A 72,089-nucleotide genomic window follows, 5' to 3' on the forward strand; every position below is an offset into this window, starting at 1 on the left:
TAAACATGTGGCTTCCATTAATTTTGAATAATGTTAGAATTAAAGATTATAACTGATTTACTAGTGATTAACTTGGCTGGCACTACTATACGTGTGTGGTTACAGAGAATTAATCAACACCATACTGACCAATCAGATTTGTGAATTCAACAGTGCTGTGATGTAACTAGTCTATAATTGATGTGCTCACCATGTGTGCGTTGACCTACGCTGCAAGCTTTTCTTCCCAACAGTCCTTGAGTTATATCAAGATCTTCACAAACAAGCTACCAGTAGCATGTCAAACCCCATATGTAGGCAGTAGAACAGAAAATGTTTGGGTTCAGTGAAGTTCATACAGCCACCATTTCATCCGTGAAAGACAAGTCATGAAAGCTTATTGTGGTGTGTATCTCAATGAAGACTGCGAGGCAGACAAGTTAAAAGGCACAATGATACTGTTATACTTGTATGCTTACTTTAAAATCCCTACATATGATAAACAATAACAAAGAACAAGTAGGGGAGATTTGTGGAAAACAGTATAAGAACTTGCTCTCTAAAAGACGGAAAACACTGCAAGACTTGAGCTGGGATCTCTTGTGCATGTTTACTATTTTTCTGTGGAATGCAGTGGACCTCTCACATCCAGTCAACATTGAAAGAGTGACAGCACTGACTAACTCTCTGAAGATCTATATGTCAGTTACCTGTTCTCAATCTGAGATTCTGAACGATCAAATAGTGAAAGCAACAGTCCTGACTACATAATGAAGCCTACAGGTTGTCATTTGTCAGTTACCACTGGATATGAGGGACAGCATGGTGGTACAGTAGTTAGCACTACTGCCTCACACCTCTGGGATCAGGGTTCAGATCTCCTCCAGGATTCTGTGTGTGTGGAGTTTGCATGTTCTCCCTGTGTCATTGTGGGGTTTCCTCTGAATACTCTCATTATCCCCCACATTTCAAAAACATGCTAAGGCTAATGGGAGTTACCAAATTGCCCATAGATGTGTGTGTGAGCATGTCCTGTGATGAGTTGGTGCCCCATCTTGCGTTGTTCTCTGCTTTGTGCCCTTTAGGTTCCAGGCCCACTATGACCCTGAATAGGACAAACGGTTTCTGAAAATGGATGGATTGAATAAAAGCCTGATAATCATAATCATTCTGCTGCTGGGGAAATCTAGGCTGGACACTGTTCAGATACTTGTAAAATTCTGGTTGCCATTACGGATTGCTTTGCAGTGTTCAATCATGCTTAGGAACTAGAGAAATATAAAGCAGCTACACTTTGTTTTTAGGAAAAGGATTTGCAGATGACCAAATTTAAGAGACCTCATAATAGCTATAGTGTATAGTGAAAACAGAAGCTTCAATCAAAAGTTTAATTCACTTTATTTTCTGTGCTCTGTAAAGTTTGCATATCATTTGAAGAATATTTATTATACTATTATTATTAAATATATTATATATTTTACAAAGCAGAAAGGTGTAAAAGCATTCCTAAAGAGTAATCCTCATTGGTTTACTTTTGTTTGTACTATGATCTAACACTGAAAATAATTCAGTTTTAATCAAATTGTTTTTCTCCTGCTAAAGGTTATTCTTTTACTGTACTTACCCTGAATTTCTTCAGGAAATGTACAATTATGCACATGGAAATAGCTTTTGACAAAGTATTTGTCTGGACTGATTTACCTGCTTGTCGTTGTGCTCATCAATGCCCTAGACAATAAAGGAATAGACTGTTGAACATATTCAGAAATACGTACTACTTAGTCTAGGCACTTCAGATGTATTAATTTGAAAGTTCATTTTACACTAATCAGTTACCTTTTCAGGACCTTGCTAGCAAGCTGTTGCTGTATGTAGGAGAGCTCATAAAGGTTTTTGAGAGAATGTTGACAAATAGGCAGATTAAATTAAGCTTCCTGCTAGTTTCTAAAGATTAATTTTCATAAATCAAATTAAGATTACTCAGCTAGAGCAGATGTTCATGTCAATTAAATAAAAGAAATGTATTATTTTAGTAGGGAAATCAAACAAATATCAACAGAGATAGTGATAATATACAGAGTCATTTCTAACGTCCTGTCCAAAGTGTTTCCAGTCTCATACCCTGTGCAGTACCCTGCTTTCAATGAATAGTTCTAGAAGATGGATACATGGACACATTTTACCAAGGTTATTATAGTTATGAAATTTACATTAGTTTGCAGTTTTATTTTGTTTTACATTTTGATTGTCAGTTTTAGTTCAGTTTTATTTTCCTTAAGAATGTACAAATAATTTTAGTCTCGTTTTTATTTTTGGAACATTTCTGGTTTTAGTTTAGTTTTTATTTAGTTTCAGTATTAATTTTAGTTTTCAAGTACCTAGTACTAAGTTTTCATACCAGACTGGAAGTGACTTTCATGCTTTCACCCTGCACATGAAACAGCTAAGGAGAAAATGTGAAGCATTTTGCTTTCTTGCTTCAAAATTGCCTTACAAACCGCCAGCCATTTTAACCTTGATAATAGGTAAGGAATATGATGAAATAAGTATAATTATTAAACATGAATCCAATGGCAAACCATTAAACAAATCTTAATAATTGGTTTCTGTTTAGCAGTAATCTCATATTAGAGTACCTAGAAGAGTACATTTTCATCTACACATATGTATGTGTGCAGGCACGTGCAGGGGGGGGGGCGGAGGGTGCTTGAGCACCCGCCCCTTTCCCCCAGGATGCCTCAAGTGCCCTTTTCTTGGGTTTTTTTTTTTTGTTGTTGTTGTTGTTGTTTTTTTTTTTTTTTTTTTTTTATGTGTATGTGCGTATGGAGCCCTGTCTTTGCCCCTCAACAATAAAATGTAACTATTAATCTCAATTTTGCTAAATAAAAGGATCTGGCTTGCATCAGTCACATGACTGCCATTAACCAATGCTCGCCCTTGAGGGCAGAGCGCGCTCGTTACGAGCCGGGTACGAGCTCGCAAAGTGCACGCGCATTTTCTGCAGGCTGGGTGGTGCGGAGCTGGAGGAGAAGCAGGCAAATTAATTGGAAGGTGCAGACTGCAACAAAACAGTAAATAGGGTGTACAGCGCACACTATAGTCTATAACAACAAATGAATTGAAATAAATGAGCGTGCTGTTTGTGCAACAGCGCGACAAACATTACCTGTCCTTTTATGAACTGCACAAGTAGCGGTGGTCATTAACTGCTAGCTAACTGGGTAAGGGTGTTACAAGGGGGTCTGTAGCTCTGTCCACCGTTTTAGGGAACATGTTTTGTTTTAAAGTAAGTTACAGGACTTTTCCCTTCTTTTCTGGAGGGCTTTTATTTCACTAAAAACGATCTAATATGGATATCCACATAATTCCATATTAGATTCGTCATGAATGTGAGTTGCTGTTATTCAGCCTGTTCTATCTTTTTTAACTTTGAGCACCCGCCCCTTTAAACGTTTCTGCACAGCCCTGTATGTGTGTGTAAGACAGAGAATGGAGAAAATGTGAAACGGCACTCACTAGATAAAATGTTCTTGTGGGTCATGTTTTTTTTTTGTAATCTAAGGAGTCATTTACCTTTATTTGCAAACATTGTTGTTATTCTTGCTGAAAACAGCACACCCAACATTGATTAAAGCAGAAAAACAGTAGGCCTAGACACGAATACCTTGACCAGACAAGTAATGCACTAACATGGCAGATGATGGTGTTTGCTTCCTGTGGGCCGTATGGTGTCACAACCACAGTGCTAATTTTAGTTCATGTTGCATTGTTCATTGTAGTTTTTATTCAGTTTTCATTTTTACATTTATTTCAGTTAAAATTATTTTTTAGTTTAGTTCTTGTTAACTATAATAACTCTGGTCGGTACAGCAAGCCGTTATATTTTCCATAGACCAGGAAATGTCTTGTCTCACAGTTCCATGTCCATAGACTCTCGCTCAGAAATAATAAGAATTGTCATGTGAGAAGAAATATATAAAACAAAACCGTATTCTCGTGTAAGAATGAGGAGACCCCAGCCTGATATGTGATCTTGAACTCATTGTATATCATCCTCCTTCAAGCCCAACCAGGCAATGCTGCCATAGCAACGCCTGTTACTGCATTGGTTATGACTTGCTATTGTGCATACAACTACTTATAAAACCCATTATGGAAATGGCTGTTTGTGGCTCTTCCTGTAGCTTTTTATGGGAGATGAAAAAGAGGCCAGTTTGGGCCTAGCATTAGGCCCTTTCACACTGGTGTTCCAGAACCTGGTCCCTGGTTACAAGTTCCTGGGCTCTCTCGACCAGGAACTTTTGAAGCTTCTGGCCACTTTCGTGTGTGTGTTGCTGTCACACAGCACAATATAACTGGGACCTTTAGGCTACATAAGCAGGGGAGATGCAAAAAGCTCACAGGTTAAACTTCACACATAATTCAAAAGTACACCCCAAAAAAATAGAGAATTAACAAGCTATTTGTTAATTAATGGGGGGTGGAGGGGTGGGGGGGAGCTATTGCGATCAAAACGGGAAATAGCCTTTCATTTATATTTTATTCATATGACCAGTGACATGTTTATATTTCATTATTAAATCTGGCTGGCAGATCAATGTTTTGGTTTCATAAAACAAAAAACACTGTACCATATTCTGCAAGTTTCACCGCCAGCGCTGGCACTATTAGACAAAAGTATATTCGCTATCAACTGAATTTCGGATGCAGAAATATGGAGATACAAGCTAAAAAAATGTATTCATTAAATGTAACTAAAGTACAAAAATAATTCCACCTGCTCAATTTTTGCTCTGTTAATTGTATCTCTTTTCTCTGCGCTTCTGTGTTACTTCTAAGTTAGTAGTGGTGCTTGTGTAAGTGCCTCCCCAGTACTTTGTGTTCAAATGAAAAGTACCTAGTCCTGAGTAGCTGCTAAAAAAGGGTAGTAGAACTGCCTCCTGGGAACTTTAATCGGGCTGAATTCCTGTCGTGTGAACATAACAAAAGTTCCTGGTTCTGGAAAAAGGTTCTGGTTCATGAACAGAGTTCCTGCGGTGTGAAATTACCTATTGAAGGCATGATCCACTAGCCTGTCTGAAGGAATAGGAACTACGTGATGAAAACATGAAATGTCTACTTAGAAAGATAGTGTGAAGACCAAAATCATTTACACTTTTCTGGCCTAGAGAGATTACGTGCTGTATACCTCTTGCTAAAGCCTTTGATGTATCGACTTGATTACACATGACAGAGAAGGGCATTTAGTTTAACCTGGCTACTGTAATTTCAGAAATAGTTCAGTTCTTTGCCTGGTGGCAGAGTGGGAGCCTAACTACAATTTTCTTTTCAAAAAGACTGTAGATTGCTTGCTTAAATTGTTTTGGTACTAAAGGTGTATTTGCATATACTGTACTATATAATTTTTATAAGAATGTCAGTTGATTTAACAAAGAATGCACATGTGATATATCTCTTTTATAGGGCAATCTATTATATGAATCTTTTTGGGAATATTACCCAGAACAATGTAAATGCACATAATGATCAAAACTGCTATGGTTTTATGAGTCACATCACAAAATTCATAGCCTGAATTCTTTTGTATGGATAGTGCTAGGTTGTCAATATCTGTCTCTCAATCACCTTTGCTTAGAGTTGAAGATACAAATCACAGTGGCAGATAGAAGAACAAATTATATGGCAAAGCAGTTCTGCCAATATAGAAGACACCAGTAAAATGTTATTTGAATCTGTGTTAATTTTTTGCAGTCAATGTGTCCTTCTAATGCTCTGTATGAACTGTACACTTTTCAGATAATAGTTTTACATGTCTTATAATGCTTTAACACCAGATCTTTATTTATTCTTTGTATTTTTTTTTTCAAGAAAGAGCATTGTGGAATCTCTTTATACAGTACATTAGCATTCTCGGGAATCTGCTAATGTACATTTTTAAATGATTAAATTCACAACATTGGCTAAAGATCATGTTCTTTGGATGGCTTGAGCATTTTTTATTGTTGTTTTATCCTTAAAAGTGATCAAAACTGCAAGTGATGGATATATATGCCTGTTGTATAAGGCATATAGTGTGAGTAACTATATGCCTTATAGTAACTGGACAGTGTAAGCTTACTTCTGGTAATCATTCTCAGTATTAACAGTGAACAGTACACACTACACATTGAATTTGAGAGATTAAACTCTTCATGCTTAACTGATTACCTGTTAGTTCAGCCTGTTTGTCTTAGAAACATTTAACTGATACTGTAAATCAGAATATTGACTGAAATAGTGACTATTCAGCAACTCCTTTCTGAATGTGAAATTCTAATAATATTCTAGCAATTTTTCAGGTTTGAGTACCGTAGTTCAGTCATACGCTATGGAAGGTAAGTGAGTCAATATACGGCAGGTAATGACAACACCTGTAGAGCTGCATGACAATTACAGGAAAATGAGAGATTGAGGAACAACTTATCCGTTGTCCTCACAGATCATTGCGCACCATATGAATGATAACAAGGTGGATAATCAATTAATTCCTACTTGTCCTATGCAGGATTGCCCATCGTGGAAATAATGACTCAAGGACAGGAATAACCTAACATAAGGCACCAGCCTACACATCTACAGGTAGGTGAGTAACTTCTTAGCATGCATTTTTGTCTGTGGGGAGAACCCCAACCCACAACATGGGGAAGAACATGCAAACACCACACATAGGACTGTGGTAGAGACTCGAACACTGCTGTCTAGATGTAAGAAAAGACCGTGCTAACCTCGACGCCACAATTAGAGTAATCATCAGTTACTTTCGAACATTATTATTTTTATTATTACAATCATACAAATAATACTGATACTAATAATGGCTGCTATACATATGGTAGGTTGTATTTCGGAAATTCAGCCACAAAAGATTGATTATGAAATTAACGCAGAATAACAGTACATTTTCACAATTTAAACAACGTTATTAGTGCGTCCTTCAAATCATGCAGCACGCTTTTTCACACGAGATTACACGTCAATTCACTCGCAGCCCCATCGCGCAACTGCTTGTAGCCTCAAAATGCATTGATTTGTCAGACGAGTGGTGTAAAGTCTCCCGTATAAAGAAAAGCCCTCAAAGAACCGTATTCTTTCCATCTTAAAGTGAAACAGAAATGATGGCGACACAATGCGGACTTCTGACTGAGCGGCCGTCGGAATTAAAGTAAGTCGTAAAAACCAGTTAACTTTCGGATGACTTTATTATATCAAATTTGTGGTTTTATGAAGCAGGTAGAATACGAGAGTAGTGCCGTTTCTGTAGTCGTTCCGTTATATTCATTTCCTTAGGATAATTTTGTGAAGGAAGTAAAAGTTGGATGAGGAATCCGAACAGGTTGTTGTGCTGTAGCCTAATGCTTCGGGGCACAATAGAAATCAAATTACTGTTTTCTGCGGGGAATAGAATAATGTGTTTCTTGCAGTTCGTTATTTTACGTTCTGGTCGTCTTGTGTTGACCAGACTGCCGACTAAATTTTTATTTGTTTGTTTATTTCTCTATTGTGTCGTCGATTTACATTATATAGGCTATATATATATATAATATAATATAATATAATATAATATCATTATATTATATTATGTGAATATACGCACGCTACCATTGTGTTAAAACGTGCTATGTGGGTCTGTTATTTGTTGGACGTTTTAAAAACCAGTTATGGCTGATAGCGATGCTAAATTAGGTTTAAAGCTCTGCAACACTTTAAGTCCTTTATTAAGTTTTTTGATTCGCATAGTAACACAATCTTTAAAAACCTTTAAAAACATGATTTAGGGATTCTTAGGATTCCAGTTCTGTCGAAAAAACCTAATCATGTATTTCCAATATTTATAGAAGAATTATGTACCATCTATGGATTTCTTGATTAGCACAGTGACACAATCTTTAAAAATCTTTAAAAACCATCTATGGATTTCTTTACACTCGAGAATTCACATATACGGATTCAACCTTTTATGAAGAATTTCACAGGGATGTCTTAATAGTGTTTAACCAATTTAGTTACTCAACAATGTTTTGTATCTCATGACTCATGTGCAGGGTTGTAAGTAATGGTACGGTAACATGAACGAATATGGGGAGGTAGAGGTATTTAATTCTGCAATTCACTCTCACGCTGCCCTCCCTTCAATATACTGTACCGATGTTTAAAAAAACTGGGAAGCGAAAGGCTCTCTGGCATGCCTACCTATGTGACGGTACGGAGGCTGCACGTTTATGAGCTGTGCTGTCAGTACTATAGAGCTGCCTTAACGAGGGCGATGGTCCCTGAACAGCCGTAGATAATAAAGCATAATTTCAATTCCTAAGCACCAATAACCGGCACAGCACTAAAAGGACAATTAGCATAGCGGAAACATGCATTTGGATGATTTGTTGCAGTGTGAAGAACCGCTATTATGGGCAGTTTTTTTTATTTCCTTAAATGATCACCCTTGGTTCAGCAGAGCCGAAAGATTCTCAAAGGACTCTACAATTTATCGGTGATGGACCACAAGAGTTTTCATGAGGGCTAAAATGGATCCCATTAAGTCATGTCAATTACAACTTTGGTGTTAGCAAGAAAGCAAAAATAGAGGGTCATTCATTTATTCCAGCTTTTATACCAGACCACTTTTGCATCAGAATCACAGCATTAAATAATATCTGTATGAACTATACAAAATCAATAGCATTAAAATAAGCTTGTCAGATGCCCATTTCTGCTCAAGGAGATTTAGTAGTATATATTCTAAAAGAATATCTCTAAAAGCTTTTTAAAGCTTGTCTAATATGTCAGAAGTGAAATTTAATTTGTGATTACTCCACCTCATATTTTAAAAAGCTGACCGCCAAGACATTTTATTGTAAACTTACTAGAATTGAGCGTATTTTTAATTACGTTTGAGGTCAATTTCTTCAGATTTGAGAGAAACATGCATAACTTGAATTGATCGAGAAACCTTTTGGTCACACACTTCTTATTCATATCACCACCTGCTGCACCAAGTATTAAGGCTCAGACATAAGAAGAAACCTGTTGTAGAACTGATCAAAACTAAACTAAAAACCACTGCTCTAATTATCAAGACAAAAGGAGTCATTTTTTCTTTTGTTTACAGAGCAAAGCACTTTATTGTCATCTGAATAACATGTTAAATGTTTTACATCACATGGCACATTGTCTGATATAATTAAAATGCATGAAGATATGTTTTTTGGTGATTGCCCATTACAAAACATGTAGTGAAAAAATAGTAATCCACTTAAACAACAGATGAATGTGTGGTTTCCCTGTCATCACTCCAAAAGTCTTGCCAGTCTTAGGGCTACCAGTCGATTCATTCTCTTAATCATGACTAATTGCATAAACTGTGTGACTAATCGTGAGATTAATAACATATTCAATCATGTTATAATTTGTTGAAAATACACTGCAATTATATTCACCTACAGGAAAAAAATATTCCTCCTCAAATACATTAATACGGCAGCAGTTTGCTATTCTTAAAATAATTAAGTACAAACACATTAAAGAGGATAACAGGCTTGACTTAATTCCAAAATACACACACACACACACACCAAATGTCCCCCACAATGTGATAAAAACCTGTTATTTTGATGTTGTTGGGACCATTATTCAGGTCCCCACAAAGATCTGAAAATGAAATCTAAAAAACTAAAAATGCCAAAAGTCTCGTATTATGTTTGGTTACTTATGGTTAAGATTAGGGCTGGGTAGGGGTTAAGGTTGTCATGTTGGAATTAGAGTTTTCCCCGATATAAATCAGTGAGAGTCCCCACAAAGATATGGTTACAAACCTGTGTGTTTCTGAGTAATTTACATTTTAAGAAATAAATTACAGAAGCAGCAGAATTGACAAGATTGTTTTATGTATGTTTTTAAAATCTACTTATGAATAACTTAAAGGATGGCACTTGAAGACTCCAATGTGAGATTTACATGCTCGCTGTTCCCAAAGGTGGAGTCAAATTCAACATTTAAAACTAACATTTGTAATGTGTCATTGAATGAGCAATAAAAGGCAAAGGACTTCATTTTGTCATTAAAGGATCTGTCATTTTCTTCTTGCTTTCTGATTTAATCAAGCGTCGTAAATAGACAGCATAAAATGTGTTCTTGCTCATGCGTTGTCAAAATCGGGCTTCTGGTTAGAAATACACAGAAGTGACTACGATAATCTCAAAAGCCCAAAAAATGTGAGCAAAAGAACAATGTGGTACAGAAAACTCAATATACACACTGTCCTGACCCTAAACAGGGCTCTGCAGTAGGCTGTGCAAGTGTGTTAATGCATTATTTTTAAAAATTAATCACACTCGTTAATGCATTACCTTTGACAGCCGTAGTCTTCATGTATAAAATTTTCTCGTGAATGGTTAGAAAAATGGTCACGGCTTTATAGTATTTTTGCTTGGCAGGTAAGAATACATTTACTTTCTACTGATTTTTCTCAATGCGGCCACAATTGCTTTGCAGGCAGGTTGAAGTTGATGTTTATTTGATGCCTTGTATTTAAGTGCTGTATTGCTCAGCTCGCTGCTGCTACACAGCAGGCCCACCTCATCATGGAATCGTGGGGTTGAAACAGTTTGCCTCCAGGGTGAAAGGCATTGCACAATTTGCACCTGAACACCTGTTCTCTGCTATCACTTCTTGCAGCTATGGGGCATTGCTGCAATGTCTTGAGCTCGTCCTTAGAGCTAGAGACCAGGGGTCTCTAACAAACAAGATAAAGAATGACGTTGGTAAAGAATGAGTGCGTTCTACAGTACGTGCGTTTGCCAAAATCCTTCGTTATTTCAGAATTAGCGAACAAACATTTAGTAGTTTGTTGGATTCTTCCTAGCCACTGCGTGTGAAAAGCACAGACTGTGAATCACATGCAGCAACATTGATTCCATTTATTTAAATGGTGAAACATGTTATATGATTGTCACACCAGACATACGGAAATATATTTAAAAAAAACTTATTAGAAAATCAATGAAAACATACCAAAGTAACCATAATTAAGACCGCAATAAATCAGCCTATTTGTTGTAAATATAAAATAGGCTCAAAATGTGATGTTACGTCCTTATAATATACAATAAAATCCCGTTATAGTGGACTCGCTTATAACGGAATACCGTCTATAACGGACGAGGTCTGTTGGACCCGGCAATAGGAAAAGGAATTAAGCAACATTTCTTAAAAGAAGTTTTAAAACAACTTATTGAGGAGGTGGTCAAAATGTATTTTAATAAAATAATTACTGCAATGTTGTGCAGCATACTACACATAACAAGAACAGCACAGCAACATTCAGGGGGAATCTTAGAGCTCCCAAGTACTTGTGTAGGCACCATAATCGCATCTTCCACAAGCCCCAAGCACCCTCTACAGCAGTGTGTGTTCTTTAGTGTGCGGTGTAATACCTCTCCTCAGGCACGGTTTGGGGATTCGACACTGGAATCAGAAGGTATTAGCTAAGAGGATGCCTGCTGTCTCCCAATAACCTGCCACCAGAAAATGCTCCATCCTTTGCCATCTGACACACTCCAAAGCTGGACCAGATATAAGCATCTTGTGTACTCCCAGGCCACTTGGCGACAATGTCTGTAAAATATTCTTGATGGCTGCATATGACCTGGACCTTTAGTCCTACTGCCAAGAACACTTTTCAACAGGAGCAAGTTTGACTCAAGGGGCAGCAAATATGAATAGGTTTGAGCACCTACAATGCTAGGTATGCCTGCAATGGCATGGAAACCACTTTTATTGTCATGTAATGGATCCCCGCCTGCTGGACATTGTATGTAGTTGTGTGCACGGTGCAACAGAAATGTGATCGATTTACAGATGCCAGACACAGCAGCCTTGATGAGGCCACGTGCGTCTGTAGGTCTGCAGGACCTCACCAGAGCTGTTGTAGCCGAGTTAATTAATACTTTATTGAACTTCTGTAAAACTTTCTCATTTATTCTTATTATTTATTATTATTATTATTTGTGAACAATTTAGTTTTGCGCATATAAATTATGTTTATTTTATTATAAGTAGTATTGGTTATCAGAGGGCATTTGTTTTATTGATAAATTTATAAAAGGTTCCTTTTTTTATATTGTTGCGGGTGGGGCACTTTTCTGAGCAGCGCACCTTAAGCCATCTTGCTAATTCCCGGGCAGAAGCTGCTTAGGAATCGAGTTGGTAGGACGTGTTTTTTTTGCTCTCTTGGTTTTTAAATTAATTTGTAATTGTACAACTGTGTTTTTACTTTATTTTATAAGGATATAATTTCTGTTACTTTTAACTCATGATTCATATGTTTTATTGTAAGAGTACTTGTTTGGAAAGTTGATAAATGTGTATTTTCTTTTTTTTTTGTTTGGCTGTTGCGGCCTAAGCTGAAAGAGAGAGCATATGTTGCTTTGGAGTGCAATCACCGTTCTATATGTTACAGGTTGGGTCCCCTTCTCTTTTCTTTTATTGATATTAAAAATTGTCTAATCGGTTAATTATAATGTTAGACAATGTTGTCTTAAAAATATCTACAACTTTATTTAATCGATTTGTTCATCTAGTCTTTTAGTCTTATAATATATTCTGGTTTATAATTTTTTGTTGTCTCTTAAAAATGTATGGCAGAAGCTGCTTGGGAATCGAGTTGCTCTTGCGGCCTAAGCTGAAAGAGAGCACGCGTTGCTTTGGAGTGCAATCACCATGCTATATGTTACAGTAAACCATCGTTTCTGAGACGAACCTGGTGTGGCTGTGATCCTTTCACAACCGTCTGACTGCCGCTACACTGTCAGAAGCTGTACGGTGCACTGGGGGCAAAATTCTGCTGTGTTCCTCTTTTCAATTTATCCACCAGGTGAAGGAGGCTCATAATTTCACCCCACGCCAGACTGTTTTTTTTTCTATGAATTGTGCATTACTGAGATGGTCCAAGGGGTTCATGACCACCTGCAAAAGCAACTTTGCTTCCTGGATGATGTTGAATCAAACACTGTCTTCTGTTGACTTGAACAATTCTCTGCCATTGCTGGTTGTGAAGGGTGATTGCAATACAAAAGATGTGACTGAACACATAGCAAGTTTGATTTGTTAGCTCATTATGTAGCTTACCAGGGTTGTTCAGAATTGATGAATGGGATTTTGAATTGACTTGGCCACACCTTGTAAGATGTTGAATTGGAAAGATAGTAAGAAGAATTTAATTCAAATCAATTCAATGCAATCATATACATGAATGCCATTTAATTTAGCAAAATATTAATAATTACATATCAGGGGGGTATTCCAGAAAGCTTGGTTAACTTACCATTTGGTAAATCTTAACCTCTGGGTTGATATACCCCAAACCCGCATACCATGAGTATGTCGGTTCCAAAACACCTGAGAAGAGTAAGTTCAATCAACCTCCTATTGCTTACCCAGAGTTAATGCGCGTGCACCGTGCATACATAAAGACGTTTTCAATTGATCGCCGATTTCACGAGTCAGAATGGAAAATCAAAGTGAAAAAAAGAGAGCGGCATACTTCACAGAGGCGGAGTTGGAAGTTTTAATGCACGCATATGAGGAATTCAAGCCAATAATAATGAAAAAAAGCAATACGGCTGCATCGGCTAAAGAAAGAGTTGGCTTGGCAAAAAATAAAGGACAGAATAAATGCGTGTGTATTAAATTGCAAATTTGACATCGCCTCCCCTTTTATTATAATGCAAAATAATTAAACACATAACCCTTCCGCATCCTTTTTACTGTTAAATCACTATGAAAGCATTTACTTTTCCTGCCATTCATTTCTTTAGGTTAAAATAACAATGTGTCTCGACTAGGAATATATGGTTTCTTATTTAATAAGGTGTAATCCTTCTGGAGACAGAAGAACTTTGAGCCAAGTCAAAATGAAACACAAAAACATTCTGCAAAAAGGTTATTGATTACACGATCACTTAACTATTTATTAAACACGATTTAGTATATTCTTTCTGTCATGTAGCTAATAGAAAAAAGGCTGAAGCCCGTCTAACTGGCGGGAGCCCACCACCACCTCCCCTCACCCCATCTGAGGGCAACCAGTGGTAACCAGCATTGTACTGTCCTGTAATGATTACCTATAGTTAGTGGAAAAAAGTAATGAGTTTGATGATTTTAACAAGGCAAAAAATTAAGGATACAAAATCAAGTTACCTGCACATTGATACTATGAATAGATTTCCTCCGCTATCTCGCTGTACTTGTATAGTGACAATAAAGACATCTATCTATCTATCTATCTATCTATCTATCTATCTATCTATCTATCTATCTATCTAACATAGTCTCCCTCATTTATTGAAGGAGCTTTAATAGGAATGTAGGTGCCATCAATGCACCCAATTATGAATGAATGAATGCCTTTTATTGTCACTATACATGTATTACATGTATTCCAAATTACATTTGGAAACCCTGAAATAGAAAGTCATATAGGGAAGTATCAAGTGTGTGTGTGTGTGCAGGATGAATACATGTATAGATATAAATAGTATGACTACATATTAAATATGCATCATAGATTTTACTACAAAGGACAAACCTACCACTCTGTGGAATTCCTCTTTAATAACACGCAGAGCTTTATGGACAGGGAACTGTACAAACGTGTGTAAGAAGTACCAGACATACTGTGCGAACGGCTCTACACAGAGTTGCCTTTCCTACATGCTCTGCGTCGCCCATATTGTACAAAAAATGCCCTGACGCAAAAAACCGAAGCGCTATGTACAGAATGTTTTCTGTGCTAAGCGCAGACCCGCGGTTTGGGTTTGTGACATTTGCAATATGCGGTTTCAAGAGATGTTAAATAAATGAACGATTCTTTTGAAAACTGATAACGCTTTTTCAAATAATCATTAGGAAATGAAAAGATATCAATACGCGGTCTTATAACTCTCTCCCGGCGAAAAAAACCTTGTATAATTTATGCCTCCACGTTCACAGGATCGTCATCAAAAGGGCACGCCATGCTCAGTAACCTTCTGCAACAAACTTACCCTGGAACATAACCTGCTCAGTAGCAGGTTATCTTCAGAGAGTAAGCTGCTATGGTTACGTACATACCCAGAAAGTTAACCTCCGTTTTTGGAACCGAAAGTTGAGGTTATCCACTAACTTACCCTTAAACTTACCCGGGTATGTCACATAACCTGCTTTCTGGAATACCCCCCCGATTTACTTCCAAGATGGTAGATGTATATATTGACCTTATACAGTATATGTACCTGTGAGTAACTTTATATATGCATGATTATAACTTAAAATTGTGTAATTGTTTTAGCCTATTCTAACAATATGCATTTGTTTTCTGTCAGTCTTCTGAGTTCTTTTTCATGTGCATATTTATTGTTTTTGCATATTTAACTGTTTATGTTTGTTACCATTTGTGAGGAGTCTACATGCAGTAGCATTTCTTGTGCATGTTTGTGGGTTGTCAGGTTGTGATAGGGCTACTTTTATCACTGTATGAAGTAGAGCTGGGTGATGTGAAAAATGATATCATGATAAAAAAAAATCATATTGGCCGATATAAATAATTATCACGACAAATGTTGTCATTTTAAAGGATGATTTTTCAGGGTTCCCGCGGGGTCTTAAAAAGTCTTAATTCTAAAATTCATAAAGTTAAATTTAAGGCCTTAAAATATCTTTAATATGTCCAGATTTTCATCCTAGGTCTTAAATTTAATTTTACCCAAGTCTTAAAATTCTAACCTCCATTCATTCCCAAAAAGCGTTGTCTGCAGAAAATAAAATAGTAAAACGCTGTAAAACTAATCCGTTGGTTGTGTTTTCTGGTCTGCACCGGTGTCTGCGTGGTAATAAAACTACAAATCCCATTGCGTGATCACCGCAGCTAGGCAAACAGAAGAAGAGAAGGGTCTAGCTGCAGAACGTGCACTCTCAGCCACTGACGTCAGGTGCACACTCAGCCACAGCAGGAAGTGCCGGGGAATCAAGCGCTAACTTAGTTCTTGAGGCCAATGTGAACGGTATGTTGTTTTATTATTTGTATTACTGAATGATATAGTTACAAGTTTGCAATAATGTATGGCATGAAATAATGTAAATGTTTTGATGTAGTGCATTAGTAATTTTTTTTCTCAGATGACTGGAGTGATTTTTTTCAGTTAAAAGGCAACTATTAGCCAGTTGGCTCACATTATCTTATAAAATAAACACATTTCTACTTTTACAGAGCTTTTCATGGAGTTACCTTGTGAATGTCTTAGTTTCCAGCATATAGTTCTTAGTTGTTCGTGTGGTCTTGAGGAGAACATTTCTCGGTCTCCTTATAGTAAGGCAAGGCAAGTTTTTATCATACACAGGGGTTATTTAATGTGCTTTATAAAAACAAGATTTTAAAAAGTTAAACCAAGACAAAAAAAAGCAAAATAGAGATGAAGAAAAACTTATTTGAATAAAAATTGCTTAGGGAATCTAAAAAATCTGATTAAAAGTCCTGCCCCGCTTGTCCGCTCTTCCCGTGTGCCATGCCCCCTCGTTAACCCCGAGTGGAATCCCCGTGTTTATCAGCTGTTTCTAGTTGTTTTCATTAGTCTAATGTATTTAAGTCTGCGTTAGGTATGTTTTCCCCAGTCCGGTCATTAACGTCCGTCTTGCGCTTCTTCGATGTTCCTGTTTTGTCTCCCTTCTAATAAACCCTCGTTCACCCAATCTCACTGCGTCTGTGCTGCTTCTCCGCTGAAAGGCGTGACTCGGTAAACGTACAGCTAAAAATCAGAGGTTTTAAATTATATCACAATGTTTTTATTGGTTTCTTTTGTTTAGTTTTTTTAGGCTGGTATCTCTTATCTGAAAAAAATAAACATTTGATTCCTTGTGTCCAATGTTTTTTTTTCCCATCCAGCTTTTATTAAACAGTTTGGTACCTCATGGCATATGTAAGGTGTATTACGTATTACAGTTCTGATGTATATGATTATTAATAACACAGAATTGCAATTCTAGTTTATGTATATGGTCTTTCTATATCGCGGATTTTCACCTATCGCTGCTGGGTCTGGATCCCCCGCCTATCGCGGAAGTTACGTTCCAGACCCATTAGCGATAAGTGAAAATCCGCGATATAGAAAGACCATATACATAAACTTTTTTATAGTTTAAGCCTTAAAATACCACTCCCACAGGCTTCAAAAAGATGGTTAATCATAGTTGTCATGTCCCGCTCGTCTGATCCTCCTGTGTGCCATGCCCCCCTTGTTACCTTGTGTTAATTCCTGATTGTGATCACCTGTTGCCTGTTATTTTCGGCTTGTCCTGTGTATTTTAGTCTGCGTCTGAGTTAGTTTCCCCAGATCTGTCATTAATGTTAGTTCGTCGCTGTCCTGTGGTTTCCCCAATAAACCCTCATATCCCGCATTCTCGCCTGCCTGCCTCATCCTTCCCTGCTTCCTGCCTGTCCTTTTACTGCGATCGTAACAGAATGACGGATCTCCAAGACGACTCACCGCAGCAAGCCGAGAGCCAGCGGATCGGCTTGCTGCAAGAGGTGATATTCTGGCTGAATCAGCCCGAGGTCCGGGAAGACTCTGTAGCTGCGGGTTTAGCCAGCCGGAGTGGGACCCTCCTGGAAGAGATGTCCCCGCCTGGGAACGTGCACCTAATGGCCGAGGTGCACGAAAACCTTCAGCTGCTAGTGCAGCGTGTAGTGGAGAGAAGGACTCAGCCGGTCGTGCTGCACACCACTAAGTTTGCATACCCGCCATTCATCCTCCAGGAGACGGAGCAACCTCCGCCAACAACTACCCTCCGGAGAAGGAAGAAGCTTAGGGAGAAGAATCAGGAAGCCACCCCGACGGTCGTCCCAGGGGCCTGCTCTCTCTCTCCCGCTTTGCTCCTTACCAGTGATTGGGGGGAATCCCCCATCACCCCAGACAGCACCCCCGCTGCGAAGTTGCCTTCTTGGGCAGCTTCCCCCTTCCGGGGAATGCATCTGGCTCTTAAAGGGTCCAGGCCAGTGTGGGACGGTATCCCGCGGGCTCTTAAAGGGGCAAGGCCTGCTTATGAGGCACCAACCCATGGCTCCCATGCTTGACCTGCCTGTTCCACTGGCACATGGTGTTCTTGACCTGCCCGTCTTTCCTGACCTGCCCATCGTTCCTGTCTTGCCTGTCCCACCAGCGCCCGACGTGCCTGATCTGCCTGTTCCTCCGGCTACCGCACCGCCCAGCAAGGCTCCGGCTGCGGTGCCCGCTGCTGAACCCGAGTTGGTGGTCACTGTGGCGCCCCCCCCTGGACCCGAATCGACGGTCGCTGCGGTGCCCCCTGCTGGACTCGAGTCGGCAGTCGCTGCGGCGCCCCCTGCTAGACCTGAGTCGGTAGTTACTGCTGCACCGCCTGAGCTCCCTGCAGCTCCACCCGTGCCTGAGGTCCTGGTGCCGCCTGTTGCTCCACCTGAGGCTTCGGCTGCGGCTGTGGCTCCACCTCCACCTGCAGCTACCCCCGGGGCTCCTGTGCCTGTTGCTCCACCTGAGGCTTCTGCTGCAGCTGCGGCTGTGGCTCCACCTCCGCCTGCAGCTACCCCCGGGGCTCCTGCACCTGTTGCTCCGCCTGTTGCTCCACCTGAGGCTTCTGCTGTGGCTGCGGCTCCACCTCCGCCTGCAGTTACCCCCGGGGCTCCTGCGCCGGCCCCTCCTCCGGCTGCACCCGAGGCGCCTGCTACGGCCCCACCTCCGCTCGCACCTGAGGTCCCAGCTCCTCCAGCTGCTGCTCTGCCCCCTGCAGCACCTGAGACCCCTGTGACTCCTGTCCCGGTGCCCGTGACCCCAGTCCATGTCCCCGAGGAGGTCCCGGACCTCTTGACCACTGCTCCTTTCTCCTTGGAGGAGAAGGAGCTTGAGTGGGCCCCTCGGGGACTTCTCATGACTCCTCTGCCCTCGCCCCGGCGAGGTCGATCCCGGAAAGAGCCCCGCCTGTCAGTGTCCCAAAAGGGGAGAGGACACAGACGCAGGGCCCGCCCTGCCCCCTGCCTCGCCCTCTCTTGCCTTGGCTGGGGCTCGGGGGGCGCCTGTGGGTCCTTTGGCTCCGGCTTGGCGGTTGCCTGCGGGTCCCCTTCCGACGCCTCGTCAACGTTCCTCGGTCCCGTCTCCGATGCCTCGTCGGTCGCCTGCGGGTTCCCCGACGTCAACTCTTCGGTCACCTGCGGCTCCCCCTCTTCCGACGCGCTGGTCGGCTGCGCCTTCACCGGCTGTGGCTACGCCGTCGCCTGTCGCGGCTCCACCTCCCTCCTTGCCTGCGTCGGGCGCCCCTCTGACTCCCTCCTCGTCTCCCCTGGTGCCCCCTCCGTCTTCCTCCTCGACTCCTCCGTTTGTCCCTCGGCCTGTCTCCTTGCCCCCTTCATTGTCCCCTCCTGCTCCCTCCTCCCATTTGCCTGCAGCCCCTCCGGCTGCCACCCGTCGCCCGCCGTGGCTCCCTCGGGCTCCCCTTGTTCCTCCGCCCTTTGCCTTTCTGCCTTCTGTTTTTGTCCCTCCTGTTTCTGCTCCTCGTCCCTCTGTGTCTCCTCCGTTCCCTCCTGGTCCCTTTGTCCCTCCCGTCTCTGCTCCTCTTCCCTCTGTGCCTCCCACGTTCACTCCTGGCCCTTTTGTTCCATCTGTTGTTCCCCTGTGTCTCCCTTCCTGGTTTGCCTGTCTGCGTTTCCCGTCATATGTCAGGTGTTGTCTTGGCTGTTGGCCCTGTGCCTGTTCTGTGTTTCTGTTCTGTTCCCAGGCCCTCGTTGATGTTTTTTTTGCTCTTGTTTTTCAGGTCCTGTTTTCCCAGTCTTGTCTCCTCCGTTGCCTCCCCAGAGGCGCGCCTTTGGGCGGGGGCTGGGGGGGGGGTTGTTCTGTCATGACCCGCTCGTCCGATCCTCCTGTGTGCCACGCCCCCTTTGTTACCTTGTTTTAATTCCTGATCACCTGTTGCATGTTATTTTTGGCTTGTCCTGTGTGTTTTAGTCTGCGTCTGAGTTAGTTTCCCCAGATCCGTCATTAATGTTAGTCCGTTGCTTTCTTGTGGATTCCACAAAAAACCCTCGTATCCCGTATTCTCGCCTGCCTGCCTCATCCTTCCCCGCTTCCTGCCTGTCCGTTTACCGTGGTCGTAACAATAGTTATAAACTTTTCTTTATCTTCAGAATGTAGCCAACACTTGCCAACAGTAGTGTTGGCCAAAATGAGGTTTATGGAATATTTTGCTATATTTTCTCATCCCAGTAGATGGAGCTCTCTGTTCAAAGGGCTCAAAGTATGTCGAAAAGGAAACCAAAAGCACCACGTGTACCAAACAGCATTTTGCATTTCACAAGTCCGAGACAGAAGATGAGCAGGTTATTTTAGTCAATACAGGAAAGCACCGCAGCTGGCTTTCTTCTACTTTTCTTAATTCTCTGTGGATTATTACTGTCAGGATTTCTCATGGGCTGAATTTTACTGTGGATTTTCGTTTTGGATTTCACTGGATTACCGTTATTGAGCGGGTTGCTTTTGACTTGCTCTCCCGGTGAGTTGCCCTGTTGTTTTGACGGTATTGTCCGTTCTCTGCCTACCTGCCCTATTGCATTCTGTTATTTGTTCAAGGAATCCCCCGTTTTCACGGCTGTGTTTGAGCTTGTGCTCCCCTGCCGGTCCTGACAAGTAGTCACAGAGAAAGTGACCTAATTTTGTGATGCAAAGTGTGTGGCTAGCAGCATGTTGGTCTTAAATTATACTGTCACCAAGCATTTGGCATATCGAAATAAAAAAATGTATCGCAATAATTATCGTTATCAGTTTATCGCCCCGCTCTAGTATGAATGCTCTTTCACCATGGTACACAAAATCACAGTTTATTTATTCTATAGGCAACTCATCACATGTGGCATTCATTATGAATAACAGTGACATGCACAGACATGAACAAAGGTTAGCACGGGTTCGTTTTGCTGCCGTAAATGTTTGTAATCATGTGGGGGGAAGGTATGGGTAGGATTTAGTGTACACTGTTTATGTTAACATGCTTGGGACGATTATTCAATGTAATTGACAATGTCAATTATAAAAATGCGTCGACGTGGAATATTAGTGTCAACCTAACCCTTGTGTAAAACTATGTAAATGTTTTGTAACTGCAATGCACTAAGTGATAAGCTAAACGTATTGTAAGGGAAAGTACTTCATCCCTTCGGGAGCACGTTAACGCTGGCCTTTTAAGAATCGCGCAATAACTGAACTTTACTGTCCACCTGATGATCTCTTCGCCACTCAAGAGCTATGATAATTTATTTATTGGACCTGCGGCATGGTTTGCTGGCTAGTTGTTTCACTGCTGGCACCATTAAAACTATATCAGTAATAGACTGAATTCCGATATAGTTTTGTCTAATATCGCCAATGCCAGCAGTGCCACACTATTTTGTAAGGCCAATATAGTTTTGTCTAATATCACCGGTGCCAGCAGTGCCGCACTATATTATAAGGCATGCACTGGCCAATCATGTACCGCTTCGGTCATAAATATTGAGACATCTCCTCAAAACCATGCAAAATTTCCCACCCCCCACGCACGAGGCAACATGTCTGCGTCTACCAGCAGAGCTCCAGAGCGTCTGGAGAAACACGCGGCAAAAAAAGGTCTTCCAAAGTTTAGGAATACTTCAGTCATGACACCTTTTCAGCACCTCTACTATAGCTGACGTTAGTGACGCTGTTTCAGCCATTTTATATTTTCTGTTTACTTATTCTGTCATGTAAGAGTGAGACAAATTATCGTTTACGACTACTCTTACACACTGTAGCCTAAATCGTTCCTCTCTCACTGAAGTAAGCTTAACTATAAGCTACCTTTGCTATTGTTTAAAAACATTCCATGTTTTAGCATCTATTTCAACATTTAAGGTCAAATTAATAATGTTAATTATTTAACATTATTAATTTAATCACTTTGTTAAAAATGCTCTAATGTTTAAGAAATGTTTCAATTGAAATGTTAATGACAATTTCAGATTTGTGTGTGTGGGAGGGGGTGAATTGTATTAAATGAAACTTGAAAATAATTGCTTTATTAATAAATTTATCATCAGATAAATAAAAAAATTTGTTAGATTAGTCGAATTCGAAAAAAAAAAAATTGCTAGATTAATCGTTTAAAGAATAATCGTTTGGAACAGCACTATATTGAAATATTAAGCTGTATTGTTATAGCTGCACTTACACTATGTACACTCACCTAAAGGATTATTAGGAACACCATACTAATACGGTGTTTGACCCCCTTTCCCCTTCAGAACTGCCTTAATTCTACGTATGTGGCATTGATTCAACAAGGTGCTGAAAGCATTCTTTAGAAATGTTGGCCCATATTGATAGGATAGCATCTTGCAGTTGATGAAGATTTGTGGGACGCACATCCAGGTCACGAAGCTCCCATTCCACCACATCCCAAAGATGCTCTATTGGGTTGAGATCTGGTGACTGTGGGGGCCATTTCAGTACAGTGAACTCATTGTCATGTTCAAGAAACCAATTTGAAATGACTTGAGCTTTGTGACATGGTGCATTATCCTGCTGGAAGTAGCCATCAGAGGATGGGTACATGGTGGTCATAAAGGGATGGACATGGTCAGAAACAATGCTCAGGTAGGCCGTGGCATTAAAACAATGCCCGATTGGCACTAAGGGGCCTAAAGTGTGCCAAGAAAACATCCCCCACACCATTACACCACCACCACCAGCCTGCACAGTGGTAACAAGGCATGATGGATCCATGTTCTCATTCTGTTTACGCCAAATTCTGACTCTACCATTTGAATATCTCAACAGAAATCGAGACTCATCAGACCAGGCAACATTTTTCCAGTCTTCAACTGTCCAATTTTGGTGAGCTCGTGCAAATTGTAGCCTCTTTTTCCTACAGTATTTGTAGTGGAGATGAGTGGTACCCGGTGGGGTCTTCTGCTGTTGTAGCCCATCCGCCTCAAGGTTGTGCGTGTTGTGGCTTCACAAATGCTTTGCTGTATACCTCGGTTGTAACGAGTGGTTATTTCAGTCAAAGTTGCTCTTCTATCAGCTTGAATCAGTCGGCCCATTCTCCTCTGACCTCTAGCATCAACAAGGCATTTTCGCCCACAGAACTGCCGCATACTGGATGTTTTTCCCTTTGCACACCATTCTTTGTAAACCCTAGAAATGGTTGTGCGTGAAAATCCCAGTAACTGAGCAGATTGTGAAATACTCAGACCGGCCCGTCTGGCACCAACAACCATGCCACGCTCAAAATTGCTTAAATCACCTTTCTTTCCCATTCTGACATTCAGTTTGGAGTTCAGGAGATTGTCTTGACCAGGACCAAACCCCTAAATGCATTGAAGCAACTGCCATGTGATTGGTTGATTAGATAATTGCATTAATGAGAAATTGAACAGGTGTTCCTTATAATCCTTTAGGTGAGTGTATATGAAATTATGTGAAGTGAATTCCGTTTTAATTATACTTCCATATATTCAAATTGTGATTCTGCACCATGTTTTCAACAAATTTATGTATTGAATTTCATTTTCAAGGCCATTCTCAAGTCAGTTCTGAATGCTGCATAACCCTGTTATGTACTGAAATGGCATACAGTTGTTAAAACAATGAGCCCCATTTGTGCTAATTTATAGTCGACATTTGTAGTTTTATATTGTAATATTGACCTCTTATCATATCATCAGCATTATTATATTGTCCCTAAAAGTGCATCAGTGTGTTTTTGTCATCTGTTTTGGCTGATCTCTGTGTCTCTGTGGCAGGACGGCAGTCCAAAATTCAAAGAATGACGTAGGAAATAACGAGTGGGTCAGAGCACTCGTAAATATATGAATGAAATAGCAAACTACTTTAGTTATGAAGGGTTTTGGGAAACGCATGCTAAATAACGATCGATTTTATGTACTAGATAATTAACTATTTAGCGCTACGAAACTTTCGGAAAGCCATCCCAGTTTGGTTGCCCCTGATCTTATCAGAACCTCCCCCCTTTGTTGTCTGAAGTGTCATTAACTTAAGTACTGTAAATGTTCCATTTATCAAATTGAAAGTTGATTAGTATACATACATGTGTATGTATACCATACACACACACAGGCGTGGCCAAAAGTTTTGAGAATGATACAAATACTCATTTTTAAGTCTGCTGCTGCCAGTTTTTATGATGGCAATTTGCATATATTCCAGATTGTTATGAAGATTGATCAGATGAATTGCAATTAATTGCAAAGTCCCTCTTGGCCATGAAAATGAACTTAATCCCAAACAATCCATTTCCGCTGCATTTCAGCCCTGCCACAAAAGGACCTGTTGAGATCATTTCATTCTCTCTTTAACACAGGTGACAGTGTTGATGAGGACAAGGCTGGAGATCACTCACTAAAAGGAGGGTGGTGCTTGAAATCATTGTTCTTCCTCTGGTAACCATGTTTACCTGCAAGGAAACATGTGCAGTCTTCACTGCTTTGTACAAAAAGGGCTTCGCAGGCAAGGATATTGCTCCTAGTAAGATTGCACCTAAATCAACCATTTATTGAATCATCAAGAACTTCAAAGAGAGAGGTTCAGTTGTTGAGAAGAAGGCTTCAGGGCACCCAAGAATGTCCAGCAGGTGCCAGGACCATCTCCTAAAGTTGATTCAGCTGCGGGATTGGGGGACCACCAGTGTAGAGCTTGCTCTGGAATGGCAGCAGGCAGGTATGTGTGCATCTGCACACACAGTGAGTTGAAGACTTTTGGAGGATGGCCTGGTGTCAAAAAAGGCAGCAAAGAAGCCACTTCTCTCCAAGAAAATTATCAAGGACAGACTGATATTCTGCATATGGTACAGGGATTAGACTGCTGAAGACTTGGGTAAAGTCATTTTCACTGATGAGTCCCCTTTCCGATTGTTTGGGGCATCCGGAAAAAAGACTATCCAGAGAGAAAAGGTGAGCAATACCATCAGTCCTGTGTCATGCCAGCAGTAAAGCATCCTGAGACCAGCCAAGGGAGTGGGCTCACTCTCAATTTTGCATAAGAACACATCCATGAATAAACAATGGTACGAAAACATCTGAGAGCAACTTCTCATAACCATCCAAGAACAGTTTGGTGATGAACAATGCCTTTTCCAGCATGATGGAAAAAGTGATAACTAAGCGGCTTGGGGAACAAAATATCGACATTCCATGGCCAGGAAACTCTCCAGACCTTTGTGGTCAATCCTCAAGTGGTGGGTGGACAAAAAAAACAACCCCACAAATTCCGAAAAAATTCCAAGCATTGATTATGCAAGAATGGGCTGCCATCAGTCAGGATTTAGCCCAGAAGTTGATTGACAGCATGCCAGGGCGAATTGCAGAGGTCTTGGAAAAAGAAGGGCCAACACTGCAAATACTGACTCTTTGCATAAACTTATAATTAAAATATAATTGTCAATAAAAGCCTTTGACACTTATGAAATGTTTGTAATTATACTTCAGTATACCATAGAAACATCTGACAAAAAGATCTACACAGTTGTGTCATTCTCAAAACTTTTGGCCATGACTGTGTATTTATACATAGGCTTTTATATGGAGTTGGAAGATCCTTTGCAGTTATAACAGCTTCAACTCTTCTGGGAAGGCTGTCCACAAGGTATGTGTTTTTGGGAATTTTTGACCATTCTTCCAGGAGAGCATTTGTGAGGTCATGTTAGAACAGGAAGGGGCCATCCCCAAACTGTTCCCACAAAGTTGGTGATGTAAGGCTTGGATGCAGCTACTTGGCCATGGAAACCCATTCCATGAAGTTCTCTATGCACTGCTCTTGAGCTAACCCGAAGGACACCAGAAGTTTGGAGGTCCGTAGCTATGGACTCTGCAGACAGTTGGCAACTCCTGTACACTATGCGCCTCAGCATGCTTTGTCCCACTCTGTTTTACGTGGCCTACCACTTTGTGCTGTTGTTCCCAATTGCTTCCACTTTGTTATAATACTACTAACAGTTGACCATGGAATATTTAGTAGCGAGGAAATTTCATGAATTTTATTGCACTGATGGCATTCTATTACGGTACCACACTTGAATTCACTGAACTCCTGAGAGTGACCCATTCTTTCACAAATGTTTATAGAAGCAGTCTGCATGCCTAGGTTCTTGATTTTATAAACCTGTGGCTATGGAAGTGATTGGAACGGCTGAATTTAATGATTTGGAGGGGTGTCCCAATACTTTTTGCAATGTAGTGTATATACACACTGTAATGGGGCTTGCCCGTTGTCTATAGACATAATGTAGTTTATTGTTGGTGGCATATTTCAGGTGGTCAACTGGAATATGGGTTTTGAGATTAAGGGAGTGGGTATATTTTAATTTACCATTCTGTGGGGAGCAGGAGGGCAAGGTCACTAGTTAAAGGACCCAAGCCCAGGTGGCTACTGGGTAATGTAGTTTGGGGGGCCTGCTCAGTAGTAATGGGATTTCCCATATGACATTTTGACAGTTTGAATTTGTATTAAGGTACAGTATGTATTATTAAGTGGACTATTCATTGTGAATTCATTATGATTGACATTTATAAAATGTAATTGGTCAATTTTAGAATATATTTATGGGGACATAGTTGATGTTTTGAAGAGTTGTGTAGTATCTTTATCACTGATGTGCCTATTGGTAATCACAGGGTTTTATCTGGCAGGACTTAAGGAAGCTTCACAGGAATGAGAGGCTGAGGATGCGGTGCGGTGCGATGTGATGCAGTGCTGATTTCAGTCCTGATGAAGGACTTAATCCCAGTAATTGAGTGTGGAAGAATTTTGTGATAGTTAAGTTACTTTGGTTTTTGTGGTTTTTTTTTTTTGTTGTTTTTTTAAAAAAAAATATTTTCTTTAATTACATTTGGTTGTTTGGGGTCCATTGGAAGGGACAATAAAATACACTCACCTAAAGGATCATTAGGAACACCTGTTCAATTTCTCATTAATGCAATTATCTAATCAACCAATCACATGGCAGTTGCTTCAATGCATTTAGGGGTGTGGTCCTGGTCAAGACAATCTCCTGAACTCCAAACTGAATGTCAGAATGGGAAAGAAAGGTGATTTAAGCAATTTTGAGCGTGGCATGGTTGTTGGTGCCAGACGGGCCGGTCTGAGTATTTCACAATCTGCTCAGTTACTGGGATTTTCACGCACAACCATTTCTAGGGTTTACAAAGAATGGTGTGCAAAGGGAAAAACATCCAGTATGCGGCAGTCCTGTGGGCGAAAATGCCTTGTTGATGCTAGAGGTCAGAGGAGAATGGGCCGACTGATTCAAGCTGATAGAAGAGCAACTTTGACTTAAATAACCACTCGTTACAACCGAGGTATGTAGCAAAGCATTTGTGAAGCCACAACACGCACAACCTTGAGGCGGATGGGCTACAACAGCAGAAGACCCCACCGGGTACCACTCATCTCCACTACAAATAGGAAAAAGAGGCTACAATTTGCACGAGCTCACCAAAGTTGGACAGTTGAAGACTGGAAAAATGTTGCCTGGTCTGATGAGTCTCGATTTCTGTTGAGACATTCAAATGGTAGAGTCAGAATTTGGCATAAACAGAATGAGAACATGGATCCATCATGCCTTGTTACCACTGTGCAAGCTGGTTGTGGTGGTGTAATGGTGTGGGGGATGTTTTCTTGGCACACTTTAGGGCCCTTAGTGCCAATTGGGCATCGTTTAAATGCCACGGCCTACCTGAGCATTGTTTCTGACCATGTCCATCCCTTTATGACCACCATGTACCCATCCTCTGATGGCTACTTCCAGCAGGATAATGCACCATGTCACAAAGCTCGAATCATTTCAAATTGGTTTCTTGAACATGACAATGAGTTCACTGTACTAAAATGGCCCGCACAGTCACCGGATCTCAACCCAATAGAGCATCTTTGGGATGTGGTGGAACGGGAGCTTCGTGCCCTGGATGTGCATCCCACAAATCTCCATCAACTGCAAGATGCTATCCTATCAATATAGGCCAACATTTCTAAAGAATGCTTTCAGCACCTTGTTGAATCAATGCCACGTAGAATTAAGGCAGTTCTGAAGGCAAAAGGGGGTCAAACACCGTATTAGTATGGTGTTCCTAATAATCCTTTAGGTGAGTTTACAGTATATACTGTATATGACAACCTGAAGGACACCACCGAAATTAACTGTAGTGGCTGAGGGAGAACAAAGTGAATGTCCTTGCATGGCCTAGTCACGTGCCAGACTTTAATGCCACAGAAAATCTGTGGACTGACTTGAGGATTGCAGAGAGAGGAATTTATGATGAAAACAGGCTTCTGGGCCATTTTTCACTTGGAGGGGAGGGGGGGATTGCAGTGCACCTGATAGACATGCCAGAGTGAATTTGTTGAGTCTTGGAGCCAGCAGTTTTATACCAAAGACATGTAGTTTGGCTTACTGACAACTCTAATTTGGCTGTAGTGAGTGATTGAATGTGTATGTCCATGTGTATGGGATAGACTGGCATCCTGTCCTGGATGTACCCCAGACTTGTGCCCTACGCTGTCTGCGATTCGCTCCAGTAATCTCCATGACCCACATCAGTATAAGTGGTTAGAAGAAGATATATGGATGAAATAACTGGCTGATGATCAGTCAGTCTGATAAATGACAATAGCTGAATTGGTAACTTGCTAATATGCTCTTGAAAGTGGTGTCGTTTAAGATAATTAATTGTCATTTGTTGCATCAAGTAGACTCAAGCATATTATTAGTCATGCAAGACTGAAGAAATAATAGATAAGAAGACTAATAACAGAGTCTTTGGCTGGATATGAAGCAAACCATTTTCCTGGTTTGTGTTCCATTTCTAAAAATTATAAATATAGTATATTTAAAATTAGCTAGTGGTGGGTATAGCTAACTGAAAAGTTAGCTTCTATGACTGTTATTCCGCCAGCTCCAAAGATTCATTTGATAATGCTAAACTGATAAACCACTAAATAGTTTAGCTAACAATAACCACTAACTGCTAACTTGTACTTTATGAATATAGCTGTGAGATATAAACATTTTTGACTGTGTGGTTATTCCATGACTGGCTCATGCTAACCTTATGCCCTCAGTGAAGCCGCTTGGGGACTACAAACATGGCGCCATTTACCCAGAACTATGAAGGAGGCTCTTTATTGATCTATAACGCTTTCAGTCAGAACTTGGAATATAAGCAGGGAGAGAAGCAGGATTTCATGCTTAGCAGGATAACTTGTATTAAAGGTAGTCTGGGCTAAATGTATGTAAACAAAGATAAAGTCCATTTAATTTTGTCACCAGTATTCTGCAGTACACCATATTACCGTAATAACACTCAGCTTACTAACAAATAGCACTTCATGAAAGTTTACCCATTTTACTACACTGCTTGAATTTGTTATTCTTTCTGCAATTTATCTGCCCTCTGGTGGTCTGGTGGAATATCATTGTTGTATTCATGTGCCACCTGCAATAATCTACGTCTACAGACAAATATAGTACTATATGTACACAAGAGTCCGCGTGCACCGTAACAGCATGTGAAAAAGTGAAGTATGAACTAGGTTTAACACACCAACATTAACGTTGCTAAGTGGTTTTGTCATTATATGCAACTTATGCCACAAACCATGAAAAATGCAACCAATCGGTGACAATTCATAATCAGCTATGTTTTAATTACTGATTATTGTTGATATTAGCCTATTGATTAGTTGTTGCAGCCCTAGTTGTAATAAAGGTCTATGAGGTAGTAGAGGTATTAGGGTGTTGGTAAATAAAACACGGACATCAATTTAAAACATCCAATATCTCCACATGGAGGTTACCACTAATTAAAAAATGTTTTCTTGTTTCTTTAATCTCCACAGATGGTGAAAATGTGTTGACTTGCCTCCCACAGAATCCAGACAGACATTGTTTGCACTTGTGTTCCTTATAAGTTAAATATAATTCATTTTGATTTTAAAAGTGCTTAATGATTACTTTAGAATAAAGAAATAAAGACTCCTTCATCTGAAGATCCACAGTGAAAAGGTGATAGATGGATACACACAGATTATTATCTAGTTCAGAGGTCATTCAAATCTTGAAGAGTACTTAAATGAAAGTGGTATGCATTAGGTCCTAGGACAGGATTAAGAATGAGGATTAGATACTTTTCAGTGCAGGTTGTGATTTTTTTTCAGGCATCACCCTTAGATTAAATGAAATGCATTTAATTTACTGGCTTCAGATGAAATCTTTACTATACCCATACAGTCCTGGTTTGTGTGTTCTGAAAATGCACAGCATATGTTTATGTAATGTGTCATTCTTTGTTGCCTTGGAGACCATTTTGGTCTGCTTAGTGTGCTGAGATGCGTCAGTGTCCATACTTTTGTTCCACACATCATTCATATGGCTATAAAGCTGTCAAATAAAATAGCTGGTTCATTGCATAGGGACATTCCTGAGCCTAAATAAGCTTCAATTGCTGGAATAACCCTACAGCATTGAAATCCCAAAGGAGCAATTTAATTAGCTTTAATAATGTCAGGCTCTCCTCTTTCCATTTGCAGGAGGACAGGAAGAAGACCTTTGCATTATTCATTATTATTATTACCGGTATTATTATTATTGTTGTTGTTTTTTGTTATCATCAAAAATAATAATAATCATCATCATCACTATCTCTGCATCCCATACTAACATAAAGGAGGACTGGTGTATAGATGATACTCTGTTTTGTGGTATTCCCTGTTTGCTCTAATTTATGTGCAGTATTAACAAAACCATAAAAATTATTTTAAAAATGCATGGTACATTATATTTCACCTTTAATACAGAGTAAAATATTCCTACATTTAAATAAATGTCTATGGAGCAGTGTTATTAGTAACATTAAATGCTGTATGCAGTGTGTTTCATTTTCCTGTCACTTTGCACCACCAGCCCTATACAATATTGCACATTATTGCGCTGCATTACTTTTAATTGGTTTATGCATTACCTGGAAATTTTGTCATGTAAACAATAACCACTCATTAAACAATTGTTACAACAACAAAAAAACAAACAGAAAATACTGCTTACAATGAATATTTTTCAGTTCAGTACCAGTTGCTTCCTATGAAACTATTTAATCCTTTTAGAATTCGGTCCCTTAAGTTACTCTTATTTATACAAACCAATTTACTGAACACAGATGTGCAGTTTAGTCTGCTGTAGGACTCATGATGGATACTGCATATACAGAACCTTTCCATTGACATGGTGAAAAGCTTTATTTCTCCAGAGTAAAAGGCTTGTTTTTGCTGTCGTTAACCAAAACATTATAAAATTACTAAAAAGCGTTTAGTTAAATGAAAATAATAACAATATTGTGTTCCATTAGTTTAAACATAAAACTACTGATTTGTGTTTTAAAGAGATGTGGAAACCTTTTTATTTGAACAAAATGAGAAATCTTACCACAGCTAAATACCTGTGTTTGAATGTAACCAAACTTATAACAACAACAGTAAAAATGACCTAGGAAAGACAAAAAGGTTATTTAGGGTTATTTTTAATTGAATTGTTTGCTTAAGCATTTGCTTAACATTCTTTGCTCAATATGATGGCGTGCTTTTTTAAACAAAACAGAGAATGTCAGGAAGAGTTTCCATGACAACAGTTCCCTTGTAAAGAAGAAGAATATTAATGAAAAAGAAGGTGTGATCTGTAATCTGCCAAGTTTTGTTTTTTAATACGATATTGCACTTTGAGTATAAAAAAATATTTCAATTACACCTTAGCAATCTTATGTTTTATTTATCTGTTTATTTTTAAGACATGCAATAATCGCTGTGCAAAACAGAATAATACTGTACACCTCCTGATTATTGGAATGCTGTAATGTTTTTTGTAAGGGTCTACTTAGTTGGTTTAAGAATAGCCCTCTGTTTACATGATTTTAATTGCTAGGATATTGTGCCTGACTTAATAGGTTATTATTTACCTGGAACACCTGCCATGAGAACACCTACATCTGCTTTTGCATTTTGGTTGTAAACCAAAACCAAGTGTGAACCAAATGTTTCAACAACTTTCAAAAACTGTCTCAAGAGATTGTGTCATTTAGTGTATATTTGAATGCATGTTTTTGGAAATAACACTGAACAAAGTAAGAATGTAATATTTAATGTAAAATGTTAGCACTTTGAGTGTACAGGGTGTATAAATTTGATCTTCAATTAGATATCAGATTGATCACTAAATTGTGCAACGGTGGCTTTCCTTGCAAAGCAGAAAATTGCATTGAGAGGGAAAAAAATAGTAATTTCATTTACATTTAAAAGCAAATGCTTTAGGCAGACATTTGTGGGCAAGCGAAAAATTGAAACCAGCTAGTTCATTAAAAGCAAGCACTGTATTCAGTAGAATCAGAATGAATCTGCTATCAGCCCTTTTGTCTTTGCTACTGGCCATATCTATCCCAATTTCCTTTTCAAAGACACGCAGAACGAGTCTGCCTTTGTGCTGGTGACAGCTGTCCTTTTGATCAGTAGTCATGCTAGGAGTGAGGGCATCAATATGATTCCCTATTGTATAAACTGGAGGCGCCTAAGCAGCCGTTCAGCCACCTCTTGACATATGAACACACACTGACACATTTTGGTTTGCTCTCCACAGATGCTACCATTTCTCCAATTGATGACCTGTGTGGAGCCTCAACTCCCTCCCCCAACTTCCTCTCTGCACCATGAATCATCCCAAGGAAAGCAAGGCACGGACGCCCCAAGATCACTTTCTGACAGCGGCTGTTGAATAGGTGTGATCGATGACGTTGGCTCATAAAAAGGTCAACTGGCCTTACACACCCATTTTGGTGGCAGCCAGGGTCATAGTGGGCTTCAGTGTGGAAAGGTTAATCTGAATCATGCTCATTCTTATGCAACAGATGTGCTATAATAAAGAGAAAGACTGAATGGAGGATAACAGTCTGAGGAAGCAGCGGTGCTATCACTTACAGCAAAAGATGAGACTAAAAATATGATGGGGAAGAACTACTAGAAAACTAAAAGTATTTTCTATACACATGAAAATAAATAAGGAACCACAACTTTAGAAAACAATGTATGCTGCCCCTGTTGTATTTATCAGTTACACTTCTGTCCTCTAACTTTTGGAATATTTAGAACTTACTCAGTATGGATGTATATGATAGAAACGTGTCAGATCTTTCTGTGGATTATTTTAACAAAACTACAACAATTAAGATTCTCCTTTCCCTGACATTGTCCTTGCTGGCAGTGATCACCACCACTATTAACTCTATGGTCATCACAGCGATCATTGTCACCCGTAAGTTGCACCACCCTGCCAACTATCTCATCTGCTCCTTGGCAGTCACCGACCTCCTGGTGGCTGTCCTGGTGATGCCCTTCAGCATCGTCTATATTGTGAAGGAGTCTTGGGTTATGGGCCAGGTGGTGTGTAACATGTGGCTGAGTGTGGACATCACCTGCTGCACCTGTTCCATCCTCCATCTGGCCGCCATTGCCTTGGACCGTTACCACGCGATTACGGACGCGGTGGAGTATGCCCGAAAGCGGACCTGCCGGCGTGCCACCATCATGATCGCTACAGTGTGGGTCATGTCCGTGTTCATCTCCCTGCCTCCGCTCATCTGGAGGCATCACCAGACAAGAGGGGATGATGGATGTCTCATTAAGCACGACCACATTGCCTTCACCATCTATTCGACCTTTGGGGCCTTCTATATTCCCCTTGGCCTCATTCTCATTCTCTACTACAAGATCTACCGGGCCGCCAAGAGCCTCTATGTCAAGCGGGGTACTAGCAGGCTTAGAAAGCAAACTATGAATGGCACCATGCTGCCTTTGTTCTCAGACAGGGAGCCACAGAGCCCCGACACTCTTAGCCCACAAGAGAAGTCATTTTCCGACCTTTCCACAGAGGGGGACCGTGTACGTATCACCAGTAAAAGCCCCCCAGGTGGGTCCCATAGGGAAAGGTCCAGCAGGAAGCACAGGGTATCCAGCACCCGGGAGAGGAAAGCAGCCACTACCCTGGGCCTCATCCTGGGGGCATTTGTCATCTGCTGGCTACCATTCTTCCTGAAGGAGGTGATTGTCAACACATGTGCTACCTGCAGTACGTCTGTGGAGGTGGCTGACTTCCTGACCTGGCTTGGGTACCTCAACTCACTTATCAATCCACTCATATACACAATCTTCAATGAGGACTTCAAAAAGGCCTTTAAGAAACTGATGAGGTGTGGCCGTTATATTCAATAGAACACAAAAATACCAGTTCATTTGCAATACTGTAAGGTACAGTATATTCTGAAAACAATTCAACATAAGTCCATATGAATGCAAACCAGATAAAAGAGCAACGTGATGTAAAATCATTTCATGCTAATGAAGACATCAATCATTTGAGGTTGCATTAGTTAATCTCAAATCAGTTAAAATGTAGTTGATTTTGAAAAGATGTTATCACTTATACCTATATTTATACTGTATATTTGGCTCTCCCTTGTCTGTTCATACACAATACATGTACTGTCACCTCCCTGATTAGAAAATGCACCAGGAGACCATATAATAATCATGATTAGCTATCCAGTGATATTTGATTTGAACAGTATCTTACTATAGCAGCAACTGTTAATTGTCTTATATTATTTAAAATCACACATACTTTTGTTCCTTTTAGAGTTGAAAATGTCTTTTGTCACAAGTATTGCTGTTGCTATGTATGTAACATTTCTTAATATAGGAGGATAATTTTCCTTTGTGTTGGGTGGAAAGCATAAATGAAATGTTTGTCATGTTTCAGAACTGCTATCCAAATTGCCCTTTACTTTCAAATTGTTTATTTTTAAACTGGGATAAAAATATTTATTCCTAATAGCTGATTGAACATCAATATTAAACACGATTATTGCTAATTAACTAAACATTATACTAAAAACTATTAACTGAAAATGTGACTGTACCTAACAACATCAACTGGCAAAAGTATTTAAAATAACATGATAGACCAGAATATCAAACTCAGCAAAGAAAAAATATTAAATGGTACATTGTATAATTTGCCAAAATGCAGGTGTACATGTTAATAAATTTTCTATGAAAAGAAATCAAATCTGTAAATTACCAGCAAACCACTTAAAAATCAATTTTAGTTGCATATATAATAATATATTCTACCTCATATTTGGTTCAGGCAACCTATACATTTGAGAGTGATGGTGCTGTTGGAAACATAAGAAAGCATCCAGACCATTGCAAAATGGCTGTAACATTTTCCTAGGCCACTGTTTTCAGTGTTCTGCAACTACATTACAGTATATAATAATAATAATAATAATAATAATAATACATTTTATTTTCAGCGCCTTTCAAAACACCCAAGGTCACTTAACACAACAAATCACAAATACATAAATAAAAAACATAGTAAAATGTAAATACACAAAATTACCCATAAAATGCACAAAAATATAAAATAAAATATATAAATAAAATATGAACCTTAATCTTGTGCAGAATTAGCTATGAATGTAGCTGATTTTTTAACACACCAAGTAAAAGCTATGCTGAATACTGCTTTAGTGTTAAATACCAGTATAGACTGGCAAATGCTGCCATCTGCTGTCCTTAATATGTAGAAACGTGAGAAAGGTCACTCATTAGAAAAAAAATATTTCGTAAAATTGCAAATAAATTGTAAGATGCTGCAGCAAATATATATTCTATCTTGACATATAAAACAAAAATAAAAACAGATGTGCCTTCTTCACAAAGCAAAAATTGAACAATTTCTCTTGGTCAGGTTTGTTCATGTAAGCTGATGATAGGTCAATACAAACCAGCTTCCTGGGATAACAAAGACCCAAGAGTGCCATGCCAAGAAGTAGCAAAGCAACTGAAGCCCAGCACAGTAATATGACCAGGGCCAGCTCCTGTCTCTTAGACTGCATAACCAGATAGCTGTAGAAGGGGGTTATTGTTGTTTTAGGGCAGACAAGGTATCATCATTAGAAGTCTTGTACAAACACATAGGCTCTCCAGCTTTGAGGTATCAGGCAAAGCAATCCAGCTCTGATGAACAGCACAACTGCTATGACCAAGCCTTGGCAGAAGACTCTCCTAAGAAGTACATTTGACCCCACCATGGCAGCCAACAGGTTGGTGACAGCAAGGGAAAAGCATGATGCAGTGCTGCCAACCTTACAGTCTACTTACAAGGTAATAAAACTGTTACATAAATGTGAATGCATATGTGCAGACTTGTCTCGTATTGAAAATCTCACTCCAAACTCCAATCGCCGTGTGCTCCAAAGCACATAGTTCACCCACAGGACTTACCACTAAACCATTGTACAAGACATGATGGCCCACAGTGCAGTATACCCAATGCCAGTTTCAATAGCAAGAAAAAAAGATGAAAATCTTTCAATACTTACCTTTGTGTACCATACATCACAGAGACACATGCTACGTTAGAATGTTACAATTTTTACGTGGACGCAACTATGTAGCAGTTTACGTTACTGTATATTTGATTTTACAATAATGTTGAAATGTCAAACGTGGCCAAAGTACGTGTTACAGCACATGTAACGAAACCATACGCACATAACGGTTTACCTGTCCGTGCCTTCTGTCCGACAAGCCATAAGCAAACGACACCGCGAACCGTAAGTTATGCAGCGTTTTGTTTCTAGCCCGAATGTATAGTACGGCAGCGTATTGCTGCCACAATAATCAAATAAAATTTGATAAGTTTCTAGTTACAACGTGCTCCTAATTACCTCGTTGTTACGAGACACGTATCTCGTTATAACTAGTAAAACGTTTCACGACGGCTCTTTTGTATATGGAACACCGGGTATGATTGTAACATGGGAAGAGTTGTAACACCACCAATTCCATCAATCAGGAATAAGATGAGAGTCACGATGTAATCATTTCAGTGTTTACATACTTCCTCCCTAAACCCACATGACGGATATCAAGGCTGGAATCAGGTACATGCAGATTTTACAAATAAAAAACAGATTTTGAGGTAAGAAAGTAATTTTTTGACCAAGACTATGTTTTGTTTAATATTTATACTATTGCAGATAACATCATATATGACTTAAATAAGATTAAATTGTAGTTTCTCAGGTGAACTGTGATGTATTTTTCCCCTGCTAATTTCAAACCACTATCCTACTACAGCTAGATAAACAATAGCTAAGAGGGGTGGGGTTTGTTGTAACATATCTTTAAAAGTGTTACAACCATCCCCTTACAAGGACACTTTCTTAATTTTAATAATTTTACAGAATACCTAAACAGTGGAAAAGTTAGACTGAAAGAGGTGTGTCTGCCAGCGTTTTAAAAAAAGCATCTGATGAGGTCACAAGGAAGGGCAAGTCAGGCTGGTCAGTTGCAATTTTGCAAAGGCACATGGGATCTGCCATGTAACATTGAGCAGATACTGCAAATCACTGCAGAAACTGACAGATCAGGGGTCCAGTGATCTTCTCAGTGTAGGTTACCACAGCAGCAACAAAGTTTTCTCTGAGGTGCAGGAGGAGGTGCTGGCAGAATATGTGACTCAGGCGGCAGACCTGTATTATGGCCCGACAGTCCCTGGGCCCACCAAGCCTGTACTCCAGGGTTACCAAGATTCATTTGTCAGCATTGTTACTCTGATTAAGAATACACACATTATTTTTTATTAGACTTACATGTTTTTTTTTTTTGCACAGATGCATTATAGTAGAGTGTTGATTAAGCTAGCTTACATACCATTAATGAAGTTTGTTCTAGCAGACTAGTGGATTTGAGTTAACAAGTAAGTCACAGAGACATTGTTCTGGATTGTTCGCTTATTTCAATAAACCTCTTTTTGAAGTATATAGCATGATGTGGCTCATGTTTTTGCTTCTTTTGTCTGACTGTTACAACTTACCCAAGTACTGTATGTGTTACAACCTACCCCAGTAGTGGGGTAGGTTGTAACAAAAGAACACCATGTATTTGTCATGAATTCATAAGGTCTGTGATATTCTTGCAGAGGTTTGACTTGGTGCAGTTTGTAGCAAACAAATGTGGGTACTTTATATAAAAGTTTAAAAACTCTAGCTCAAAAACTCATTGAGTTATAGATGGTAAAGCAAAATGTGTTACAACCATACCCGGTTTCCCCTATATAGGTTTGAATGACCGGAAAATTCAACTTTAGTCAGTTTGCTGAATACAGGTACAAAACCAGTGAAATGCAGTTAACATCTAACTAGGTGCAGATTAAAAACATATGAATACAATAAATTATAATAAACTGTAGATATGACTGTAAGTGTACAGTATGGTTCTGTGCAAAATATACGAGGGAGTCCGTGGCTTAAGGTGCAGGAAGTACAGTGAGTATGACTGTGCTACGAAAAGACAAGATGCTGTGATACAAGTGCAAACAAGAGATTTAATATATGTGCAAAGTAGCAGTTCGTGTAAACAAATGAGCAGATAGTGCAAACAAAAACAGTGAAGGTACCAAATTGTGTACTTTTGAGCACATTACAGTTGTAGGGAAAAAGCGATTCCCCAGCTTAACCTCTAAATTCCACTGTAGAACTGGATGAGACTTTGTATGGCTACTTGTCAGGTATAAAAGAATATTCTCAAGTTTTAATGCGAGACTTAACATGCGCCCCATTACAAAGATTTGAGCACAAGTAAAACTCGTAGTATTTGCGGACAGACGGTCTGTAACCGCGGGTGGCTTGACCGCAGTCTCGTCCCCAGCACGAAATAAAACGTGATCAAAAATGTAACATAAGAAACATTTGTCGTTTAACTAAATCATTTAGGTTTTCATTTTAATCAAATTACTATTATATTATACCGCAAACCTTTCTTGTTTTAGCGATATAATTTCATATCTCGTTATAACGAGAAATCGGCCAAATTTTATTTAATCAAAATAGGCTATAATAAAAATTATATTCAGTTATGTAAATTCCTCAATTTCTGTCTTCTAGCTTATTTCTGGAGGTGATCAAATTATTTTCATTATTTTCTATATTTTTGTCATGTTTTCACTATGTATTTAATTACCATGTTATTTTATGCTTAACTAAGTTAACGCAAAAGGAAACCATGTAATGGCTATAGCCGTGTCTGCAAGATTAGGTGTTTCTTATTGTTCCATTAATTTGTTTACAGGCAATTGTAAGCAATAATAATTGTCATATACTTGAAGCAAAATAGCTGAATTAGCAGTTCATTTTATGGAAAAGTTTACGGCAACGTTATAGTTCATACGGTGTTGGAAAGACCAACCCCCTCCCTCCAAGCACACAACCCTCACCAGGATAAGCTGGTGGCAGATTCGTACTATCATCTTCGGCCAACAAGATTTATGAAATTACCAATCATATACAAATATGGACGTCGAAATTAATGCACAGCCCAAATGGAAATGTTTTCGTTGTTTTTTAAAACAAAAACGGAGCTCTGGTGCGGCCGTCTATTTCCTATAATTGCTTTGGCTCTACAGGTTATTATTTGTCCAATGAAAGAGCTCCAACATTGCATACGTAGAGTCTGCTCAGTAACGTGTGAGTGACATTAAGCCTGACCAATCGTATGGTGCTTCATCTGATGCGCAAGAAGACTGACGTTAAACTTATCGAATCAAATTTCAGACAAGTGAGCTGTGCAGGAAGTCAGTTGTCCTGGGTGTCTGTGTTCGTTGTCATACGCGCAAGGTAAGACAGGCAGTATGGCGGAAGAAGAGAGTGACCTGGAATCAGAAAGACTTAAAGAGGAATTGGAGAGTTTGTTGGACGCTACCAGAAATGACGAACCATGGCTGAAAAGCAAAAATTATTGTTCTAGGTTTTGCGAGGTAAGCGATGTGTTAAAAGCTTAATCTGACTGGACAAAGACAGCCGTGCTTTTAAAACCTAGCTAGCTAATTCCCTTCCCCCAATACCCATGGTACGCTTAGCTAGGTAGCTAGCGGAGACTGTTTACTTTACTTCCCCGAGTGGTCACGTTAATGTCCCCATGCTTAGCAAAGAACCTTGATTACATGTCTGATCACTGAGTTTGATAGGGAATGCTTGCTCGGCCAGAAGGCGGACAGTACGCGTCTCTCGTGCGGTTAGCAACGTCTCCACAGTCGCTGTGTTTAGTGGACGCCGTCTCGCAACATGCGGCATTGTTTAATAACACTGTTTTTCATTATATAACACTTTAATTTGATAATGACAATACGACAGTGCAAAATGCTGTTTAGAGTACTTAAGATTTATTTGCGGCTGTTGACAACTAGATTCATATTTACTTGGTGTTGATAGTTAATTCGGGGCTTTATTTACAATTTCTTATTTTAAAAAATGTGTTAATATGTTATACAGTTTTGAAGGGTATGTTTTTGGTAGTTACTAACAGATGGAGCAAAATTAAGGTTGCTGACTCATTTGACACGTTCTGCAGAAATTTGATTAGACGACTCATATCTGTCTACGTAAATCCAAATTATAACTTTACTGTGTCCTAACAATATTTATTAAGTTATTGTCGGCCAGAAACATCCTCACAGGTTACTCATTGGAAGGTGTGTTTGGTAAGCTATTCCTTGTATGTTCATATAGGAAAAAATAATTTGGCGTGGTTTGTTAAATACTTGCAATTTAAGACCGGCATTGTTACGGTGACTTCCTGGCCTCGAAGTTCTGGAATACTAATATTAAATACTTACTGTTCTATATGACTCTGTATTGGGTAAGTGGTTGGAAGATGGATGGGCGTTCTGACCATGCTCAGTATTCAGTAAATGGATCATATTTAAGTAGGTATGTTTTGCATGTGGGTTTCCCCAAACAGCTGGTGGAAGAACATGCTGGTCGATGGCAGGTGCCATTGCCTCAGCTGCAGGTGCTTCGGACGGCCCTCTGCTATTTCACCCATGGCACAGTCTCCTTCCCCAACGACTGTGAGCATGTGCAGTATACCCTGGGCAGCCTTGCTCTGTATGTAAAACTCCTTCACACTCGTACTGTTAATTGTGTCATTGTGCTGTATTTTGGTAAATCGATTGAGTAGATTTCAAAATGTAGTTTATTAATTATTCTTAAATATTGGGGAGTTAGGTTGCATCTGATGATGTTTTGTGTCTATTACATTTTAGATGTTTTCAGGTATCTAGACCTTTCAAAGAAATATTTAAAAATTTTGTAAAATATCTCTAGGGATGCACCAATCCCACTCTATCTGTGACACTACTGGTATCGATGCCTGAGCTTTGAGTATTGGCTGATACCGAGTACCGATCCGATACCAGTCTTTAATTAATAAGCTGTATGCTTTGCCTTGCGGTGTAGAAGAGACTGTAATCATTCTTTTGTGTGTAAGGGAACATCAGGCTTAATTTCAGCAAAGGTTATCTATATAGCAACAATTCAGTACATTTAGCCTATATATACAGTGGAAACCACTTATAGTGATCATGTCTGTGTGAAATTGATCATTATTACTGTTTTTTTTTCTTTGTCTGGACAAATTACCCACTTGTTGACATTTGTATATATTGCATGACTATAAGGTGATAAAATGGACAGCGTCGCTTTTTGCTGAATTTTACTGACTCTTTCAAAATACAGTACAAGCTGTTTCAAATTACAATATTATACAAATAAATTACTGAAATGTGTATAATTCAAACATGCTACAGTACAATAGCCTACTGTACATAAAATATAGCTCACTGTGATTTTGCTGTTGCCTCTCGGCATCATATCATAGGCTTATCATAGGCTTTGAGTCTATATTCGTCCTTGAGAGAAAATTACTTTTTCCCTTCAGGTTTTCTGTGCATGCAGCATTAGCCTCGGATAGCTAGCCAGAAGCAGACTGGGTAATTATCACCAGGCAAAGCAAGCTTATCAAAGTAAAAAAAAAAAAAAAACAAAACTGTAGTTTAATTTTTTCCCACTCGAAATGAACACTGTACAGACTACTTGATTACTACATGCAAATTATTTAAACAGTTTTTGTACAGGAATGATTCTGTCCCAAGCTTTTTTTTTTTTGAGTAGGGCTGGGTACTGAACTTTGGTACTTTTGTGGTACCGACCTGAATGCAAGGTGTCCCGTTTTATAGAATTAATGAATGAGGTACAAGCATACGGAGTGGAGTTTTCCGCCGAGTTCATAGCTGTCCCGAGTTGTATAGCCACCTACGCATCAGTCAGAAAATAGCATTTGTTGTTTCTGGCTAAATTCCAAAATAAGTTACAAGTGATCCTGCTGCAAATACGCTATTGCATGGATGCGCACACATGCTGAATGCAGACAAGGCGGAAGTGGCAGAGTAAGATCTGATGAATGCGGCAGGCATGTGGCATGTATTCTTTATGTTAAAATTGATTTTAAAAACATATTGATATAAAATAAGTATTGTTCAGGAATTGGTATTGAAATCAAGGTTCTGGTACTGGTATCGAAACATTTTGAATGATGCCCAACCCTATTTTTGAGGTATATAAGCAGTTCTTCACTATAACTGTGATCACTATAAGTGGTTTCCGCTGTATGTATTTATTTAACTTACTTGAAACCTGAGTTTTCAGCTCATTTATATCTAGATTCTCAACTCTCAGCTTGAAAGGTCTTTACAGAGGAACAAAACCATGACTGTATAGGCTGACTTATACTTCTGCGTTGAATCCTCACCCTAAGTATGGTGTAGCTGTGGACCCTATGCTGTAGCCTGTTATGTATCTCCCCAGAAAATTTGACTACATGTCTTAGCGACGCAGACCACGAGAACTGTGACTGGTCCGCTTGGCAGTGTTCCGTTTTTTATAGGAGCGAAGAAAGTGTGCACCCAGGTGTACTTTTATTTGTGATTAAACCTAAAGTGTTAGTTATATCTAACATTAAATAACTAAACTTGTTTAATGCTAGATATAAATAACGCTTTGATTAATTTTCCCTATGTTATTCCATAATTTGCACTAAAGTTTGTTGTTGCGGTTTTTCTCTGCTAGCATTAGCAAACTCCATTTACTCTGCACTGTGGTGGGTCTTTTGATAAAATTGCTTGTATTAAGTGGTGTGCTGTCCCTTCCTCTTCTTGACACTAACAGAATAGACCTTACAGTCTGACAAAATGCCTCGGCTTTGAGTTTTAATGTAATGTTGCAATTAAGTGGTATCGGTCCTTGGTATCAGACAAATTTTACGAGTATGGGTATATGACCACAGTATCAGCCTGATACAGTGCCAGTATTAGTGCATCCCTAGATATCTCCTTAAATGTAAATTCAGATACAGAAATGTGGGGTGAAGGCTTTTAAGTGCATGTTCATTTCATATGAAAAACTGAAGAAATGTTGGTTTATGTTTACATGTGTAGTTTGGTCCATGTAACCAAATCACATTGTGATAGAGGAAATCATTTCTCTTTAGGAGCTTTTTTGAACTCCTGCTGTTTTTTGGCAAGGATGAATTCCTGGAGGACCCTTTAAAAGACATACTCGACTCTTTTCAGGTATTATGCTCAAGTCTTGTACTGCTCAGAGTGTGATAAATGTATATTAATCTGCTTTAAAGTCCACATTTGCACTGGACAGACGTCTGACTGAGGGTCTCCCCTGCCTTTGTGTCCAGTGTTACCTGGGATCGGCTGTAGGCTCCAGCAATACTGCACTGAATAATCCATTTTCTTCACATTCTCTTGCAGAACTGCTTCTGGTAACGTGGTAGTCTCTCTTCTCTTATAGGACTGTTTTGCAAATCTGGTGAGATACAACAATGTTTACCTGTGGGTGGTGAACCAGATAATCCGAAATGGTGGTCCATGGGCGAATTCAACATTGCAGGCCATCTTAAGGGAGTCTGTTCAGCTGCAGGATGAAGGTAGGGTGTAGATTACTTTTGGTGCCTCTCCACCTCACCAGATACTGTACTTTTGGTATGGTACTTTCCCTTTTCCATTGACTTCCGTTTGAGTACCAGTACCAAAAGTTCTAATACCTAAAGTGCCGAACCACGTTTTTGGTACTTTTGGGTGGGAGTTGAAACACTTAATTTTTCAATTGGTTATGCAAACAGCCAGCCTCTGAAACAATACAAACGCTATCTAGAACAGTTGCCAACTCTGAAAACAATGATAAATGAAGTTAAGATAAATAAAGTAATAATAATGGATGCATGGATAAATTGAGACCAAAGCTCAAATTGCGATCTGGTCGGAAGAATAGATACAAGAACAGGATAGCATGACGACACAAAGTATTTTGTATAAAATACTATGACAGCATGCTATAAGGAAAATTTGCAAATATTGCGGTGTGATGTTAGTAATAAATATTGGTATTTATAGAGCAAAAAAAGGAGTTCAACATAAGTTTCTCAAACCTGTCTAGGAGTGGTTTAACAGCAAGGATGAAAATGATTATGTTTGTCTCGGAGAACGCATGCAGCACTTGTGCAAAAGTGGAGGTAAACTTTAAACTGATTTTTAAACATATGCTAGATAATCTTGAAAAGAAATAGTCAATAAAAGTTTTTTTTTTCTTTCCTATAATAAAGTAAAAATGTTTTAGAGAAACTTAAACTCCCTGCGCTATATCATCCATACAGAATTGAAGGTAAGAAAAAACCTTAATCTAGCCGACCGCAATGTAAGAATTCCATGTGCATAACATGCGATGATGGTATCAATATTGTTCATCGATCACCCAACCTATTCCTCGGGGAACCCTGGGCAGTCCACGTTTTTGCTTCCTCTCAGCTCCCAGCGCACGTGTATCAGATATTCGGTGTTCCTTATTGGCAGTCATTTTTCAAGTTAAGTACAAAATACTCCACCTTGTGTTGTGATTTCATGTAGTGGCAGTTCCAGTTTTTACACTTTCTTGAAGTACCAAAAGTAAGGTACCTGGTGCGGTGGAACAGTGCCCTTTGTCTCAGTCTGTGATGTGAAAAGTGTTTTTTTTTTTACATTGATTTCTCTCTGATTTGACAGCCAGGAAGTATTTGGACTCTGAAGAACCTGTTTTCTTTGATTTGCGGGTGCGCTACCTGCTGGCCTGTGATCGAATTCAGGAGGCTGTGGCCCTAGCAAAGAGTTGCACGCAGCATCCGGAGATGGGGAAGCACCTGTACTTTCACCAGGTTCACTTGACATGTCTATGGAAGACATCACTACTCGATCACTTTCAGAAAGAAGTAAGAAGTGAAATTAGAATGGTGATAAATAATGATGGATAAATAACTAAATTGAAAACATTTTTGTTCATGTTGCTACTCTCTTCTTGATAAGCAAAACAGAAAATGAATGAATGATGGAATGAGGGGATTCATGTATTCAAAAGCTTAATTCTCTAGACAGTGTTTTGTAATATTTGTTATCCAAGTCTGTTTACCCAAGTAAGTGAAACATCTTTTATTGTTTTAGTTCTAATTTGTAATTGTCTCATGGATATTTCTAACCTCACAGATGGCTGTGATTGATGGGAGAGATGCTGTCGAAATACTCTGCAACACTGAAAAAGAGGAGAAGGATGATTTGCTCCTGGCTTTCAGTAAAGCTTTCCTCACTCAGCAGCTGCAGAATGGAGACATGTACTACATGTGGTCAGTTGCAAGAGTGACCATTGATGTGGAATATGATTGTCACTCGTGTTTGGTTTCCGTGTTGAGTTTACAGGAAAAATGTGCAGTACACTAACAGCTTCTCCATTAGTTTTTGCTGAAAATACATGTACTCTGTTTAGGGACGTTGCTAGTGATTTTGGGCCCCATAAAAGCATATCATAGTGCCCCCCCCAATCCAGTCCAATCCAGTTATGTTCCTGTCACTCAGGGGTGTATTGAAATTACTTTGTCTTTAATGGAATGAATGTACAGTGGTACCTCAGTTCTCAAACTCATTGGAACTCGAAGTCGAACCAACCAGTTCGAAAAAAAATTACCTAGAGCTCGATCTGAATCTCAGAAGTCAAACCGTGAACGCCGACATAAGAATTTGTACGCGCAGGGAAATGAGTCACGTCTCTCAGCGGAAACAAAGGGTAACGCTTCAGTCTCAGCCTCGCATTCGCTGTGATAGCATCGTGCATGTTTACACTAGCTGAATACATATATTTAGACAGTAAAAATACATTTAGACAGTAACAGTAATTATTATGTAATAAAATACATTTAAAAATAAAGATTTCTTATTCATTATTTTAATATTAATAATAAACCATTAATACGTTTAATAATAAAAATATTGTCGTGCTGAGCAGGGACGGAACGGAGACAAAGGCACAGACCTCAGGGTATCGGAGAATACGGGGTTTAATTACAGGTAAGGCAGGCAAAACACAGACAGACAATACAATGACCGGACTAGGGAAACAAACTGAAACGCGGAGGAAATACAGAGGACTAATGACAACAACCAGAAACAGCTGATCACATGGGGATTCCATACAGGGTTAATGAGGGGGCGTGGCACACGGAAGGAGCAGACGATCGGGGCAGGACACATTGTTTGGATACATTTATTTTCTTACTTTACAAATTACTGTTTTGATAAATGTGCTTAGATGTGTTTAGTACAGTATATGCTCTACTCGTTTTATCCGGTTCATTTTGTGTTTAAATGCTAAAAAAACATATTTAGGTGTAATTTTTTGGGAGGCCGGGAACCAATTAATTGGTTTTCCATTATTTCTTATGGGGAAAATTCGATCAGAACTCCAACTTTTTAGGATTCGATCCGGAGTTCTGAACGGATTAAGTTCGAGTTCTGAGGTACCACTGTATTTGATAAATTTTATTCTTCATAACATTCTGGAGTATATGCAAGTTGCCATCATAAAAACTGAGGCAGCAGACTTTGTGAAAATTAATATTTGTTTTATTCAAAAAACCTTTGGCCACGACTGTATAATAGTGAAAGAGATGCTCATGTGTAGAATGTAATATGGAGAAAAGCTTGGCTATATTAATAGGTGTTGGGTGAGTCTTTATTTTGGGGATGGAAAATCCTGTTTTTCAACAGAACCAAAACGGCTAAATTATAGTTTACCATCAACAACAGTAGAATACAAAATTACAGGCACAATGGTTGTAATTAAGAAATATTTTAGACATTTTTTGATAATGAAAAACAAAACAAAGTACTTGTACCTGAATTGATTGAACTGTAGTTACTTTTTATGCATGTTTTGCTAAGAAAAACAAAGTAGAACTTACTGCTAATGATATTACTACACCACTATGCTTTTGAATGTTTCAACAGTTCTTGGTACAAATCTAAAGGTTATTGAAGTTTAGTGCTTTTATATAATGATGATAGTCTGGGTAAGTTTTATAAAACTTCTGCAAATTCAGAAAATATTTCAGTCCCATTTATTTATTTGGCAGGTTGCTTTCTGGTCAGTGCAAATAAGGGTATTAAGTAACAGAGTACCAATACAAGCACATAATTGCTAGGCACAGTATGTTTAAACAATGTTTATTTATGTGAGATATTGACATATTACTGCATAACATGAAAATCAAGGTATAAACCAAGCCCACAAGCATATGGACATTAAGATAATGAGAAGCAGAAGATTAAATGAACAAATACAAATACATGCAAGGATTACCTGAACTCTAGTTGCTAAATCTCCAACAAAAAAAAAAACTCTAACCCTGAGAGATTAGTGCTGAAATCCTCTCCTGAACTTAGAGGTATGCTTTTTGCAGCCTGAGGCTGCGGAGAATCTCATTGCAAGACAGAATGATCAATCCTAAAAAGGGACATTAATTTTAGATTTCAAAATCTCAGAACTTGAACTGTCAGCTGGCATTGTTTTATGTGAGTGAGTTTTAGGTAAATTACTTATTTCTCCTTCAGGGACCTAATTTTCATATGGAGCAAGCTTCACCTCAGGGCAAACCCTTCCAAAGAGAACTTTTTGGAAGAATGCTATCAACTGATGCAGCGTGTGACTAATGTCAAATCTATCTTTCCTTTTATGAAAGTCATCAGAGATGAAGTAAGTGCTATTGATTCGTACTCGTGCACCATGTCACTACAAACTACTATTTTCAGGTGGAAACACTCATACATGTGGCAGGATACATTTTACATCCATTATCCTTATGTACTTACCCACTGTTTTTTACGTCTTTTTTTTTTCTTATTGGAGTGAAGCCATTAGGACATCTTGGGCTTGGGCTTGAAAGCTGTCTGTTGCATATTTTTGGAGTTAAGTTTTACCCACGTAACTTGACTGACGCTTAGAACATGGCTTCTGAAAAATGGGCACTTCCCAAATATTGTCAGTGTTGTAAAATAACTCGTCTTACACAAAATCACATACTCTTACTCTGGTTGTGACAGATTGATAAGACTTACTAGGTGTTAGAGTAATAGATGTTAAAGTAATGTACATTTTTTGTTTGGCTAGCAATAAAACCTTGTGGCCATTTTCAGGTCTTATTTCAGCCTTTTCCTTGCATTAATTTAATTTCTGTTCAGGGTTTTAGAACCCTGATAGTGACCAGTTAATTGTTTCAGTCTCTGTCTTCTGTCTAATAGATGGGCAATGAAGGCTTGCAGTTCTGTGTGGACCTGTGTGCACGTGCCCTTCAGATGGACCTTCACCATGACCCTGTCACCAAATCACTAATCTACAAGACCATTGCTTACTTGTTGCCCAGTGATCTAGAGGTCTGCAGAGCTTGTGCCCTTCTGGTGTTCTTCTTGGAGCGTACTGTGGAGTCTTACAAGACTGTATACATTCTCTACACTCACCCCGACCAGGAATATCATGTCGACTCCAGTTTAATAAAAAACCAGATTCGCTTTGAAATTCTTCAGATTTTAAAGAAGGGTTTGTTTTTTGATCCAGAGTTTTGGAACCTTATCACTTTGAGAACCAACTGCCTGAAGCTGATGAGTGAAAAAGTTATGAAAGCTGCTTTGAATGAAATTATAGATGATAAATGGATGCCACACTACTGTGTGAAAGAGCCATACAAGTTGCATTCAGATGCTTCAGACTGCAATACAAATGAAGAAGTGAAACTACATAGAAACAAGCCTGAAGTCAAACTTGTTCCTGTTCCAGCTGAAGAAACTGTACCACCTCCAGCAAAGAAAAGGGGCAGGAAACCTGGGTCACGTGTCCAGAATCTAGTTGGTGAATGCCAGTTAAGACGGTCTTTCAGGCGGCTGGACATGTCTCAAGAGAATTCCAACATGCATGGCAGCAGGGAACAAAGGCACCTTGCCAGACAGGTAGAAAAGAAAACCTTGAAATGCCGTGGCAGAAAACCACGCTGGCTGCTGCAAGACATGGCCAGACAGGCTGAGAACAGCATTTCTAGACGAAGCTATTTTGGGAAGAAAATGCAGCATTTTCCCACCGAAAAATTGTCCGAATGTGCTACTGGCAAGACTAGCATAGACATGGAGACCCAAGAAGTCTTTTTGGAGAAAAAAGGTGATGAGGTGTCATCACATGTTGAAGTCCAGGGTGAAATGAATACAGTCCTCACCCAGTCTCAGGATCAGGCCATGTCCATGTCGCCTGCACCTCTCCTAGAGGATGCACAAGCCATTCCTGTCCATGGAACATTGCTGGAATTTTCTCTTCCTGATAATGAGTTTATGGAGTCTTTCTCTGTGGACCATGATGTGGAACTTCCAGAGCAGGGACATCATCAGCAAGACTCTACTCAGGAGAATATTTTTGGTATTCCAAAGGTTCCTATGGAACAGCTGCTTGCTAAGCCTTGCATGACAGAAACAGATGCTCCATTGGAGGGACTAAGTAAGGCTGAGTCACCTCCTTTGTCGACTGAGCTAAATTCTGAACTTTGTGAGGAATTAGCCATTGAATTGCATATTGCCACCATACAAGAACTGCACAACTATTCCAAAATTCTTGAAGAAACCTCAGAAGTTGGTCTTCAGTCACTGCCTGGAGCAGCATCTCCTATGCAAAAGGAAGATTTATATAAGTCAGGGCAGGACTATACGATAGGGCATTCCTGTCAACGTTTAGTGGAAACAGAAGTTAGTTCACCTGTTCAGACAAGCATTGTTAATCCAGTATTTGCAGCTAAAGTTTCCATAGTGGGATCTGAAATTCGTCATGATGTGATTCACATTGATACAACGTGTGAGATTCCTTTGGAAGGGAATGTTTCAGATATTAATAGGAATATAATTCCAAATGGTGGTACTGGTGACCCGCAGATCATGGGTAATGCTACTGATTACAGGGCTATACCATATGAAAGCCAAACTAAAATTGCTGCTAGCACCGATGGTAGTTCTGACTTCCACAGTGTTCCCAGTGCTGCAGATGCAGAACCACACAAGCCTTTAGCAGCCTTGTCAGCCTCGTCCAGTTCTCCCACCAAAATGGGAAACTTAATTCTCAAGCATCGTTGCAAGGAATGTAACAAAGAGTTCAGAGGTGGGAATATAATGCGTCATGCAGTGGCTCATCTCCAGCGGGACAAGCTGAAGTGTATGTTCTGCACAGAAGTATTTAGATCTCGTATTAAAGCAAAGAGCCATGTGACAGAACACATTGAAAAAATGAAAAATGCCCCTAATTGCAATCCAGATATTGATATTGGAACTACTACTGCGAGTTACGAAGATATAGTTCTTCCATATAAAACATTTAATAATGAGGCTGTTGATATGAATCATACCCAACAGTCAAACATTTCAAGAGGTAAAGTGAAAGCCAATGGATTTGTTGAAACTGGAAGTCAGCAAAGTGAAAAGGGAGAGTACTGCTGTCCTGCAGATGGCTGCGATAAGACATTTGCCCGAGCAGAGTGGCCTCTGATCAGGCATGCCATGAAATTCCATGCTGATGATGTGAAAGTTCAGGAATACACCTTCTCCTTAAAGAAGGGAAACTGCCACTTCTGCAAGAGAAAGTTTCTTAGTTTGCCACATTACCAGGACCACATCAGAGGCCACAATCATCCACTCAAACATCCTTGCCTCCATTATGATTGTAAAGAACGCTTTAAGACCCTGACGGAGCTCAAGAGTCACATGAAGAGCCATCAACCACTCCAAGCACAGTGTAGCTTTGCAGGCTGTCTGAGGCGTTTCAGTCTCCTACGTCTATTATTTGAACACGAGTTGAAGCATTACCTGCCTACCAAAGCAAAAGATGAGACCCAGGACACGGTCTGGGTTGTTCGTGGGAAACGGGAAGAGTTTCAAGATACCACTAACAGTGGCTTGGTTTGCCAAGAACCTACAGATTGTAAGAATGATAGGTTTGCAACCTCCAGCAAATATATCACAAATTCCATGGCAATAAGCAATGAAAAGCAAGAGCTGCAGGCACAGAATGTAGAAGGGATGCCTGTACTTGCTGAAGGTGTCAGCTCTACAGAGGACAAGGATGCTGACATACAGCTTGTCAACGGTCATGGTAAAAATGGGGGAAGGCTGGATGTCTCAGCTCAAACTGAGTGCAAAACTGAGAGTCCCCAGGAAAGTGAACAAGAGAATAGACTAGGCAACAAAAGTGTAGACGATAAAACCCAAACTGAAAGTGCAGTGGGTCAGCAGGAGCCTTGTCTGCCAGGCCAGAAAGCAGCCAAACCTGGAGAACAGTCTGGCTACGGGGGGACATCCAACAGACCGTTTGTGCGTCTGGCGCCCTCCGCCTACTTGGATGAGAAGTACATCAGCATGCCCAAGCGCAGGAAATCTTCAGCAGTTCCCAGTCCCTCTTCTGTACAGCAGAGCAGCCCAAGTGACAAAACCCCGAGGCAACGATGTGCCAAGTGCTTCCTCATCTTCAGTAGCGCAGAGGAGTTACAGAGTCACCACTCCTCAAACCAGTGTACATCTCTGTTCGGCTTTGATTCAGATGAGGAAGGTGAGTGCTTGTATTCTTGTCTAGTGAAGTGAAGTGATTACTGGGTTTGTATGCTGGTATACATTTAAGAACTGAAACTGGAATTAATGTTTGCGTATGGAGGTACATTTACATTCTGTTCTTGCTACACTCTGAAAATGTATATGTAATTAATGAATATGAAGGTAGGCCTAGAACCTATCCCAACAGGTGGTGAATACTATGCCTGAGATTCCAATCAGTCACAGGGCATACACACACACACACACTCTGATTCATGTAGTGTTTGGCCTATGAAAGCTATGTAGATGTTGCATGAAAAAACAAACACAATCCACACAAACATGGGAATCTGAAAACTTAAGCTTATAATATGAACAACCAGACTTTGATTTTACTAATGGGTTTTGTTCAGAGTATTTTCTTTGTGTCAGGAACATATAAGTGTAAAATGACATTGGCTTGTTCATAATAGTAGGCCTCAATATTAATGTGTTTTATATATGTTAATTTGCAGGTATGTGGTAAAATACAGCCAAACTGGAGGTGTACACGGTCTACGTCTGGGTAGCAGGGGGACATTGTGATGTGCTGATTTGGTCCAAAAGGCAAGGTAATATCAGACTGCTTTCCAAGCAGATGTCCCTCATGAAGACTTTTGCCAGGGCTTATGGGACTCCTGTTCTGTGAGATGGAGCAAATGTTCACTGTGAGAGCAGAAACACAAGGGGACACAGAAACTGCACCACTGCTGAAAGGTCCATAATACTTTGGAAAATTTGCATCCATTTTTTGACAATAATATGGAAGACACTAATGTTTTTGATGGCCTAACCTTGGCTTGTCAGGACACGTAAACTGTACTAAGTGCCTGGACCCAAATACTCAACCCCCTGCTATATTTTAACAACAGTTGCCAGCTGTGACAACTAGTATATATATATATATTATGTAAAAATATTTTGGGCAGTTTTATACAAACCTTGTATTTTACTCTTTTTGTATTAATCTGGAAAACAAGTACAGAGTCATGGTTATCTGCTATTCTGCAGTGGGTTGGCAATTATTCCAGAGTTCACTACATTGACCATTTTGTTAATCCTTTCTAGAGTCTCTCCTTTTGAAGCTATCATACAACCCTGTTTCCAAAAATTTGGGACACTGTGTAAAATGTAAATAAAAACAGAATTCAATGATTTACAAATCATAAACCAATATTTAGCTGAAAATAGAACAAAGACATATCAAATACTGAAACTGAGAAATTGAATATTGTTTTATGACAAATATATGTTCCATTTGAATTTGATGCCAGCAACACATTTCAAAAAAGCTGGGATGGGGCAACAAAAGACTAGAATTGTTGTATAATGTTCAAGCAAAACACCTGGTTGAATGTCTCACATAAAATTAGGTTAATTAGCAACAGGTCGGTAAGATGATTGGGTTAAAAAAGAGCATGTCAGAGAGGCTTTGCAGTGAAGTTGGGGAGAGGTTCACCACTCTGTGAAAGACTGCACGGGCAAATAGGTCAAACATTTGAGAATGTTCTTGGATGTAATACTGCAAAGAATTTGGGAATTTCGTCATCTACGGTACATAATACCATAATACCTAAAACAAATATTGGATAGCCATAACCTTCGGGTCCTAGGGCGGCACAACATTAAAAACAGACACGATTCTATAGTAAAAATCACTGCATGGTGTCAGGAACAATTCCAAAAATCATTGCCTGTAAACACTATCATTCGTCGCTGTATCCACAAATGCAAGCTGAAACTCTAGCATGCAAAGAAGAAACAATATCTAAACATCCTGAAATGCCGCCGATTTCTCTGGGCCTGTGCTTATATTAAGATGGCCTGAGGCAAAATGGAAAACTGTCCTGTGGTCTGACAAATCAAAATTTCAAATTATTTCTTGGAAATCATGGATGCCACATCTTCTGGACTAAAGTGGAGAGGGACCATCCAGTGTATCAGCGGATAGCCAGCAGCCATAATGGCGTGGGGTGCAGTAGTGCCCATGGCTTGGGTAGCTTGCACATTTGGGAAGGATATATATGTATGTATGTTTTGGAGCAATGTATGCTGCCATCCAGACAACGCCTTTTTCAGAAATGGCCTTGTATATTTCAGCTGGACAATGCCAAACTGTATTCTGTGTGTATTACACCAGCATGGCACCGTAGTAGAAGAGTCTGGGTGCTAGACTGGCCTGCCTGCAGACATGTCACTCACTGAAAACATTTGGCCAATCATGAAACAAAAAATACGACAAAGGAAACCCCAAACTCTTGAGCAGTTGAAATCCAATATCAGGTAAGAATGGGACAAGATTTCACTTTCAGAACTCTAGCAACTGGAGTGTTGTTAAAAGAAGTGATGCAACTCCTGTCAACTTTTTTGAAACATGTTGCTTGCATCAATGTTCAAACTAAGAATGTATTTACAATAAATCAACAAAACCTCAGAACAAAGACATTGAATATTGAAACTATTTTCAATCAAATATAGATTTGATTTGAGTTATTGATTTCGTTTTTATTTACATTTTACGCAGCAGACCCAATTTTTTGGAAACAGTTGTATTTATATTTAGAAGTCTGTCAAACATGACTATTGATCTGATGCTAGGAATTTGTGTTTCCTTTTGTACTTTGTACTAATAGTGCATGAGTGATAGGTGTGCTAGAGATGTGTGTCTTGGACCCTCCCTTTCCTTTTTCTCTCATATGAGGTCATTAGTATTGAAACATTCTTAAAGAATGATAATGCACAAAGTGTGTCAGCCAGTGTTTTACAGGCAGTAGCAACAGTATACTAAATGGGTCTAAACCAGTGATCACCAAATGGCGGACCGAACCACAATTGAGTCTTCACATCACAATTGATTGCACCCCCCCACCACACCTCAGCAAATTTTATTTTCGACATGGTTTAACCCTTTGAAGGATGCAGTGGACATTGGGTTTGTGATGCTGGTGGAATTTGGCCCTCACAGAACAATAGTTGAGGTCTCCTGACCTAGATGTTTTCAAGCTTCAGCTGCATTTGTAGATTATGCTTTTTCATAGTAAATGCAATGTGTGTCTTGACATACAACAAAAGGTTTCACTAAAGAACTTTGGTAAAATTAATATGTGAATTGGACAAAGACATAAGACTGATAATATCAATTTAATACCTGCATCCTAAATACTTTTGTCCAATTCTTTGCTGATTTGCTTAAGATGTCCAAACTACCAGATTTCATTTTCAGGTTTTTATTTACTATGCCTGTATGTGGCAAGGCTATTTTTTTTAGAATAATTTTTAAAATAATAAAACCTAATTTATTGCTTTGTCATTTAATTCTTTTAAAGTTGTGTTTAAGGTTGCTGTGGAAATCAAGTTGGCCATCTTACCAAGATACTAATACTTTGCTAGCATTTTTAATTTGTTCAGCATATCCCTTGTTAGGGAAATATCTGTATTTTTCCCGCAATAATCATTTAGGTGTAATACAGATTGTGTTGACATTGTAACAAGACTCAATGGTGCTTATGAACAGACTGGATCCCAATCCCCATGTCTAAAGTCCTTTTGCTTCTCACTTACACAGGACCTGTCTGAACAATAATGTATCATGTTCCCAGGTTAAAACACTGTGGGCCACTGTGTCGGCCTCTGAGGTTAAAACAGGAGTGGCCTATGTATACATATGTGCACTTGTGTGAGTTTGTGTATATAATTTTATTTATTTGTTTTGTATTATAAATGAATGGATGGATGATGTATTTTCTTAATGAGAAAAGTTGAATGCCTTTACCTGTTTGTAAGTTGTATGCCTTTAGTAAACCAAAGGAGAGGAAGAATGCTTAACTTGCTGGATAACTTCAAGGAAGTCAAAAATGTGAACAGCACTTGTAATTGGCTGTACAATAAAAATTTATCCCACCCATGTGTGAAGATGGTTCCTCTGTAGGTAGTGCATAGCAAAGTTTAACTTGGCTGACTTTATTTGCTTTTTTGAATCCCATGGAAATGGAATCGAGCTCATGGGCTCATTACTGAAATGTCCTTCAAAATATGTTTTGTTTCCTAATAAGCACTAAGCTGAAGATTATTAGTAGTTTTATTTTAACATCCTTTTAAAAGTATTATACTTGGTAATTTTACATAAACAATCTTGTGTTTTACTGCAGTCTCAAAGTTTTCTTCTACAGCTTCATTATATTTGTCAAATATGAAAACTGTGGTGCATAAAAATACTGAGTCTTGGTTCACTTTAACAGCAAAATAGCTGCACGTTTGACACTTAAAGCAGGTATACGCCATCATTACAAGATGCATGTCTGAGTTCAGGGGGTGTAAAGGGCTGTAAAGTGTAGACCACCCCCTGCCTAAATTTGTACCTTATTAAATATTTTTAAATAGCATCTTGCAGTTGATGGAGATTTGTGGGATGCACATCCAGGGCGCGAAGCTCCCGTTCCACCACATCCCAAAGATGCTCTATTGGGTTGAGATCTGGTGACTGTGCGGGCCATTTTAGTACAGTGAACTCATTGTCATGTTCAAGAAACCAATTTGAAATGATTCGAGCTTTGTGACATGGTGCATTATCCTGCTGGAAGTAGCCATCAGAGGATGGGTACATGGTGGTCATAAAGGGATGGACATGGTCAGAAACAATGCTCAGGTAGGCCCAATTGGCACTAAGGGGCCTAAAGTGTGCCAAGAAAACATCCCCCACACCATTACACCACCACCACCAGCCTGCACAGTGGTAACAAGGCATGATGGATCCATATTCTCATTCTGTTTACGCCAAATTCTGACTCTACCATTTGAATGTCTCAACAGAAATCGAGACTCATCAGACCAGGCAACATTTTTCCAGTCTTCAACTATCCAATTTTGGTGAGCTCGTGCAAATTGTAGCCTCTTTTTCCTATTTGTAGTGGAGATGAGTGGTACCCGGTGGGGTCTTCTGCGGTTGTAGCTCATCCGCCTCAAGGTTGTGCGTGTTGTGGCTTCACAAATGCTTTGCTGCATACCTCGGTTGTAACGAGTGGTTATTTCAGTCAAAGTTGCTCTTCTATCAGCTTGAATCAGTCGGCCCATTCTCCTCTGACCTGACAGTGTTCCTGGTGGTCTGCTTATGCATATATATTTATTTTCTTTCGTTGGTATTAACGTATTTAATTCCAGGAGCAGATACTGACACAAGCATATTCCCATGTCATAATGGTACCACTGGTTTCTTTGTGTGTATACTGTTTGTGTGTGTCCCTGGATCTTATCTTTCAGATACAGCAGCTGGTGTGATGATACGGTGTAAAGCAGCAAGATGCAGAAGCTGTCCTCTTATTACTCTTTCTTTTTTGTTCTACTGTTTATGTATTATTTCTCTTTCCCTGTCTCTCTGACCTCCCTCCTTATTTTATTTTTATTTTTATTATGCATTTATTTATTTTTCTACTTCCTCTGTCTCTCACCCCTTTCTCTCCTTTCTCACTTTCTCTCTCTATCTCTTTCCCACTAACCCCCCCTGTCAGCTCCGGCTTTGTGGCGCAATGACATACAACCGATTAATAAAGAGTATACCTCAAGTAACAAGAGGAGCTTAAATCCGAAGCTCCACTTGGCAAAATAAAAGTGTTGGCACAATAAAGCACCCAGACTAACATCCTGCTTGCTAAACTGCCGGACACGACAAGGGGGAAAAAAAAAAAAAATTGTTTAAATCACCTTTCTTTCCCATTCTGACATTCAGTTTGGAGTTCAGGAGATTGTCTTGACCAGGACCACACCCCTAAATGCATTGAAGCAACTGCCATGTGATTGGTTGATAAGATAATTGCATTAATGAGAAATTGAACAGGTGTTCCTAATAATCCTTTAGGTGAGTGTAGAATTACAGTATCCATGGTAACGCAAGTATGGTAGAGCATTGTCATGTCATGTCAGCTTTGTCTTCCTGAGACTACTGAAATGCCTGCATTCAAGAATATGATGTTTTATTAGAAGAAACAAAGAGGTAAGTCTTAAACAATAAAACCACAGGATAAAATTAATTTCTGCTTGGCTGGTTAGCTATGAACGTGCTATGAATGTTATACATTCAGCAAAGCTCTCAATCTGTGATAATGTTTAACATATTTTAGCTATCAACACTACTAGGGTAAACTACTTTGTTTGCAGTTTTAGCTAGCTAGGTTATTATAAGCTATCACTGCTGTTATTTGACTTCTGTAATGCTGCTGTTGCTGTGTGAGTGAGGCCCTCTGTATTAACTGGTGCTGCGGTAGTAAAACATTAGTTTTAGCTTTACTAAAATCTCTCCTAGTGTCACCAGCAAAGCTTCCCACCACAGGTTTCCATCAGTGTTCTGTACAAAGAAAGCCAAGTCTTTGAACACAGAAGACAGCCCTGCCTGTCTCTGCAACACGTGGACAACTTTTTAGCTGCATTGGACGATGGTTTTACACCTAATTGAGCCAGGCTGAACAGTACAAATTTTGAGAATCAGCTGTTTGAAACAACCGCAAATTCAAAATGTAGGCTCATTGTTGACCCATGCAGTAAACAGATAAATTTGAGATGTATTCTTATCTATCTGATAATGTAGTGGTGTTGCTATATGTATGATTTTTGTTCTTTAAAGAATGAGTTATGCTGTTGTTGCAATACAAGTATTTTGTTGTTCACTGTTTCAGAATTGCCACATAGACTTATGTCAATAACAGGAACATACTCCCCCTTCATAAATTAGTTCAAAATACACTGTGTGCAGAATTATTAGGCAAGTACTATTCCTGGAGAAAATTTTTAGCAAAAGTTGGGCAAACATAAAAAACATGTGTGTCAATTACATTTATTTAGAGAGAAAATGTTACATTAGACTTTTGCAAACAAAAGTAAAAGAAAAATGCTAGATTATCAGTGTGCAGAATTATGCAATCAGAAACCAGTGGATTTTCTCTCCACTATTAGCATAAATAAGAAACAATTTTTGTTATTCAGTATATATAAGGAATAGCAAGCTATCAATCGTTCTATACAGCCCACTTCACCAAGTGTAATGTCCAGTATAGGTACCTTTCTTCTCAATGACCATCATGAGCCTGTTGCCCACTGAACCAATGAGATTTTTGATTTGATCCCGTCCTATATTAGCTGAGCCAGCTAGGACCTCCCAGATGCTGCTCTAAAAAGGGTACTGCTTGCTACCTTGGTAAATCTCACACTTTGGTAAGGCCCAGTAGTTCTCAATGGAGTTGATTCAGGCGATGAAGGGGGCCAGGTCATAATTCGATCACAGTTCAAGCCTTTCAAAGCCAATCTATGAAATACTTTGATGCATGGGGAGGGGCATTGTCCTGTAGGAATTTCATAACCTTACTGAAAGCTGCTCACTTCTTCTTGTGCCAGTGTTTGAAGACGGTATCTTCTAGAAATTGCCTGTAGACCTTGTAGTTCATTTTTACACCATCTGCAAGTCTGAAAGTTTTTGCAGCCCATGTCATCTCTCCTCCACCACCTTGTTGGTGCGTGAAGAGGATCTCCATCCACTGGCCCATGCATCTGCTCCATTAAGAGTCACTTTCATCTCATCTGTCCCAAAAACCTTTGCACCGTCAATCCTGAGACGTGTCTGTACCCATTCTTAATGTTATACCTTGTGTGCCTTATTGAGTGGAGGTTATGTTTCAGCATTTGTGACCCTAGGAATGTCACGCAGCATGCTGCATCTAGTACTTCCAGAGATTCTGTTCAGATTGCACTTTTGAAAAATGATGGCATTTCAGTTTCTGGAAGTCTCCCTTTTAATTTGACACAGAACTTTGGCAGTTTATGTCTGTCATCTTCTACATGCTTCTTCAGTCCTGTTTGATTGTTGGCAACAAAACACGTGATTGTACAGTGATCATGTTTCAAAAGTCTGCATCCCTCACAATGGCACTTTACTATTTTGTTTTTTTTCCTGCTCTCTGTATGGTCCTCTTTGGCCCATTATTTCCCTGCACAGGAAAGTATCTGTGTTTTCATGTTTTTATCCAAACAGAAAGTACTCAGACCAAATACTGAACGCGCTCTGTGTTTAAACAGTTGATTCTTAATTAGATATTCATCTGGACTGAAAATATTGTTCGGATGAGAAGATACAAGTAAAATGCACACTTGCCTAATAATTCTGCACACAGATAGTGAAACTATATATATATATTCCAAGTTACACAATTTTGTTGTCAAAAACATATTAAAGCATCATCACCAGATCTGATTACATTTTTTAATTCTACAGACAAAATTAGTCCTATTCACAAAGTTTCTCAAAGTTTTTCAAAGTTGTACATGTCATTTCATAGGAGGTATGAATGTTAAAAGCTGGACCAAAACTCTAAGTCAGTAAAATGCATAAAATTAATTAAAATTTTAAAAGGCTGTTGGTTCAAAATTAATAGAGATACAGACCTAATATTTGAGATTTCTCCATAAGTTTGGAAAAGGAAAACTTATTTTCTTTTCTGGACAATCTGAGAGGGACACCAGGGAATTTATTTGCAAAATGGGTGATTTGATATGGAATGACTAATATCTGAGAAATCAAACACATTATACAACTCAGATTCATCTATGGTACCCATTGTTATATATATTGTTTTTTTCTCAAAACTGGACACTTTCACAAAAATCAATATACATTTTCATTATTAATTAATTAAGAGTTTGTTTCCTCAAAGCAACATTGCACCGTAACGGGCAAAATGGAGCAATTGATATTTTGATGCAAAAATGACACATCATTTTCCAAACACTTGAAAACAGATTTATCTGGTTTTTAATGCATTTCAAATTTCACGATTGACAAAAGGTCACATGTTGCATTCTGCGTCTGCTCTCAGACAATATTGTACCATTATCATTTATTATGTCAAATCATTTTCATCACTTGTTTAAAGCTAAAAAGCTTCATAGGCTCAAACATGCAAACAGGCACATGCACACAAAATCTTCTGCCTCTTAATAATGCACCTCACTGCTTATGAAAGTTGAGCAAGTGAGCCATTTCAACAACATAACACGGGTTGGTAACACGTTTTGAGCACTGCACATTTACTATGCCTGAACAGCCTAGCTATTTGCATTGCCCTTTTCGTTCCACCCAACCAGGACAGTGACCTGTCTGGTCAAAATGAACCAGCATTGATGGGTTCTGCTGATGTTTTTATTAGCTATTCAGTCTGTTGAAACAACATTCCCTGTTTAAGGTGGCATGGATCCTACGAAGAAGAAACTGCTGAATAAGAAACTAATTTCAGCCATGTCATTTTGAATATGTTTAGTGCTTGTTTGGGTTTTCAAGTGTTATACTTGCATTAAAATACAAAAAAGGCCGTTCTGTTATGATACTATGTAGACTTCATTTAGAAACTAAACTGTATACTGTGGGCATGAATGTTTTTAGTCCATGGAGTAAAGTTACTGGAAGCCATCAATATAAATGTGTGAATGTACCAGATTTTGTGTACCTCAGGGTACAGCCTATTTCCAGGTTAGTTACACGTTTGTGCAGCTTTCCCATTAAGATCTATGTATTTATACTAGGGCTGTCAAAATTAACGGGTTAATGCGGATTAATCCATCATCATGATACCCCTTTGCTCACTTGAGGGTCCTCGGGACCCAAATGAGGCTTTCAAACACGGCTCACTTTTGGGCACTACTTTCAGTTTCAGTTTCATTTGTCTTACTTTGTGCACCTTGGGGTGAAGTCAAGAAATCCAAAATTTCATTATGATAAAATTTTTTTTTTTTTAATTATTTGATACACTCCCCTTGTTGACCATATAGGTCACAGGTGTCAGACTCCAGTCCTGGGGGGCCGGAGCCCTGCACATTTTTGGGTTTCCCCTCGTTTAACACACCTGATTCAACTTCTTGTGCTAATTACCATATAGCTGAAAAAAGGTTATGTGGCAGTTTGTGCGGAGCTTAAAGCTCCCTCCCATCTATGACGTCATAAGCGGGAGGTGGGCATATCCTTTGTTCTGATTGGTCGGAGGGAGGGTTTTTTTGGCCAAATGGTATACATGCTTATGCCACGTGTTGCCGATAGGGGGTCGTATGGTTTGGGGGTTGTTAAACTTTAATACTAATTAAAGTATTAATGTGTTATTTTTAATAACGTTTTTAAGGAATAATAAAACATATAGCAGGATGAACGTAAGCTAGGGCAAAACTTTAGTGATACATTTAAAAGAAAGAAAAGCAGACGGCATTTAAACAAGTAGAGACATGTCCGAAACACCGTATTTTTAAACAAACGACACGGCCCAAACTTTAACTTTTAAAAGAAAGAAAAGCAGGCGGAATTTAAACAAGTAGAGACATGTCCGAAACACTGACAAGATAAAACACCGTGTTTTTTAAACAAATGACACGTCCCAAACTTTTAACTTTTAAACAAGCCCAAAAGAGCAAATGCGAAACAAGCACAAACATTTTAAACCCATTACATTTAACCAACGTATTTAAAGAAGAACAAGAAAACCTTTTAGCGATATTTACCAGTGTTAGGTTGAATAAAACATTTAACCAGCAAACATCTTAGCCCCGCAGCTTGCCCCGTGTGCGGCCAGCCAGTTCAAACTTCTGCGTCAAATGGCCGATCGCTGGGGGGAAGGGGAGGGGCGTAAACACACGTTCAAAATGGCGGCGGTTGAACCAATGGACATATGTCCGCGTGGGTTCGAACCCCACCCAGGTAAACCCTTTTCTGGGCTCTCTCTCTCTCGCTCTCCACGTAGAGACACTTAAATAGCAGCATCGCTGTCAAATCGGTGGCAAAAATGGCGACCGAAGGACAAAATGTTTCCGATCTCATACAGACAGAGCTTGCAATGAGTTTGACGACGACACCTACCCGTAACTTGGTACTGCTAAACCCGACTTGGGCTCCACGCAAGCCGTCGAGACAGCGCAAGCACGGAGCACTGTGCAGCATATTCTCGCATAAAGAATGTATCTGTATAAAACTCGAGAAAAAATTTTGAACAAAGTGTGGGCGGCCCACTTCTGGTGATGACGACCAATGAGATGAGAGAAGACCATGTTGAAAACGTATTAAAACCCTGCCATCCTGTGAGCAATCACTCACGACGAGACACATCTCCCAGCAAGCAATGGCGAGCGAACTGACATCTCCTGAAGCCACCCTACTGGAGCCTTCATCGCCTTCTGGCCTGCGATTCCCATCATTGCCTCGGGCATCAGGTTTTGGGCTGCGACTGGACAAACCGTTAGCGCATCCTCAACTCATCCTGCAGCGGCCCGCATCATGGGGTCCGTATGGGGCACCGTTCCTGCCACCACCACCACCGCCTTCTAGCCCGACCTGGGCTGTGTGGTCGGGGTCACAACAGCAACCTCCGCAGGAGACCTCCAACCTAATGGACACATCGAGGCCCCCTTTGCCGACGATGGATGAGCTCAGCGCTCGTTTCGCGGGACTGTCATTATCTGAAGATGCTGTGGATGGGAGCATCACCGATGCTGCTATGAAGATAATCAAAGGGTCACTGGCCTGTATTCTGGATCTGATCATCGAAGATGACTTGAAGGCGAACTGTATCGGCTGTTCTGTGAATCACCCAAGCCAGCGGAGGCACACGTGCCTCTATGAACCTGAAGCGTTTTATTTCTGTAACAATTTTGAAAAGCTGATGAAAAAACTGTATAGACCATGGTTTAAACATATTATAACAAAAGCGGTGGCCATGTTTCACCCTCACCCCCCACCTGTCAAAGTCCAAGGTGCAGTCGAGGCAGTAATTTCTGAACTTAAAACCGAAATTAATGTACGGGAAAAATTATGCGAGCTGAAACGCGATGTTGAAGGGAAAGATTATGAGTGTGCTGTAGATGGGGCAATTAGCGATTTCTGTGATATGCACAAGTTCGAGCAGACTCTGGCTGGTGTGTAAACGTCTGTCAAAATGTGATTGGATGGCAATTTTTACATGCTTTTCTAAATAAAATGAGTTGAGTCATGAAAACATTGTGTCATTATTGATAGAGGTTCAAGATGGATAACAAGCACTTGAAATGTGTCTATTATACGCCATCAAACCCTGGTTCATTTGGTGGTGTCGATAGATTATACAGGTCACAGATAAATGACCAAAGTGGACATACTGTGGATAAGAAGTAAGTTGCGACATGGCTGTCTGGTGAAGATGCATACACATTACATAAACCGATCAGATTTAACTTTAAAAGGAATAGAGTCTTTGTGACTAATATCGATTCTCAATGGCAAGCTGACTTGGTGGATATGTCGGCTTACGCGGACCAGAATGATGATTTTAAATACCTGTTGACGTGTATAGATATTCTATCAAAATATGCATGGGTGCGCTGCCTTAAAAGCAAGACAGGTGCAGAGGTAAAGAAAGTGTTTGAAAACATTCTCTCTGAAGGCCGGATACCCAAAAAGCTACAAACCGATCGAGGGACAGAGTTTTTTAACACATTGTTTCATAAGCTTACGGAGAAACACGGGATAATACATTTTGCAACCGGTAATGATGTTAAGGCATCCATAGTAGAAAGATTTAACCGCACTTTAAAGACTCGAATGTGGCGTTATTTTACGGCTTATAATACAAGAAGGTATGTGGACATTGTACAAGATCTGGCGAGTGCTTACAATAACACCTGCCATAGCACCATTAAAATGAAGCCGGTTGAGGTGAATACGGAGAATGCAGGACAGGTTTTCAACAACATATATGGCGTGACGCCTGGTGCAGCTGAAAAGCGTCGTTATAAGTTTAATAGCGGTGATGTGGTCAGGGTATCGAAAGCACGGGGGAAATTTACCAAAGGATATGAGCAAACTTTTACGGACGAGTATTTCAGTCACCGAACGTCTGCCTAGATCACCACCGGTGTACAGGATAAAAGATTATGATGGGGAGATCATAGACGGCACATTTTATGCAGAAGAGCTACAAAAGATCAGAATAGACAAAGACAAAAACTTCAAAGTTGAGAAAATCGTCGCGGAAAAAACGCAGAGGGGCAAAAAAATGTTTTTAGTGAAATGGCTGGGGTGGCCCGACAAATTTAACAGCTGGGCGCCCCCTCTGGGCGATTTTCTCGGTGAACTAACAAGCGAGCTGGACCCAGATGATCACATTGTGGAATTTGTCTCAGGGGGACCCAAAACTTATGGGTACAGAACGGCAAAGGGCAAAACGAGCATGAAAGTGAAGGGGATCACGTTGCATAACACCAATTCAAAAGTTGTCAATATTGCATCTCTGACAGGATTGGTTCAGGACTATGTGAGTAACCCACGTGACACCCCTAGAGAGATTAGGACATCCACGCAGCAGATTGTGCGGGATAAAAGGGGTTTCCATTTAAAAAATAAGACAGTCAGCAAGTGTTTCAAGGTCGTGTACACTAAGCGGCAGCTTCAGTCTGACTACACGACCTTACCTTATGGCTACTAGTGAAGGGTTCGACAATAGACTTCAGCATCCGTTCTCTTGTATTATATCGGGACCGAGTAACTCTGGCAAGTCATATTTCATTAAAAGACTGTTGGAAAATGTGGATTGTACATTATCCAGAGTTCCTGAAAATGTTGTATGGTGCTATTCTTGCTGGCAACCGCTGTATGATGAATTGCTGTGCAAAATAAAGAACATTAAATTTGTGGAAGGAATTCCGGAGTCTCTGTGTGACGATGAACTTTTGCCTCCAAATAAAATCAACCTAATCATCATTGACGATCTAATGGAAAAAGCCTGCGACAATAACGAAGTCGAAAAAGCTTTCACCAAGTATACGCATCACAGAAATCTGAGTGTTATTTATCTGGTGCAGAATCTCTTCTTCCAAGGTAAGAAAAGTCGGACCATCAATCTGAACGCCAATTACATCGTATTATTTAAAAACCCCAGAGATAAATTACAGACGAGCGTACTTGCACGTCAGATGTACCCGCGGCATTCAAAGTTTTTTCTAGAAGCTTTCGAAGACGCCACAAAAGCCCCTTACGGGTACCTGCTCGTGAATTTAAAAGCCGTGACACCCGAGGACTACAGACTCAGATCTGGTTTACTTCGACCGGAGACGCCTGTTGCTTACGTTCTCAAGAAAAAATATTAACGTTGTTGGCTCGTATAAAAAGAAACTGGAGTGCCCTGAAAGCTTTATTTGACAGTAACGCCAGACAGAGAAAAAATTTTAAAGACGGCCTCGCCGGGTTTGCTGAACACTCTTTGTGAAATAGCTTTGAACGTACTGTGCGGTAACATCCCGCTAACCAAATCACAGACTGCAAGACTTAAAAAGCAAAAAAGCGGTATTAAACTACTTGCGAGCAAATGGGCATCGTTAAAAAGAAAGAAGAAGGCAGCCTATTAACCAGACCGGTGGGGGGTTCATTCTCCCACTTTTAAGCATCGCCATACCGTTTCTCACCAGTCTTTTTCATCGGGGTTAAGTAAAATGGATTACGCTAGGAAAATGTATCTGGTCCCGAAGTCACAACTTGAAAAACTGCATGATGCCACAGCTCCTAAAGATACAATAAGGCAGACTGCCGAAAGCGAGCTGGACATTGCAATACGCAACATTTTATCAAGAACTGATGTTGCTGATCACGAAAAGGTCCGCTTGTATACAGAGGTGTTACAGAGATATTTGAATCTGGCCAGGCAAGGTGATAATGAGCCGTTATCTTTGACACTTCCCACTGAAGCGACGGCACGCGCCACTGAAGAAACAGCACGCGCCACTGTTGATGCTGGGACACAGTCATAGATGATGTTATTAAAAATGCAGCACCGCGTAACAAGAAAAAGGTTGAATATATGATGGGTAAAATGCTTGAAAACTCTGCCGTCACTGCGTGGAACCCGCGTGGAACCCGCGTGGGGAGTTTGTTTTTAATGGAAAGACTATCGCGGGGTCGCACATGCTCGATTTGCTTAAAAACATTACCAACCCTCGTAATGTGGGCGATGAGAGAAGACCTGTGGGATGGGGCGAGTTTCTACAAGGACTGGCAAGGCTCAACATGCCTTGCTCCCTCATACCTAACCAAGATGTCTGCCGTCTCATAGAAGCGATCAAGAATCCCACCGATGTGTCACGTGACAGTACCCCCAAAAGTTTTTTTCATTCTCCATGGACCCGTAGCACCCCACGGAAATTCTTAAAACCAGACTGGCTTATGTTTTAAAAATGTTTTTTGTGCTTACTTAATAAAAACACTGAAATTTGTGATATTGTGATATTTTGTCTTTGTGGTTTTTATTTAACATGCCGTCTTTTTCAAAGCCTTACAACAACATCTCACCGTTTGCATTCTGGTAAACACATTTTTCACACGATTGGTGTATTTAAATTTAGAAACAAAATGAGAAACCATGGCATCGTTCTTTTTAAAATCATTGCTATAAAACGATAGAATTTTAGAAAAAGAAAAGCCTCTGCAGCGGTTAATTAAATAAAAAAGGCAATGTTGGCCGCACGTCACACTGAGATCGTCTTGAAGCTGCTTTGCGTTGTAAACAAGCCGGTCACAGTTCCTCATCATGAATGTCTTTATGATTCTCGGAAAGTTGGAGTGATCAGGTGGATTCCCGTACGAGTCGAAAAACTCTGCGGAGCTGTCATTGTTAATAAAGAGCGCCAGCCAGTGTTCTCCGGGGGCAGAACTAGGATGTGTATTGACAATGAAGATTGCGGGTAATTTATCAAGCTTTACTTTTTCCAGCTCATCACATGCTAAAACACCATAAAAATGTCTCGCGGTCCATCGGTTTCTACTAAGGATATTAGATAGCTCCAGGGTATTCATGACTAGTAGTAATCGTACAGCACGTTTCTCCTTTGGTTAATCTCGATTATATTGTCGAAGGTCGCGTAAACTATCAGTGTGACAGTCCTGGCCAGAGGTTGACGGAATCTCATCTCTAGGCGCATGTTTCCGCTTTTAACCATAGACAGGTGTTGATTGCATCCTTCGTTCGGTGACAAGTTAAAGGCGTACAAAGTGTAGCCGCTTATGTACTCGTTTCTGTCAACAGCTACAGGATCGTTTTTCAAATGCCTCCCCGTGGCCAGAACCAAGCTGTAATACTCACGGGCAATATTACCCCTGTTAAAATCAGGCTGAAACGGTTTTGCAGGGAATTGCTGACCGTCGACATAAAGCACTACAAATTCAGCATCGTAATGTTGAAAATTGAAAGGGTTTCGATCGTACGCCCCCATAAAGCCCATGTTGTCCACTAGCCCGATGACAACGGTTTTAGGCAACTGGCCTAGAAACAGATTTTCTTGTGCGCAGACCCGGCTGCCTGCAGCAACGCTGAATGTTTTCATGCAGACTCTCTCGATCGGGTATTTCGCATTGGCTGTCAGCAAGGCGCTGGCGTGCCCCAGTTTGACAGCCGTCGAAATAGAAACTTTCTTAACAAACAGGGAAGCCGATACGATTTTGAGCGAGTACTGTTCAGCATCTCCGCTCATGAGGCAAAACTCATCTTTGTTATGAACCATTTTAATTTTGGCATCGACCCCATTTAGCATTAACCTCTCTTGAAAAAATGTCACAGTGTATGGGGCCAATCAAATCGAAAACGCCGCTTCTTGCTGAAAATGCTGCTCTTTTCTCTAAGCCCTTGTTATCGCCGTCAGGGTCTGTATCTTCCATAGCACCAGAACTGTCTTTATAAAACAGCCCGCAGGTAAACTGCCTGGATAGTGCCTCAGCGCTGTAATTAAGAAGGCACTCTATCATGGCTCTGTAAGGGTACGTATTGCTAGACTGGCTTACTAGCCTGTCACCCAAGGATACGTCCACCTGTGAGAAAATTGAGGCGTTAGGGTAATTTATGACCCCTACCTTCGCGGCTGGGTCAATGTTTGTCCCATTAGCTTTTGTGATTCGGCACCGCAGGTGCAGTAGCGTGTTGTTGAGGTCTAGGTAATCTTCCCCATTACCGGCGATGAAAAACTCCAGGGGACCATTATCTGTCAAGGCTGAGAGTGGCGGCACTTCCACGTATATGTTCTTATCGATGCTTGCTTGTGTGTATGGCACTGCAAAAATATCCAATTCTGATTTCATGCACTCCTCTGACAGGCTGTGTATGAGGGCCATAGTTTTAGAAAATGTATCTTCTTCTCTGTACTTTTGTGGACGCCTTCTTCTTCTCTCGCTTGTTTTTGCCTACTGAGCTTCTCTTGGTCGACACCTTGCGTTTTTTAGACGCTGTAATTCGAGCCTCGGGGGGTCTTTGACGCTTACCACGCGCCAACACCATGAGCCCAGAGCCCTCTTGCTGTCGTGTTGTTAATTGCCCCGTAAACGCACCGGAAATTACATCCTTTGCAGTATTTTGCGCCGCCGATTTTAAATGCGGCTTCGCCATATTGAAAGTCCTTTTCAGAAATGGTACGGCCATTCTCAGGAGCCCTCGAAAAAGGCCCCCCAGACCCCCTCCGTACATGACGGGAGCTCCGTTGTATCCGGGGAGTCCATTACCAGCTTGGTTTCTGTAGTATTCCACATATCTATGTGGATCTGAAAAACCGTCAGCGCTGTACATTATTATTATTATTGGGGGTAGTGCTTAGCCGGCCTGAAATGCAGCTTCACGATTGTTTTTCCGTACCGGAAGGGTATCGTCTTGTTCTGGTCAGACTTTAACTCGATGACTATATTATCAATGTGATTCTTGCAGAGCGACACGTAATGGATCCTGTCGTACGATATTGTGACCATCGAGTTGTGAGTCCCCGTAATATGTACCCCCGTAATAGAGGCACGAAACTGTCACCCACTCTTTGGTGCTCGACAATGTCTGAATACACGTAAATTGTGTAAAATCCGGCGCATATGTCTGCTGGATTCGGAGCCGCTGATCTATCAGCGATCTTTTGAAATACATCAGGAACAAAACCCAGCATCCTTGCAAGGTTACCTTTCGTTTTTAAAGCCATGTGTGGTGGTCCAACCATATACACTTTGTTTTTTATCGCTCCATAGTCAAGTTTTAGTTTTGACATTCCTAGAGCATCGTTAATTTCACTGATTAGGTTTTTAGTATCTCTGTAATGCCCCGCTTTTAGCTTGTATTGCAGGATTGGTGGTATTGACACCACTCCGGCCACGTAAAATAATGTGTCTTCTTCCACCAGCGTATCCCACGTTCGTGGGTAGTGGATTTCCGCTAATCCTACTTCCCATTTACCATTCAGATCGATCGGCTTGGCTAGTTTTGTCGTGTAGCTTGATATGGTATTGTGCGGGAAAACATCCATTGATGCGTTGCTTGGGAGCGTAACATAAAAACCGCTTTCCTCCTCCATGACTGCTTTTGATGTTAATGCACGCCACAGGCACGTGCCACCCCAGTTACAGTATATGTCGACTACTTGGCTAGCGGGGACCCAGCTGTTAAATTTGTCGGGCCACCCCAGCCATTTCACTAAAAACATTTTTTTGCCCCTCTGCGTTTTTTCCGCGACGATTTTCTCAACTTTGAAGTTTTTGTCTTTGTCTATTCTGATCTTTTGTAGCTCTTCTGCATAAAATGTGCCGTCTATGATCTCCCCATCATAATCTTTTATCCTGTACACCGGTGGTGATCTAGGCAGACGTTCGGTGACTGAAATACTCGTCCGTAAAAGTTTGCTCATATCCTTTGGTAAATTTCCCCCGTGCTTTCGATACCCTGACCACATCACCGCTATTAAACTTATAACGACGCTTTTCAGCTGCACCAGGCGTCACGCCATATATGTTGTTGAAAACCTGTCCTGCATTCTCCGTATTCACCTCAACCGGCTTCATTTTAATGGTGCTATGGCAGGTGTTATTGTAAGCACTCGCCAGATCTTGTACAATGTCCACATACCTTCTTGTATTATAAGCCGTAAAATAACGCCACATTCGAGTCTTTAAAGTGCGGTTAAATCTTTCTACTATGGATGCCTTAACATCATTACCGGTTGCAAAATGTATTATCCCGTGTTTCTCCGTAAGCTTATGAAACAATGTGTTAAAAAACTCTGTCCCTCGATCGGTTTGTAGCTTTTTGGGTATCCGGCCTTCAGAGAGAATGTTTTCAAACACTTTCTTTACCTCTGCACCTGTCTTGCTTTTAAGGCAGCGCACCCATGCATATTTTGATAGAATATCTATACACGTCAACAGGTATTTAAAATCATCATTCTGGTCCGCGTAAGCCGACATATCCACCAAGTCAGCTTGCCATTGAGAATCGATATTAGTCACAAAGACTCTATTCCTTTTAAAGTTAAATCTGATCGGTTTATGTAATGTGTATGCATCTTCACCAGACAGCCATGTCGCAACTTACTTCTTATCCACAGTATGTCCACTTTGGTCATTTATCTGTGACCTGTATAATCTATCGACACCACCAAATGAACCAGGGTTTGATGGCGTATAATAGACACATTTCAAGTGCTTGTTATCCATCTTGAACCTCTATCAATAATGACACAATGTTTTCATGACTCAACTCATTTTATTTAGAAAAGCATGTAAAAATTGCCATCCAATCACATTTTGACAGACGTTTACACACCAGCCAGAGTCTGCTCGAACTTGTGCATATCACAGAAATCGCTAATTGCCCCATCTACAGCACACTCATAATCTTTCCCTTCAACATCGCGTTTCAGCTCGCATAATTTTTCCCGTACATTAATTTCGGTTTTAAGTTCAGAAATTACTGCCTCGACTGCACCTTGGACTTTGACAGGTGGGGGGTGAGGGTGAAACATGGCCACCGCTTTTGTTATAATATGTTTAAACCATGGTCTATACAGTTTTTTCATCAGCTTTTCAAAATTGTTACAGAAATAAAACGCTTCAGGTTCATAGAGGCACGTGTGCCTCCGCTGGCTTGGGTGATTCACAGAACAGCCGATACAGTTCGCCTTCAAGTCATCTTCGATGATCAGATCCAGAATACAGGCCAGTGACCCTTTGATTATCTTCATAGCAGCATCGGTGATGCTCCCATCCACAGCATCTTCAGATAATGACAGTCCCGCGAAACGAGCGCTGAGCTCATCCATCGTCGGCA

The 72,089-nt window shown here is 40.1% G+C and overlaps 2 protein-coding genes across 6 annotated transcripts; both read left to right on the forward strand.

Moving 5' to 3' along the window:
- The first annotated feature begins 6,519 nt into the window (after positions 1 to 6,519).
- LOC111836213 (5-hydroxytryptamine receptor 1F) lies at positions 6,520 to 35,046 on the forward strand. 4 transcript variants are annotated; one of them, XM_023797277.2, is made up of 3 exons: positions 6,520 to 6,597; positions 7,121 to 7,180; positions 32,710 to 35,046. In XM_023797277.2, the coding sequence occupies exon 3, from the start codon at positions 33,228 to 33,230 to the stop codon at positions 34,335 to 34,337; it is 1,110 nt and encodes a 369-aa protein (XP_023653045.1). In that variant the 5' UTR covers positions 6,520 to 6,597; positions 7,121 to 7,180; positions 32,710 to 33,227; the 3' UTR covers positions 34,338 to 35,046. The 4 variants fall into 4 exon arrangements, with proteins under 4 accessions (XP_023653045.1, XP_023653051.1, XP_023653049.1 ...); XM_023797283.2 differs by lacking the exon at positions 6,520 to 6,597 and having other exon boundaries at positions 6,997 to 7,180; positions 32,710 to 32,848; positions 32,978 to 35,046; XM_023797281.2 differs by lacking the exons at positions 6,520 to 6,597; positions 7,121 to 7,180 and adding an exon at positions 20,087 to 20,556.
- Positions 35,047 to 39,808: 4,762 nt separating this feature from the next.
- LOC111836214 (zinc finger protein 654-like) lies at positions 39,809 to 55,894 on the forward strand. 2 transcript variants are annotated; one of them, XM_023797284.2, is made up of 9 exons: positions 39,809 to 39,954; positions 40,938 to 41,083; positions 43,524 to 43,605; positions 43,838 to 43,973; positions 45,085 to 45,287; positions 45,559 to 45,695; positions 47,956 to 48,097; positions 48,643 to 51,970; positions 52,467 to 55,894. In XM_023797284.2, the coding sequence occupies exons 1-9, from the start codon at positions 39,829 to 39,831 to the stop codon at positions 52,475 to 52,477; spliced, it is 4,311 nt and encodes a 1,436-aa protein (XP_023653052.2). In that variant the 5' UTR covers positions 39,809 to 39,828; the 3' UTR covers positions 52,478 to 55,894. The 2 variants fall into 2 exon arrangements, with proteins under 2 accessions (XP_023653052.2, XP_023653053.2); XM_023797285.2 differs by having other exon boundaries at positions 39,814 to 39,954; positions 40,938 to 41,046.
- Positions 55,895 to 72,089: the final 16,195 nt, after the last annotated feature.

This window comes from Paramormyrops kingsleyae, chromosome 1 (assembly GCF_048594095.1).
Source record: "Paramormyrops kingsleyae isolate MSU_618 chromosome 1, PKINGS_0.4, whole genome shotgun sequence".
NCBI lineage: Eukaryota > Metazoa > Chordata > Actinopteri > Osteoglossiformes > Mormyridae > Paramormyrops > Paramormyrops kingsleyae.

What these genes read in the sequence shown, in the direction of transcription:
- LOC111836214 (XM_023797284.2), top strand. Translation starts at nt 39,829, where the DNA reads ATGGCGGAAGAAGAGAGTGACCTGGAATCAGAAAGACTTAAAGAGGAA. An exon ending in TCGATCACTTTCAGAAAGAA is followed by an intron (nt 45,288 to 45,558) that starts GTAAGAAGTGAA and finishes CTAACCTCACAG; the next exon opens with ATGGCTGTGATTGATGGGAG. An exon ending in TGAAAGTCATCAGAGATGAA is followed by an intron (nt 48,098 to 48,642) that starts GTAAGTGCTATT and finishes TCTGTCTAATAG; the next exon opens with ATGGGCAATGAAGGCTTGCA.
- LOC111836213 (XM_023797277.2), top strand. Translation starts at nt 33,228, where the DNA reads ATGGATGTATATGATAGAAACGTGTCAGATCTTTCTGTGGATTATTTT.